The sequence below is a fragment of the Anomalospiza imberbis genome, chromosome 25, assembly GCF_031753505.1.
Source record: "Anomalospiza imberbis isolate Cuckoo-Finch-1a 21T00152 chromosome 25, ASM3175350v1, whole genome shotgun sequence".
NCBI lineage: Eukaryota > Metazoa > Chordata > Aves > Passeriformes > Viduidae > Anomalospiza > Anomalospiza imberbis.
In genome coordinates, this window is record NC_089705.1 from 1092271 (window position 1) to 1153218 (window position 60948).

The 60948-nt window shown below is 56.3% G+C and overlaps 1 protein-coding gene across 1 annotated transcript; it reads right to left on the minus strand.

Moving 5' to 3' along the window:
• Positions 1–9362: 9362 nt before the first annotated feature.
• On the minus strand, positions 9363–56647 carry SDC3 (syndecan 3). The gene is made up of 8 exons (XM_068172377.1): positions 56614–56647; positions 56255–56337; positions 55405–55755; positions 16450–16567; positions 15343–15971; positions 13512–13782; positions 11776–12190; positions 9363–11515 (listed from the first exon to the last, which is right to left on the minus strand). Exons 1-7 carry the CDS (start codon positions 56645–56647, stop codon positions 12024–12026), a joined length of 1653 nt encoding a protein of 550 aa, XP_068028478.1. The 3' UTR covers positions 9363–11515; positions 11776–12023.
• Between the last annotated feature and the right edge of the window lie 4301 nt (positions 56648–60948).

Here is a 60948-nt window from a genome sequence, read left to right on the forward strand (position 1 = left end):
ATCCCAGTGGCATTTCCAGAGCCTATCCTGCAGGTCACTTTTGAAGAGAAATCAGGATCAGGCAGGGATCACTTGGTCCCTCTGGTTTTCCAAGCATCTCCTGTTTGGGAAACATTGGGAAAGATCCCGATTCCACAGCAACACCCTGAGCATCCCCTGCCAAAGGCAGGAAATCCCAGCCATGTGGAAAAGGCTCAAAATCTTTTTGTTGTGTTGCTGGTGGCAGTTTTGTTCCCAAAAAAAAAAAAAAAAAAAAAAAAAAAAAAAATCAAGGAAGAGCATCTTTTTATTTCCAGAACTGCCCCAGATGTTGTGGCTTGGGATTTTTTTTTTTTTTTTCTTGTGGAAGTGCCTGGTTTGTATCATGGTTGTTGGAACCTGCTCGGCTCACCCAGAGTGAGGCTCCAAAAATGTTCAAAGGAATTTGGAGAGAGGGAAGGGAAGGGAAGGGAAGGGAAGGGAAGGGAAGGGAAGGGAAGGGAAGGGAAGGGAAGGGAAGGGAAGGGAAGGGAAGGGAAGGGAAGGGAAGGGAAGGGAAGGGAAGGGAAGGGAAGGGAAGGGAAGGGAAGGGAAGGGAAGGGAAGGGAAGGGAAGGGAAGGGAAAGGAAAGGGCACCTTCTGCTATCCCAAGTTGCTCCTTCTATTCACCTGGAGAGGAGAAGGCTCCTGGGAGAGCTCAGGGCCCTTGCAGGGCTTGAAGGGGCTCCAGGAGAGCTGCAGAGGGACTGGGGACAAGGGCTGCAGGGACAGGACCCAGGGAATGGCTCCCACTGCCAGAGGTCAGGGATGGATGGGATCTTGGGAACTGGGAATTGTTCCCTGGGAGGGTGGGGAGGGGCTGGGCTGGAATTCCCAGAGCAGCTGTGGCTGCCCCCGGATCCCTGGCAGTGCCCAAGGCCAGGCTGGAGACTGGGGCTTGGAGCACCTGGGACAGTGGGAGGTGTCCCTGCCATGGCAGGGGTGGCACGGGATGGGATTTGAGGTTCCTTCCAAGCCAAACCATTCTGGGATTTCATGACATTACAGGAGAAGTGGCAGCAGCATGGAGAAGGATTTAAGGATCTGAATAAGGTTTTTTTCAGAGCAGAAGTGGAAGGTGAGATGGGAAGATTGTGATCCAAAATCCTTTTGTGTGGAGAACAAGGAACACACTCTGGACATCCCACAGCAAATGGGATTGGGGCTTTGTGCTCCCTACCCAAAGCACCCTCCAAGTTCTCCTATGGAGAACATCAGGTTTGGGACATCCTTCCCCAGGGCAGCACTTCTGAGGTGACATCCACCAGGTAACAGGGACAGGAGGAGAGGGAACAGCCTCAGGCTGGGGCAGGGGAAGTTTAGGGTGGATTTTTGGAAAATTCCCTCCTGGAAAGGGCTGTCCAGGCAGGATAGTGGTGGATCCCCATCCCTGGAGGGATTTAACAGCCCTGGGGATGTGGCACTTGGAGACACGGGCAGTGCTGGCCTTGGCAGGACTGGGTTAAAGTTGGACTCCCTGATCTTTTCCAAGCTGAAGGATTCTCTGATTCCAAGACACACAGGAAAGAAATCCTGAAAACCAGCTTGTTTTTTGAGCTTTTCCCGCAGATTTTGTCTGCTCTTGCCTTACTTTGGATTCCAAGGGTTGGGCCAGAGCGCCGGGAGTTCCCTGGGGGACAGTAATGTGGATTCAGCCTGAAAGCTGAGCCCCACTGGGCACAGGGCCTGGGGTTCCCAGCAGGAATTAACTCCAGACTGCCCCTGCCAAGAGGAAACCTCAGCTCCAGCTCAGGGAGCAGCAGAAGGAATCGTTCCCATCCCCATCTGCATCCCCAGCTGATGTCAGGAGGGAAAATATTGGATTAGGGGGATTGGAGAGAAATCCCTGTCTAGGCCTCAGTTTCCTAAAGAAACAGCTCAGCCCAAAAGCCTAAACCCACAAAAACTCCTGGTTTCAGTAGTATTTTAGGATTTTGCAAAAAAAAAAAAAAAATTCCCTCTCTTCCCCAAATTCCTTCTGTTCCCCTCTTCCAGCTGCTCCTTGGGGCCACTGCAGGTGCCTCGCAGCCCCTCCTGTGACCCAGGTGTGGCGATTTGTCACCGCCTCGGCTGATGGGAGCCCTGTCATTATCCAATTACCCTGAAATCGCTTTGAGCCGCAGCCAAACCAAGGGAAAATGCAAATCAAGGTGTTAATTCCCGGCGTCTAAAAATAGCCAGCAGAGCCGGGAATGTTTGCAGGAGACACAGGTGAGGGAATAAAGCGGGGGAAAAGCACATTTGAAACAGGTTCAGTAATTCAAATCCGAGCTGATTGCCTCTGGAATTCCTGCAGGGTGCTCCAGACAGGGCAGGAGGGGGAGGATCCCGATTCCTTCTCCCGCTGCCCCTGAAATTCCCTGTCCTGGGGGGGATCCTGCCCGTCCCCAGGGCATTCCGTGGGAATCCATGGGGGGTTTCAAAGGGATCAAATCCCCGATTTGTCAACCTTGAGCTGCAAAGCTGCAACATTCCTGGCAAAAATCCCTCCTGCCCTGTGTGAGGAACATCCCAGTGATTGTCTAATGCCGTGATGGGCAGCTGGAGGAGACATTTCCACACGGAGACCTCATCTGACATTCCTGAAATAAGCTCCTGTCCTGTTTAAAGGTCCTGGGAGGGGATGGGATCCAGCTGGATCCAAAGGGGTCCAACAGGTGTCTCAAGCATTTCCAAACTTCTCCAGGGGTGTTGTTTAAAGGGAATGCTGAGGATTTCCGGGATGGGATGCAAGGGTCACCCAGCAGCTCCTCCTGCCAGGTGAGTTTGGATCAGACCTTGAGAGATCCTCAGGCTGTGAGAGGAGGGGGATGTCCCCTACCTCTGTCATGAGGCTTTCCCAAAAATTCAAGGAATCACAGAATCCTGGAATGGTTTGGGTTGGAAGGGAACTTAAATCCCATCACCCTTGCCATGGCAGAGACACCTCCCACTGTCCCAGGCTGCTCCAGCCTGGCCTTGGGCACTGCCAGGGATCCAGGGGCAGCCACAGCTGCTCTGGGAATTCCAGCCCAGCCCCTCCCCACCCTCCCAGCCGGAATTCCTTGCTAGTATCCATCCCTGCTCCCAGTTTATAGCTTCCCTGTGACTCAGTGGGCCAAATCCAGGGAGAAATCCCATGGCAGCTCCAGGAACCCCCATCCATGGTGGGAGCAATGCTCATGTTTCCCTCTGGAATTCATTGTCAGGGAGGAAATGGGGTGGGAGCTTTATCAGGAGCAGCTGTTCCCAGTTCCCATTCCCCATTCCCAGCGACTCCATGGGGATGGGAGAGGGCTACAAAAAATGAGGGAGGCAGGATCTGCTCAGAAGGTTTGGATTTGATCTAAGTGGGAATTCTGGGATGGATTTTGTCTTTATTAGAATTATAATTATCATTGTTTTGTTCCAGGCAGCAGCTCAGGCTCCCCATTATTTTTAATTGGCTTGGTTCCTCGTTAGATGGAACACAGATTCGTCAGCGGGCACAATTCCTCATGGAATGCAAATCCAAGCACCAAATGTCTGGGCTCCAGCAGTCCTGGATAAACACAGAGCGTTTCCGTAGTGGGAAATACTCCCTTAAGGAATTCTCTGTCCTCAGGGATGTGGGACACGGGGCGAGCTGTCCTGTCCCTCACAGGGTTGGATTCAGCCTCGGGAAAAACAATTGGAGGGCAGGAAATAGGAGGGACACAATTCCCAAAGGTGCATTCCCACTGCCGATTGTCCTGGAGCAGGTGAATACCAGGGAATGTTGGCTCAGCTGCTGGAATGACCACTGGAGCTCAGGAAATGCTGGAATTCCTGGAGCACGAATCCTGCTCTTTGCCTCCAATCCTGAACAATGGCCTGAAAATCCTCGGAGCGTGGCCGTGCCCAGATATCCATCACTCCCCCCAGGCCTCCGGAGCAGGACAGGGAGCTGTATCCGGCCATTCCCACTGGGGTTTCAGCGCTCTTTGTCCTGAAGGGCTTCCTGTCCTTGGAAAGCAGGGGAAGGGGGCCAGGAGCTAAAAAAGGTGGGAAGAAACACGTGGAGGAGCTCAGGGAGGAGGATTTGTGGAGCCGCAGAGGGTGGGAGAAACAGGAAGAGGTGGGAATGAGGATGGGGAGGGGTTGTTCATGTCCAGGAATGCTGAGGGTTCTGAAATGGGATTTGAATTTTCCAGGGAGGCAGGAGGGGACTCAGTGTGTCCACGGAGCGAGGCAGGAGCAGAGCAGCAGTTTCTGGGATGAGCCTTTGGAGCAGCAGGTCGGCACATGGGACAAATCCTCTTCATTTGGGGTACCCAGAAAAGTTTAGGGAGGATCTGGAACCCACTGAGGACCCTACGCAGCTCAGGGCTGACACCTGAGGACCCTTCCCAGCTGTGTGTCCCCAAGGTGGTCACCTGGCCACTCAGGTGTGGCTGTTCCCTAAAATACCTGTCAACCGGAACAGGCTTGGTGCCTTTGGGCTGTTCATTTTCCAGGTGAAATCCCAATCCTGGTGTTATTTTTGTGTGCTTTGCTCACATCACAGAGATTTATAGAGGTTGATTATAGAGTGCAAAAAAATTCCCAATATACCACATTTGGGGTTGTCCTGGTAAATCCTGGGGTCTGCAATGGCACCACAGAAATGGAAAATTCCTGTAAGAGCCGTTGGGGTGGAAAATAAATAAAAAATGGGGATTGGGATATAATCAGAGGCTGTTTCCAGCCTTCAGCCCAAATTCCAACACCTCAGGCAGGCAGTTGCTCATTTCTGCTGTGCCAAACGCGGGAACACAGCACAGTGGGGTCATTATTAGGGCTGGGACGGGCTGGAAGCCAGGATTAGGGCCCTTCCCACCGGGAATGCTGAGCTGCTGCTGCAGGCAGGGGTTGCTGATGGAATTGCCCCACTCTGGGAAATGGGGTGAGAAGGGAGGGATTTGGGGCTCTGGTGCTGTGGCCATCCCAGAGGGATTCCTGAGCTGCTCCCAGGACGGTGGGGTTTGTCCCTGCTGGAGGCTGAGGGCTGGGATATCCTACTGCTGAATTCCCTAGAGGGTGAAGCACTTGGAGCAGAGCTTCCTGAGGGAAGCAGGGTCATAAAAAGCTATTCCCCAAGCCCAAAGGGAAGGATGTTCCCTGGATTTCGGGCCAGCAGGACATCACTGGAGCTGGGGGAATATTTCTGGGAACCTCCTGGGCTTTGGCATTGGGGCTGGGGATGGCTCTAAGGGCAGTGTGGGGACACCCAAACCCTGCCTGCTGCTCCAGGGATGGATCCAGAGAGGTCTGGCCTGGCAGAAGCTGTTTAAAGACATCCAGGATGTCCTTAGGGGGGCCAAGAGCAGCCCAAGGGGATTTCTGGGGTGGGATGCAAGGATCACCCAGCAGCACCTCCTGCCAGGTGAGTTGGGATCAGATCTGGAGAGATCCCCAGGCTGTGAGAGAAGGGGGCTGTCCCTTACTACTGTCATGAGGCTTTCCCAAAAATTCAAGGAATCACAGAATCCTGGAATGGTTTGGCTTGGAATGGGACCTTCAGCCTGCCGTGGCAGGGACACCTCCCACTGTCCCAGGTGCTCCAAGCCCCAGTGTCCAGCCTGGCCTTGGGCACTGCCAGGGATCCAGGGGCAGCCCCAGCTGCTCTGGGAATTCCAGCCCAGCCCCTCCCCACCCTCCCAGGGAACAATTCCCAATTCCCAAGATCCCATCCATCCCTGCCCTCTGGCAGTGGGAGCCATTCCCTGTGTCCTGTCCCTCCAGGCCTTGTCCCCAGTCCCTCTCCAGCTCTCCTGGAGCCCCTTCAGGCCCTGGAGGGGCTCTGAGCTCTCCCTGGAGCCTTCTCTTCTCCAGGTGAACATTTCCAGGTTGTACTGGAATGGTCCAGGCAGTACTGGGATCATTCATGGCTGCACTGGGATCATCCATGGCTATGCTGGGATGGTCCAGGCTCCTCAGCATTTCTGCAGTTGCCATGGAAACCATTCATTAACCCCACCCTGATGGGCCCAGGACCAGGCAGAACCTTCTCCCTCCACTCCCAGGGCACGATAGAGCCCGGAGCAGACGGCACCAAGAACTCAGGCCAGGCCCTGGGCAGACAATGTTTAAATGACTTTATTTTTTATCTTTTCCTCATTTTATAAATGGGCACAGCACAGAAATAATTAAAAAAAATAGACAGTACCATTACAGTGCTAGATCCATTGGCAAAGGTTATTTTTAGAGTCTTTTCTCTTTTTTTTTGTCATTATTTTTAAAGTTTTGGCCATTGAGTAAGAAGAAAAACAATTAACAAACATTTTCTTTTCCTTTCCTTTTTGAAACAGACACTATGAAGCCATTTCAGTACTAAACTCTAGGAGAGTTATGTACATACAAAAAAAAAAAAAAAAGTTCTGTTTAAGATATGTCTCCTATTAAAAATATTTACATGCAATTTTTTCCCTCCCGGATTCATTGAAAGCTCCAACATTTGCAGTGTTCCAGATCTTTGTTTTGTTCTCCTATGGGGATTGGAAATCAGCTCCAAAAAAAAGTGAAGTTGGAATTACTTCAATCTTCTGGAAAGGGAGATTTTTTTAAATTTTATTTTTGGGATGTTTATCAATGGAATTTTTTTTGTCATTTTTTAAAATTATTTTATTTTTAATTTATACAAGAAGGTTTGATGTTTATTTACAGGAGGAGCAGTGGATGATGGTTTATCCTGGAGATGCAGTGGTGAGAGAGAAGGGGAGGATTTTAAAAAGTTTTTCTATCAAACTGCAATGGATTCCTGTTTTTCGGGAGTCTGGTTTGATTGTCAGCTGGGCTGGGGTGACTTCGGCCAGGGGGGACCCTGAATGGGGGGAATTCCTGCAGGAAAAAATCCCTGGAGCCCTGGAGGTCTTGGGAGAAGTGCTGGAATGTGGGGTGTGAAAAAAAATCTGGGTTTTTAACCCAAAAATCAAAATAATGGCAAAAATAAAAATATAAATAAAAAGTTGGGATCTGCAGACTGAGGCTCCCCTACAGAGAAGGGGCAGCTTCCAGCACAGGGACTGGGGAGGCTCCGGAGCTCGCGGGGGTTTGGATCCACCCTGGGATCCCATCCCTGACCTGCTCCGGCGCTACAGCGGCAAAAGGCTCCTGATCCCACCCCGGCTGATCCTAAACCACTGAGACCAGGACTGGGATCAGGATCGGGATCAGGACTGGGATTGAGATCAGGACTGGGATCAGTGGGATATGAAGGGCAGGGAGGGGAGGGAGGAGCAGCAGGAATTGGAGAGGTGGAATCCTGCATCCCTCGGGAAAGGGAATGATGGGAATCCCACATCCTTTGGGACAGGGAGTCCCGCATCCCTTGGAACAGGGAATCCTGCATCCCTTGGAAATGGGGCCAAGGCTGAATCCCAAATCCCCTGGGACAGGGAATGAGGGAGAATCCTGAATCCTTTAGGACAGGGGTCGAGGCTGAATCCCACATTCCTTGGGACAGGAAATCCCACATCCCTTGGGCAGGGAATCCTGAATCCCTTGGGACAGGGAATGGGAATGAGGCTGAATCCCACATTCCTTGGGACAGGGGCCAAGGGCTGCAGAGCCCAACACAGGGTGCTGGAGGACAAATCCTCCTCCTTTTCCTCTTTTTCCTCCTCCTTTTCCCCCTCAGGAGCAGAGCCCCTCAGCCCCGTGCCCATCTATACATCTCTACATATACATTAATTACATACACATATTATATATACACACACACAGCCCCAGCCCCTGCCCTGCTCCCACAGCCCCATCCCTGCTCCCAGGGATCCCAGGGAGCTCATTCCCACCAAACCTTTCTGGACTGAAAGCTCAGAGTTACTTCAGAGCCTGGCAGAAAACCTTGGAGCTGGAAAATATCATGACAAGGGTGGTTATGGGAGAAAAAGGGAATTTAAAAATCCATTCCAGTTCTCGCCTGGTGGGTTTGTTCTTGTGGAAGGAACTGAGCTGGGGATTCACAGCAGGGAGAGCTCGGAATGCTGGAGCTGGAGCTGGAGATTAGGCAAAGGAACTCCCAGACAGGGATTGTCAGGGAAGTTGGGGAGGGATAGAGGAAATTTGAGGCAAACCAGCCCATCCTGGCAGTCCCCCAGCCTGAGCCATCCCCTCCCCATCCCCTTCCCTGCAGCTGGATCCCCCCAGCACAGCTCGTTATGGAAAGGTCCAAAATCAGAGAGGTTTTTGCAGCTAAGGGACAACTCCAGCCCTGCAAAACCCACCCAGGGCTGGGTCCTGCTGTTGCTGGGCCCCTTCCATGTCCTGCCCTTCCCAAACTCCCCATTCCAGCCCTGGTTTGGGCTCTCTGCTCTTCCCTTCCCTTTGGATGTGTCCTAGGAGTTCCTGGCTGTTCTCCTGCTGGATATTCTCCATCATTCTCCTGTTGCAATTCCAGCAGAGAGAGCCCCAAGGCTGGCACAGCTGGCAGAACAGCACACACTACCCTACAATTCCAGAAACTCCTAAAATTATCCAGCTAGAAGAGCCGAGGTTCTCCCTGCCGCTCCAGTACATCGCGCACATGCAGGAACGAGCAGAAAAGAAATGGAAAAGCTCTGGAAAAATTCCTTGGGGAGCACAGCTGGGGAAGGACCAGCACATCTGGGCACTGCTCCAGCTGTTCCTGGCTGGGATCACCACAAGGGATGGGAATTTGGGCAGAGGGGATGATGCCAGACTCGGCTTTGGGAAGGGAAGATGCTGGAGACGCTTCTGCTCCTGCTGGAGTTCATTTTCCCAAAATCCTACTCTGGGGGATGGCTCCTCCCACGTGGAGCCTCCTTGCCTCTCCCCCATCCATGTTCCCACAAGGAATCCCTGAAAATCCCTGGAGTAGGAGTGGCTGCAGGAGGGAGCAGCTGCCTCCACCTGCGCCAGGCACCGGCCCTCGGGGTTTTTATCCATCCCTGTGGCTCTGCTCATGGAGAAATGGCTTTATCCGGGATTTTCTGGGGAGATGGACTTCCCCAAAGAATCCTGCCCATATTCAGCTCCATCCCAGCTCCTTGGAGGGAGGCACAGGGTCACATTCTCCAGAACAAGGCTTTTTTTCCCCTTCAAACATCAACTCCAAGAGCCCCATGGAGCTGAGGTGACACAAGAGGCTGTGACATCATTATACAACCACAAAAAGTTGCCCCCAAACCCAAAAAATTCTCCTGGAGCTCACATCCCTCTCCAGGTAGAGAGCAAAAGCATGGGAGCAGGAGATAAACAATGAATTGTTTCATCACTTCTGATTAGCAGTTTAATTGCCTTCACCTTTTTTTTATTGTGTTTGTCTCACATTTTAATTACTGCAAAAGTCCTGCCCAGGCTCCTCTCACCCTCCCACCTCCAGCTTTCCTCACTCAAAGCTGTGATGGATTTAAGTGCCGGGATTACAACCTAACACCAGCTGAGAGGGACGAGGTTAAGCTTGAGTGAGTAAAAAAATTGTATTATGGAACTTCAGACTATTAAATAGGAGGAAAAAATGGAATGAAGAAGATTAAGGAGGCAGCTCTGAAAAGCAGCATTAAAAAGATTAAGCTTGGAGGTTTTTTTTTAAAGCAAGCTCCAAAGATTAAATCCAGGTTTTCCCCAAAGATGGGGATTTTGGGTGGCCTTGTTGACCTTGACTTGTGCCACGCCCCTTTGTGTGATCCCAGCAAGGCCAAAATCCTCAAAATCATCAAATCCAGGAGTCCAAAATCCCTCTGGAGTAGCACATGGTGGCTCTGGGTTGGCACCAGGCTCCTTCTGAGTGTGTTCCCTCCTTTGGAGCATCCTCATCCTTCCTCCTTATCCTCATCCTTCCTCTGGGATGGACATGGAAATGGTCACTCCCAGCACCACCACCCCCCTAAACATCCAACAGGGCCTTCTCCAAGCTCCAAGAACCTCAACCACGAGGATTTTGAGGCTGACAGCTCAAAAATGAGGATTAAGAGCTGATCCATGCGTGGGACTCTATTCCCTATCCCGAAGCAAAGCTAGGTCATCATTTTGGGTTGTATCTCAGGGAAAAGCAGCCCAAAGCTCCCAACTTCCCAACTCCAAATCCCATGTGAGCAACCCAGTGCACTAAGAAATTCCAGGGTTTTCATTTCCTTCCATACCTGTGTTACTGTGGGTGTACAGGAGTGGAGATATGTATTTATATATATTCAAAATATTCTCCTGGCCTCAAATCCCTTCCACAATGAAGCTCTTCTGTCTTGTAACCCCCACCAGGGCCATAAAACCCTAAATCCACCAATCCCCTCAGGGGCCGATCTGTCCCTGGCTTTGTGCAGGTTAATTCACAAAGCAATGATTTTTTTCCCCAAAATTTTCCCATTTAAATTGTTCCAAGAGCAAATCAAAAGTCTCCGTGGGACCCCATCGAGATCACGACCATTGTGACAACAAAACCCCAAAAACAGGGCTCCAGCTAATTAAGAGCCACCTCATTGAAACACCTTAATTGAAATATCTGAACTAATTAATCTGCACCATGGGCAGCCTCGGAGGGAACACCTCGGGGGTGCCAAGGTCGGATTCTCTCCGGCCGTGTGGGTTGTGCTGGGATTTAAACACCAGTGAAGGAAACCATCAGTCCTGGGGATTCAAAAAACAAAGGAAAACCATCAATCCTGGGTGTTTCCATTGATTTTGGGATCTTTCCAATAATCCAGCCAGCCCTGGGGCTGAGCCATGGTTCTGCCTCCCCTTCCTCACCTCTGGAGCCGGCAGGATCCCTGCCGGACCCTGAGGGACAGGGATGGTCCCTGTTGGATCTTCTTCCTTAGACTGCATCCCATGCCTTGCAGAGCTCTGCTATCCCCTCTGGAAGAGCCAGGGAGAGGATCCACCTTCTCCATTCCCAGCTCCTCCCCAAGGAATGTCCCGCAAAGCTGAGCTTTAGTGGTCACAGTGAAAACCCAGCCCAAGCCAAGTCCCTTCCTGGCCAAACCCCTCGGCCAGACGCAGATCCAAGAGATTCCAGGGGGTGGCCGGACGGCAGCAGCCTGGGATGCCCCAGTGCAGCTCCACAAGCTCTCCAGAACATTGATCCAAAGGGATCATCCCCAGAGTTTGTATTTATTTCCTTTTTTCCGTACTCCAGGAGCGAATCCCAGGTATTCCAGCCCCTTGTGCTTTTCCCAAGGTTCCAGGAGCATTGGAGAATCACGTTCTCTCTTCCAGTAGAAGGGGATTCCTGCAGAATGACCAACCCCATTCCAAAAGAAAACCAAAAAAAAATAAAGACGAGACAGAGGGAAGGAAATCTCCTTCCTTTATGGACGGAACAAAAGGGGCAATAAATCCAAAGCAAACCCCCTGCGCCCCAGGGCTGGCAGGAGGTGACTGAATCCCAGAGTTCCTGGTGGTGGTGGTGGGAAAGGTCCAGTTGAGCTCCAGGCAGCTCCATGGGCAGCCTGTCCCATGCTCTCCAGGGCATTCCTGGCACGGCTGCCCTGGCATCGGCTTCTTGGCATCAGCTCCATGTCCCATCCCTCCCGCCAGCAGAAAGGCCAGCGATGCTCGGTGTCACCTCAGGGTGCTCAGTGTGACCCAGGCGCTGCTCAGTGTCACCTCGGGGTGCTTGGTGTGACCTTGGCAATGCTCAGTGTCACCTTGGGGTGCTCGGTGTGACCTCAGGGTTCTCAGTGTGACCTTGGCAGTGCTCAATGTGGCATTGACGCTGTTTGGTGTCACCTTGGTGTTGCTCGGTGTCACTGCTCGATGTGACCCCGGCGCTGCTCGATGTGACCTCGGGGTGTTCGGTGTCACCTCAGCGATGATCAGTGTGACCCTGGCACTGCTCGGTGTCACCTCAGCAGTGCTCGGTGTGACCCCAGCACTGCTCAGGGCACCCTGTGCCCCCCATGCCAAGGACGTGTTTCCTCCTTCAGCCGCTGCGGGTTTTGCTTTTAAAAAATCACAGTCTGATCCCAAAAAAAAGAGAGAGAGGAGGGAGGAGAGAGAGACTGGATGGAGGAGAGGAGGGGGAGGGTTTGAAGTGGGGAGGGAGGAAGCGTGAGGCACTCCGGGCTCTCTGTCTACGCATAGAACTCCTCCTGCTTGTCGGGCTTCTGGTAGGTGACGTTGGCCTGCTTGGGCTCCTCCAGGGTGTAGCTGCCCTCGTCCTTCTTCTTCATGCGGTAGATGAGCAGCATCACCAGGAAGGCGGCGAAAAGGGCGCCCACCACACCACCCACGATGACCGCTGCAACAACGCACAGGGGACACGGCTGTCAGTGCCACCCGCGGCTGTCAGTGCCACCCATGGCTGTCAGTGTCACCCGCGGCCATCAGTGCCACCGGCAGCTGTCAGTGCCACCCACGGCTATCAGTGCCACCCACAGCCATCATTGCCACCCATGGCCATCCGTGCCACCTGTAGCTGTCAGTGCAACCCCGTTGTCCATCAGTGCCACCCCCCTGCCCACCAGTCCACGTCTCTGACCATCAGTGCCACCCCTCTGACCACCAGTGCCACCCCTGCCTCTCAGTGTCATCCCCAGCCGTCAGTGACCCCTCCCCATGATAAGTGCCACCCCTGGCCATCAGTGCCACCCACAGCCATCAGTGCCACCCCTCTGGTCCTCAGTGTTGCCCCCATGGCCTTCAGTGTCACCATCAACTGTCAGTACCACCCCTGACCCTCAGTGCCACCCCTGACCCTCAGTGCCACCCCCAGCCCTCAGTGCTGTCCCCCACAGCCATCAGTGTCACCCCCCAGCTGTCAGTGTCATCCACAGCCATTAGTGTCACACCTAGACATCAGTGCCACCCCCAGCCCCACCATCAGTGCCACCCACTGGCCTGGCTGTCAGTGGCACCCCCAGCTGTAAGTGCCATCCCTAGCCATCAGTGCCATCCCCGGCCACCAGTACCACTCCTGGCCACCAGTGCCACCCCCTGCCCTCAGTGCCACCACCAGCCCCAGCCCAGCTTCCAGCACAGAGAGTTTGGGGGGGATCCTTTGGGATTCCAGCCTGGTTTTGGGCTCTGGAAATCTGGGAGCAGCCTCTCAGCAGTGGCTGGGTCACCGCAGCACCTCTTTGTTACATCTCAGCACATTTTTGTCACATCTCAGCACAAACAAATTGTGGACAACGTTCCTGGCAAAGGCCTGGAGACCCCCCTGGGACCCCCCTGCAGAGCCATGGAGCAGTTTTGGGAGGTGGGTGTGGGTTATACCAGGCTCAGCACTACCACTCTTTGGGGAGATCATTTGGGATTCCAGCCTGGTTTTTGGGCTTTGGAAGTTTGGGAGCAGCGCTGGGTGCTGAGCTATGACCACAGAATATCTTTGCACTAAAATCCCTTTTTTTTTTGCTCCTGGAAATCCATCTCAGCAGAAGGAAATTGTGCAGAGCTGTGCTGACAAAGGCACGAAGACCCTGGCACAGCCCACGGAGCAATTCCAGGAGGTGGCTGTGGGTTATCCCAATGCCCTTCCCAGGACTGTCCCCTCTCCTGGGACAGCCTAGCTCCCTGTGCCGCTAAACCCTCTCCCCCAAACCCCCGGCCCCACATCTCACCTATCAACACCTCTTTCCTCTCCAGGATGTTTTTCTGGGGCAGCTGAGCAGCCGAGTTGCCCGAGTCTATCGTGTTGTCCATCAGCCCCGTCTCCACGTTCCTGCCGGGCCCCGGCGCCGCCGGTGGTGTCACTACAGCCATCACCTCGTTCCCGAGGTCGGGACGAGTCGTCTCCTCCTCCTCCCGGATCTCGAAGTCCCCGCTGGGGCCACTGCTGGCCGGGACCTCTGGCTCCTTGTCAGGGGCTGTTGTCACCTCCCCTGGCTCCATCTGGGAGAAAGGACAAGGTGGAGCAGGGGACAAGGACCAAAGGGTGTCCACAGGAAGGACATCACCAGACCGAGGACAGGGTGGGGGACATGGGGACAGCGTTGGAGTGTCCCATCCCTGTGTCACTGAAGTTGTACCACAGTGACAACACAACCCAACAACTTGGTCACCAAACGGCTGAGGCCACCATGGCTGAGCTTGGCCATTCTCTGTCCCCATCCCAGGACCTGTTCCCCGTAGTTCTCCTAAAGAAATCCCATTCCAGACCTTCCACCCATACAGGGAAGGATTTCTCCCCAGTATCCCATCCCAGACCCTGCGCTGGGCGCTGTCCCCAGAGCGCAGGTTAGATGTCACTGCTGGAAGGTGACTCACTCCTAACAGGAGGTGACACAACATCCGTGCCACACCAGCACAGCAAAGGGAAGGACTGGATGCTGCTGGATGAGCTCCAGGGGTCCCTTCCCCCTTTCTTTCCCCCTTTTCTGCTGCACAGGGCAGGAGCAGGAGGGTGGGCCCCTGTCACCCAGGCTGCAGGGCTGTCACCGAGGCCACAGAGCTGTCACCCATCCCAGTTCCCTGCTGTCCCTGCCCAATTCCCTTGGCAAGGAGGGGATCCCGGCCTCGAGGCCAAGTATTGCCTGGGAATATGATCCATCTCGCCCCCTCCATCCCATCCCGGATCCATTCACTGCCTCCTGCACATCCCCTCGGGACCAAATCCCCTGGACCTTCTCCCTTTTGTCCCTCGGTGTGTCCATGAGCTGGAGCATCCCCGAGCCAAACCTCCCCCGGATCCCTCCCTGCCGGGGCAAACGGCTCCTTCCCTCCTGCCTTGTCACAAAGCGGGATTCGGGATGAGCCGGGACTCGGGATGAGCCGGGAGCTGTCTGGGGCGGGGGTGGGAGCTGTCTCCATGTCCCGCTGCCCCGGGGCCAGCGCACGGCTCAGCGCTTCCCAGGAGCGGCCGCGTTTGTGACAGGGATTAATTGAAGGTCAGCGGGAGCCCCGAGCGCTCCGAGCACGCATTTGCAGGCGGAAAAGAGAGAGCAGTTTAGACAAATCACTCCACCTTTCAGTCAAAGCGGCTGCAAAGGGCCCCTGAGGGGCTCTGAATGCGAGATGGAGCTGAAATTCCGCTCAGGACACCCGATGGACTGGAAATGCACCATCAAGCCGTAATTGAGGAAGGTTTGGGACTCCCGGCGAGGGCCGGGAGCTGGGACATGACACCAAACCCCGAGGAAAGTCGCTGTGTCCCCGTGGGATGTGGCACCGCTGCCCTCCTGCCTGGGGAAGCCGCTCTGAAGAAGGCAGTGCAGGGGTCACCGGGCTTGGTGGCACATCCTGGGTGCCCCCAGGAGCCTGAACCCCTGCCTGGGCTGAACTCCCCCTTCACCTCCTTCCGGCTCCCCAGACATTCCGCTCTGGAAGAGCCCAGCCTTCCTCGACCTCACTCAGAGCAAGTGCCAAGGATGGATGGGCCATCCCGTGGCCACTGCTTGGCTTCCCACGGAGCCCAGGAGCCCCGAGCAGGTGAGAAGGGCTCTGGCCTCCTACCTGGGGGGCCTCTGTGGGCGGCAGCGTGGTGGCCATGGGTGGCAAGGCCGTGCTTTTCTCGGGGAGCTCTGCAGTCCTCGAGGTGCTGGGCTTTGGCAGGGCCCTGGGCTTGGCCGTGCGTGTGGGGACAAGGCGTGACGTGGCCACCTCTGTCGGCGTGCTGGTTTCGGGGACAGGTGTGGTGGGGGTCTCCAGGGTAGTGGCCCGGGTGGTGGCCGCCTTGGTGGCCAAGGGGGGCAGGAACCTCTGGATGGTGGTGGGCTTGGCTGTGGCCACGGTGGTGCTGCTTATGGTTGTGGTGGCCTCTGTGGTGGTGGTGGTGGTGGTGGCGGTGGCTGTGGTGGTGGTGGTGGTGGTGGTGGCCGTGGTGGTTGGGGGCTCACTGGCCGTGGTGCTGGTGGTGGTGGCTTTCCAGCTGGGCACCACCGGTGCTTCTGTGGTCCTGGGGATGAGGAAGGCGCTGGTGGCCTGCCCAGGGGTGGTGTCCTGGGGGGTGGGAGATGGCTCCAGGGGTGTTGCCACAGGCTGGGCAGCGGTGATGGGCAGCACGGCCGCCGTGGTGGGCAGCGTCACCAGCGTGTCCGTGGTCAGGCTCACGGCCGTGTCCAGCCCCAGCTCCGGCTCAAAATCTGAACGGGGACAAGAGGGAAGAGTGAAGCTGCTGCTGATGCATTTCCCTGGCATCACCCCCAAAATCTGAGAGCACGGCTGGTTCCAGGCTCAGCAGAGGCCAAGGGCTGTGCCCGTGTGGAAAAGCCAAAGTGGCCAAAGCCCTCTCTGGGGTCTGTGGAGGGGCCAGTCCTGCCCAGTAGGGCCAGAGGCTGAACTGGGACATGGAGGCACTGGAGCCCAACTTTTGGGACAGCTCCCATTGCTTCTGTCTCAGAGGACAAATCCAGTGATGGATAAAGGGCAATTCCCTCTCTCACATCCCCTCTCCAGCCCCCCAACCCCACAGTCAGCCAAGGACCTTCCCAGGAACCCCCCAACCCCACAGTCAGCCAAGGACCTTCCCAGGAACCCCCCAACCCCACAGTCAGCCAAGGACCTTCCCAGGAACCCCCCAACCATCCAGGGACCATTCCCAGGAGTCCCTCAGCTACTCACACCCCGAGCCAGAGCCGGAGTAGATGTCATCCAGCTCATCTTCTCCAAAGGGGTCGTCATCCCCGGAGCCCTCCAGGTCCACGGGCCGCTCATAGTTCTCATTGCGCCAGCGCTGAGCCTGTGACCAGAGGGACACATGAGTGGCTCCAGCCCCACCCAGGTGACGCCCCAGCCACCCCTCGTGGGACGAGGCATGGGAAAAGCCAGGCCAAGGCAGCAGCAGCACAAACAGCTTCCAGCTGAATCTCCCAGAATCACAGTGTTTTCCCCCAAAACAGCTCAGAGTGAGCTCACACCGACTCCAGCATTTCCCATGGATAAAAAGACCTTTTTTTTTTGGCGGGGGAAAAACCCAACAATTCCTTTTGGAAGCTGTAAGAAAAATGCTTGGTTTGGTTCTCCAGCTGGCTGCTGTTCAGGCTGGATGATTTCCCTGTGAGTCCTGGCTCCGGTGTGACAGCAACACCTCATCAGCTGCCACAGCTTGGGAAGCCTCGAGAGGAAACAACACCAGACTTCAAATATTCCCCTGCCTCCCAGAGCTGCGAAAACACGGGGAGCCCTCGCTAGCAGCGCTCTTAAACATCTTGTTTTGCAGATCAAAGTGTCTCCTGTTGGCGTTGCAAGGAAACGCTTTGACACCTCATTACAAGGCAAACAAGGCGGCTTTGATCTGCGAGATCGCATGGGATGTTTCAAGATGTAACGAGCCAGGTTCGAGCTTCAGTTTCAAATCAAGGGCTTGAAGGGTCCCCGTCTCTCTCGGAGCATTTTACCTCCCGAAAACAGCTCGGGGTTTCTTTGTTTTCGCTGCAGTTAGGAGCAGGAAGGAGTTTTGAGCAGTCAGGCAGTGAAATTTGGGACCTGACTCGTGTCTTGTCCCCACATCCCTTCTCCCATCAGGAGAGAGAATCCAGCAGCTCAAGAAGGGCAGGGGGAGTTGAGCTTTTAAGTGTCTGAGCTGTGTCTGGCCGGATCTATTCCAACTCTCCCCAGCAGCCACCGGCTGTATCCTGTCCGTTTCCAACACTCTACGTTCTTCCCAAATCTCTGGGAATATTCAGCCTCCCCCCAGCTGGGGGAGCATCCTGGATTCCCAACACCCCCTCACCAGCAGCTGACTGGAATTTGTGATCCAGCAGAATAAATCTGCAGGGATTTGGGAATATGAGAAGTGATGGGAAAGCAAGGAAAAATGCCAAGGATTGAGGGGTGCAGGAAGAAACATGGGGAATCACTCTCATTTGCCTTTTGATGTTTTTATACCAGAAGTATCAAGGCTCCCCAAGAAATGAGGAGAGCCTGGCACTCCTCAGCCCATCCTCATTCCCAAGGGTGGAATTCTCCCTGTGTGACCTGCAAAGCCTCTCCCTGATGGGAGCCACATGGCCCTGCTCCCTTTGTTCCTCCTGAAATTGGAACCAGATGAGGCCGTTCCAGAGTCCTGGCTCTGGACTTGGAGCAGGAAATGGGAATGGAAGTCCCAGCTTGGCTCAAAAGCTCCCATCTGTCCAACACCCATCTGTGCATCCATCCATCCACCTATCCCTCCCTCTATCCATCCGTCCATGGATCCATTCATCCATCCATCCATCCCCCATCCATCCATCCCCCATCCATCCATCCATCCCCCATCCATCCATCCCCCATCCATCCCCCATCCACCCATCCATCCATCCATCCATCCATCCATCCACCTTACCCTAAAGCTGCAGAAGCCCCAGCCAGGACCAGCACAAACCCCACAACAGCCCCACAGGCAGGACCAGACCTGGGGGGACCCCACCTGCAGCACAGCCCCGGCCAAGCTCCACAAAGACTTCAAGACTTGGGAACAATCTCCCGGTGTTCCCGGTGCACAGCGGGGTACATGGGACATTGGGATATTATTCCCGAAGAAGCCCCCTCAACACTCCATTCCCAAGGTGCTGACGTAACCCCCTCCCAGCTGCAGCCCCGATGGTTTGAGGTCAGGCTCGTGCCATAAATTTTGGGAGCAGTCAGGGTTTATTTGGATTTAGTGCTGCTTGGATCGTTAATGTTTCATGTGCCCAGGACCATGCCTGGCTCCCCCTCCCCGGGAACAAGAGTCTGCTCCTGGGGCTGCTCCCTTTGGGAATGAGGGGCTGCTCCCCTCGGGAATAAGGGACTGCTTCCCCCAGGAATGAGGGCCTGCTTCCCCTGGGAATGAGGGGCTGTTCCCCCAGGAATGAGGGGCTGCTCCCCTGGCCTGACCAGGATGGAGGGGAGGGAAGGCAGACTTTGCCAGTCCAGGAAACCACAAATCACTCAGGACAGCAGCTCCCACCTCCTGACCTGGGGCTGCCCCCCCATCCATCACAGCCCCCATTCCCAGTCCATCACAGCCCCCATTCCCAGTCCATCACAGCCCTCATTCCCAGTCCATCCCAGCCCCCATTCCCAATCCATCTCAGCCCCCATTCCCAATCCATCATACCCACCATTCCCAATCCATCTCAGCTGCCTGGATTTGTCCCAAAAGAGAAACTTCCTCCAGACTTTATCCCTGCCCCAGCAGTCTCCGTGTGGTCAGACCACAGCTGGAGGGACCCTTGGATGTGCTGGATCCATCCTGCAGCCCCTGATCCCCCGGGATGGTGGCAGGGAGGGAGGGGGCTGCTGCTGCAGAAAGAAAACCTTTTCCAGAGCACGGATCCCATGCCAGCTGAGGGCTGGGGGTGCCACACCAGCCACGTCCCCGTCTGGATCAGTCTCCTGCCGTGGCTGAGACGAGGGACAGGCTCACAGCATTCCAGGTGCTCCCAGCAGCCCTCTCCAGGTGCTCAATCCAAAGCTGGGCCATGCAGAGAGTTCCTTGGGGCAGGGAGGAAATCCCAGTGCGCTGCTAGCCCTGCCTCTGTTCCCCCTGTCACCCCCTGCCCTGGTGGCACCAGGATGCCATTTATTAGCCAGCTCCAGCCAAGGGCCAGCAGCTCCCATCCCTGCAATTCCAACCGCCCAGCTGATGGCTCTTGGCAGGGGTTCCTTCCCCAGCTCAGCGCTGCCTCATTAGGGAAATTAACCCCGGGATCACGGCTGAGCTGTCGGAGGCAGCGGGATGAGGCTGGGCTGGGGGCCTGCGTCACTTCTGAATAAGGAGTGGGAAGGTTTCCATGCGCCCAGGGAGGAGCTGGCGGCTGTGCCCAGGACTGTCCTGCAGCCAGGGAACTGCTTCTGTCACATCCCTGTGTCCCGTGAGGGATGGGGGGACTGGGGGCAGCCCCGGCCAGGACCCGGCTCCGGCATCGCCCAGACCCCAAACTACGGCCCCGTTCCCACTTCCCCAAGGTCCCCAAAGGTCACAGCTCTGCTGCTATAAAAACAAGCCCTGATGAAGAGCAGACTCCAAGGCAGGGCCAGAAAGTCACATTTCACTGAATGCTTCCTCATTGTGCTCTAAATGATCCCAAATACGCGCCAGACACAAAGGGCTTGGATCTCAGCAGTGACATGGGCACTAAATCGAGCTCGTATAAGAAACACATCCCCCACCTCATCCCAGAGGATCCTTTTCCACCTGAAAAGGGGGATGGGCAGGTGATGATTCCCACCCGGACACTCCCTGCCCCCTTCTACGCCTCCAGCCTGGCTAGGCTGCCAGGGAACGGCAGCCAAGGGGCCCCGGCAGCACAAATCCCACCCAAATCCCGCACTGAGAGCCTTGGAAAGCCAGAGAGGGCTTGGAGCCCCTGATCCGGCAGCATTCGAGCTGAGCAGGGGGTCAGGGAGGCTTCAGCCCCTCTCCATCGGCTGTGTCACCACCCAACATGGACAGTGTCACCCCCTCCCTCTCCTCTCCCCTTGGCAGCCTGGGTGACACCATTTTACAGGTGAGAAATGTAAATCTGGGACAAAGAGTCTCACTCAGCCCCCCCAGGAGCAGATCTCCAGGAGATTTGGGGGCTTAAAAAATGCAGGGCACACAGAAGGGACCCTCCTGTCACCTTCATGGTACAAAGATGGTCCTGCAGAACCCTCTGCAGCTCTGACACATCCTGGAGGACAGGGAGCGCCTGGTTTGGAGCTTCCTAAATTCCCTGTGCGCCCCTCCTTCCCCAGGCAGGGAGGGACAGGGCATTTTATTATTTAGGACATTTTCCACTCCATGGAAGGGCTTTTGCAGAGGATTTGGGGGCTTAAAAGAGGTGGAAACCAAGGCACAGAAGGGACCTCCTGTCACCTTCACGTGTGGCACAAAGATGTTCCTACAGATCCTTTTTCATCTCTGAACACATCCCAGGGGACAGGGAGCACCTGGTTTGGAGCTTCCTAAATTCCCTGTACATCCCTCCTTCCCCAGCCAGACTGTTTTATTATTTAGGGCATTTCCACTCCATGGGATTTAAACTCCCTAAATCTGCCCCAAAACAGATCTCAAAGCATGCTGCCATGGTAAAATCTCTCCGTGCTGAGTGCTTGGCCTGAGGAGGAGGGAAACCTGGGAAATCAATCCATCTCCAAGCACCGGGAGAGGCCAGGGAACCTCCCTGGGATGCTCTCAGGCCCTGCTGTGCCGGTCGCCATTGCCACGGCAACGGTCACCATGGCAACGCCTCTTCCATGGCGACGCATCCCACTGGAGTCACGGGTGGTGTCCTCCAGCTCAAACCCAGGGATGGAGGCTCCTTCCCGGTGTGGGAGCAGTGAAAAGGGGTCACAGGGTGTGGTAAGGTGGGGAGCAGGGGGAGAGGAGGCACCTCCAGCTCCTGTGGGAGCTCTCCAGATGGGGAGAATCCTGATTGAATTCCATCATTCATCCATGGATTTTGAGGAAGGTGGGAGCAGCACCCCCAGCTCCAGGAGCTCTGACTTGGAGGGATCTGCTCCAGGTGGGAGGTGACAGAGATACCCCAGCCCGAGGGTGTTCCCAGCCTTCCTGGCTGTGGGCAGAACCTCAGGAGTTCTTTCCTTGAGGGAATCAGAAAGGAAATCAGGATCTGGTTCTGGAATGTTCCTGAGGAGCTGGGACCCAGGTTTGGGTTGTGCCTGGAGCTCTGGCTGAGGGGACAAGTCCAGGTGGCCAAGTCCTTTCCTAGCCAGCTTCACTGGCAGCATCCACAAGCAGCTCCAGAGTGAAGAATTCCAGGAAAACACAGAATTCCAAGGAGCTCAGTCCAGGTCCAGCCAGGCATCCTGAGGAGCCCACCCATCCCACAACCCCCAGGACCACAAGTGGTTGGAGATTAGGAGGTTCCTGCTGCAATAAGACGTGGAAAGGAGAGCTGGGGATGGAGGGGATTTTATTCCATTATAGGAATACCTGTGTCCATCTAGCAGCCTCTGGAATATCTAGGATGTGGGATGGGGCCAAGGCAGGATAAAGGGAGCAGCAGCAGAGACACAGGGAAGCAGCCAGGTCCACATCCCAAAGGGGAAAGAGGGAAAGGAAGATGGAATCAGGGTGAAAGCACCTGGAGAAAGGGACAGGGCTGTGCAGGTGACGTGAGGATCCATTTCCCATCCCACAGATCCCCATCGCTTGTTGCCATGTCCAGGTTCTCATCTCTGCATCCCATTCCTGCCCATCCCACTTCCAAAATGAACAGCAAAACCAAAAACCCTAAATCTCTACCCTTGTTTGGATTCCAGCCCCAGAGAAGCTCTGGGAATCCCATGCCTGGAGAAGCTCTGGGAATCCCAAATCCAGAGAGGTTCTGGGAACCCCAAACCTGGAGAAGCTCTGGGAAGCCCAAGTCCAGGGAAGCACTGGGAATCCCAAATCCAGAGAAGCTCTGGGAATCCCAAATCCCAGCAGCTCCGAGTGCCACAGGGGCATTGGGACAGGAGAGTGGCCCTGCCAGGATGGAGCAAATGGATCAGCAGCACCCCAGGCTGTTCTTCCCAGGGAAATGGCAGATCTGGGCATGTTGGAAAGCTTGGAATGACACAGCCAGGGCAGGAATCTATCAGGAGCAGAAAGATTCTTTCTCCAGGAAAACACTTCTACACTGAGAATATATCACAGGGGAAATGTTGGTTCTTTGAATATTTTCTATGGGATATTTTCAATTAATCACCCCTCAAAAGTCCTTTTCTGGTGTTTTATACTGAAAACCTCAATAACTCATCCCAGCAAGTGATTTAGGGATACTATAAACAGCTGGAATAATACAAGCTGCACAAAAAGCTGGAATGAAAACATCGTTTCTAAAGTTTAAAAAACTACACGATTCTTTTCCCACTCCAAAACATCACTGAATTTCCACTCCCTGATCCAAGGCTGGGAGCTAAAAATAAATCTGTTGGAAAGATGCTCTGGGCAGGAACCTGGGAAAAGACCACCATGGGATTGAGGACCACCATGGGATTGAGGACCACCAGAGCTGCTCGGGATGGAGATCCCCAAGGCAGAGCCCAGGAAGATGGGCTGGAATTTGGGGTGCATGGTGTTGGAAAAGGGGTGTGGGTGCTCATCCCAGTGGAGATCCCACATCCCAAGATGTGACATAAGCTCAGCCAGCACCAGCCCCTTGTTTCGTGTCCCTTCATTGTTCCTCAGATTAATTAAACCCCCAATTAAGAGCTGCCCAAAGCACAGCGTGTTTGGGTTTAATTGGCCACTCATTTTCTGCAAGGAAAATAATCATTAACGTTGATGGAGGAGCTGCAATTATCCGGGATTTGTATGGATTCTCCACTGCCAATGAGAGAAGCCAGGCACATCCCAAAAATGGACATGGAGGCTCCCGAGTTTCATCATCCCTCTGGCAATACCAGCTCTGTCCATTCCTGCCCTGGCTCCATCCATTCCTGTCCCATTCCATCCATTCCTGCCCTTCCTCCATCCATTCCTGCCCTTCCTCCATCCATTCCTGCCCCTGCTCCATCCATCCCTGCCCCTGTTCCACCCATTCCCTGTTCCATCCATTCCCTGTTCCATCCCTGCCCCTGTTCCATCCATTCCCTGTTCCATCCATCCCTGCCCCTGTTCCATCCATTCCCTGTTCCATCCATCCCTGCCCCTGTTCCACCCATTCCCTGTTCCATCCATTCCCTGTTCCATCCCTGCCCCTGTTCCATCCATTCCCTGTTCCATCCATCCCTGCCCCTGTTCCATCCATCCCTGCCTCTGTTCCATCTATTCCCTGTTCCATCCCTGCCCCTGTTCCATCCATTCCCTGTTCCATCCATCCCTGTCCCTGTTCCATCCATCCCTGCCTCTGTTCCATCCATTCCCTGTTCCATCCATTCCCTGTTCCATCCCTGCCCCTGTTCCATCCATTCCCTGTTCCATCCATCCCTGCCCCTGTTCCACCCATTCCCTGTTCCATCCATTCCCTGTTCCATCCATTCCCTGTTCCATCCATTCCCTGTTCCATCCCTGCCCCTGTTCCATCCATCCCTGCCTCTGTTCCATCCCTGCCCCTGTTCCATCCATTCCCTGTTCCATCCATCCCTGCCTCTGTTCCATCCATTCCCTGTTCCATCCATCCCTGCCCCTGTTCCATCCATCCCTGCCTCTGTTCCATCTATTCCCTGTTCCATCCCTGCCCCTGTTCCATCCCTGCCCCTGTTCCATCCATTCCCTGTTCCATCCATCCCTGTCCCTGTTCCATCCCTGCCCCTGTTCCATCCATTCCCTGTTCCATCCCTGCCCCTGTTCCATCCATTCCCTGTTCCATCCATTCCCCGTTCCATCCCTACCCCTGTTCCATCCATCCATTCCCTGTTCCATCCATTCCTTCCTTCCCAGCTCTCCCAGCCTCCATCCCAGCTGGAATCCCCCCCCTCCTCATTAAGGAATTGTTTTAATTTGCTCTGCTCCATAATCCTATTGCAGCTTAACATGCACAACTGTCCCAGGCTTTTCTCACCTCCACCAAGGCTCATTCCAGAGCTCCCTCAGCTTCCCAGAGAGATCCAAAATAGGAATTTCTTTAGGTCAATCCTTTTATTTCCCTCCCAGAGTGCTTGGCACAGGGATGGGCACTGATTGTTAAATCCTGATGGCTCCAGGGTGGTGCAGGTTGGCATTTAGGGATTCCCACATTCCCTGTTTTCCTTCCAGCTCCTCCAGGAGCCAATGGAATCTGCTCCTGTGCTCCCTACCCAAGGAGAGGGAGTTTGGCCAAGAAAAACGGGGTTTGATGTTTTTTTTTTTAATTGAATTTTTTGAAATTCAGAGATCTGAGGGAGCACATGTGCCCAGGGGGGAAAAAGAAATCACCATGTGCCTCAGTTTACCTGGCTGCAAAAGATCTGCAAATAATCCAGGAACAGGGAATGGCTCCTGTCCTATTCCAGGCCTGATGGGGACACTTTTTAATAGGGACATCCACGTCCTGTCCACGTTTCCCTGTTTTCCCTATGCCCCAGATATTCCTGGGTTTGGATTTTTAATTTTTTTTTTACAGTTTTCCCTTTATTTTTAATGTTTATTTTTAATTTTCCATCCCAGGAAAATAAAAAATTCTCAAATTTCAATTTTAGTCTCCAGAATCTCTTGGCTCTTCCCAGCAAGGAGACAGAGAAAAATAGTTCATTCCCAGCCCTCCTGGGAAGAAAACCTCAGAAATTTGCACCTGAAAGCCTCAAAACCAGAAACCAAAAAACCCCCAAATTCCAGAGCTTTTCAGCCACACCTGATGAGCTTTATGAGAAGATTTGCACACAGAAAAATTTAAAAAAAACCATTTTTCCCATAAAAAGGAACTTGAGGAGGACAAGCTGTGGGGAAGGACTTGCTGGGGAGCAGCCTCCTCTCTCCTAATTAATCCCAAAATTATCCCTGAGAGGATTTTGGTGACCTGAATAAATTATTCCTGTTTTCAGGACATTTCATAAACCACCCCCCTGCCTGTTGCCCAGCACGGGAAGGTGAAAATCAACATTTGGATGTTTTTCTCCATTCCCGAGGCGCGGCTGATCCCTGGGGTGGATCCCTGGAATTCCAGACCCCCAAATCCAGCAGCACGAGCCCTGCTGGGATCTGGGAGGGGTTTGGTGACAGCTGCAGCTCCTGGGAGCACCCAAATCTCCCAGCAGATGGTTGGGCTGATTACACAGACGGGGTCATGCCGGGGCACCCCAGCGCCTCTGAGGGACAGGAAATATTCCCTCTCCCAGCCTTGCAGTGGGAAGTAGTTTTTTTCCCCTTTTCCACCACTTTTTGCCCCTTTTCCATCACTTTTTGCCCATTTTCCTTCACTTTTTGCCCCTTTCCAACATTTTTCCCAGTTTGCACAACTTTTTACCCCTTTTCCACCATTTGTGCCCCTTTTCCATCATCTTTGCCCATTTTCCACTATTTTTCCCATTTTCCACCCCTTTTTGCCAACAGGATCCCATTTTTTCCTTCCAACAGCCGAAGAAACACCAATACCCCAGAATTCCATGGAAAAATCATTTCTCCAGGCTCAGTTTTCCCTTCCCACTGCAGCAGCAGGAAAAAGGGGAAGGAAAACATTGGGAAGGAGTTTCTTTTTCCCATTTCCAAAAATTTTTGTCCCTTTTCCACCATTTTTGTCCATTTCCCATCACTTTTTGCCCCTTTCCACCATTTTTCCCATTTTCTATGACTTTTTGCCCCCTTTCCACCACGTTTTACCATTTCCACCATTTTTTGCCCATTTTCCATTACTTTTTGCCCCCCTCCAGCACTTTTTCACTTATTTCCATGACCTTTTGCCCCTTTTCCACCATTTTTGCCCCTTTCCACTATTTTTCCCATTTTCCACTACTTTTTGCCAACAGGATCCCGTTTTTTCCCTCCAACAGCCTAGGAAACACCACTACCCAGGAGTTCCATGGAAAAATCTTTTCTCCGGGCTCAGTTTTCCCTTCCCACCACAGCAGCAGGAAAAGGGGGAAGGAAAACATTGGGAAGGAGTTTCTTTTTGCCCATTCCCAACAATGTTTGTCCCTTTCCCACCAGTTTTTCCCATTTCCCACCACTTTTTGCCACCTTTCCACCAATTTTTCCCATTTTCCACCACTTTTTGCCAACAGGATCCCATTTTTTCCCTCCAAGAGCTGGGGAAACACCAACACCCAGGAGTTCCATGGAAAAATCCTTTCTCCAGGCTCAGTTTTCCCTTCCCACCACAGCAGAAGGAAAAGGGGGAAGGAAAACATTGGGAAGGAGTTTCTTTTTGCCCATTTCCAACAATGTTTGTCCCTTTTCCACCAGTTTTTCCCATTTCCCACCACTTTTTGCCCTTTTTCCACCATTTTTTACAATTTTCCACCATTCTTGTTCATTTTCCATCACTTTTTGCCTCCTTCAACCACTTTTTCACTTATTTCCACCACTTTTTGTCCCTTTTCCACCATTTTTGCCCCTTTTCCATCATCTTTGCCAATTTTCCACTATTTTTTCCATTTTCCACCCCTTTTTGCCAACAGAATCCTGTTTTTTCCCTCCAACAGCCGAGGTAACACCACTACCCAGGAATTCCACGGAAAAACCCTTTCTCCAGGCTCAGTTTTCCCTTCCCACCGCAGCAGCAGGAAAAAGGGGAAGGAAATCTCGGAACGGGGCTGGTTTGGTTCCTCGGACAGTGCTGCCCTTGTTCTTCCCCAGAGCGGGGGAAACCCAACCCCGCTCCCTCCCCGCTCGCAATTCCCGGTTTCTCCATGTCCCAGCAGCACAAAATTCCTTTAATCCACATTTTCCAGCTGCAAAATCCACTCTCCAAAGGTGCTCAGGAGCCAGTTGGTGTTTCCCACTCCCCCTGGAGCTGAAATTAAGGGAAAAAATGGAATTTTCTCTTTCTGCTCATTGTTCAAAGAGCCCTAAACTCAGATTTATCTGCCCTGAGCTGGAATTGTTCAGCTGGAAATGGAATCAATCCTCCTTTAGTGGCCTCACCTCGCCTTCAGCACAAAAACCGGGGGTAAATGCAAATGGAAATTAAATTTAAAGACAAACAAACCAAAATCAAGAGACAAACAAACAAAAGAAAAAAGAAAAAAAGCCCAAAAAACAATTAAAAAAACCCACAAAACCATCCAAAAAACCCCAAAACAACAAAAAACCCCTAAAAGACCTGCAAAAAAAGCCCCAAAGCCCTACAAAAAACCTGAATGAAAACCACAAAAACAATCCAAAAAAAGCAAAATCAGTATAAAATAACTCAAAAATCACAAAAACCTCCAAAACAACAACAAAAATCCACTAAAAAACCCTAAAAAAAACAGCCTTATTTTCATCCATATTTTTCCATCCCTTTCCCTTTTTTTATTTCCTGAATTTAATTCAGGGAAGTGAGAATCTTTTGCCCCTTTTCCGCCACTTTTCTCCACTATTCTACCACTTCTCCCCTCCTTTTCCACCATTTTTTGTCCCTTTCCACCACTTTTTTCTCTTTTTCCACCACTTTTTCCCCCTTTCCACCACATTTTACCTCCTTTCTACCTTTGTTTTTCCTATTTTCCATTCTTTTTGTCCCTTTTCTATGACTTCTACCCTCTTTTTTTCCACTTTTTCCCCTTTTCCACCATTTTTTCCTCCTTTCCACCATTTTTTTCCTATTTTCCATTATTTTTGCCCCTTTTCCATGATTTTACCCCCTTTCCCACCATTTTTCCCCCTTTCCCCACCATTTTTAGCCACCAGGAGCCCATTTTTTGTGTTATTTTTGTCATTCCCGAGCGATCCCGCTCAGGTTTCCAGCTGAAAGGAAAAGTCTGGAATCAGCTGAGCCCTGACCTGAGCCTGGCCCAGCTCCGGTTTCCGATCCCGGCCCTGCTGGGCTCGGCTTACCCGGAAAATAAAAGAGCTGGAGCTCCCAATCCCAGAAATGAGGGAAGGACAATCCCAACCCATGATCCCGCTGTTCCTGGATGGGGAATGGGAGATTTGGGGACTTTGGGATGAGCTGGGAAGCGTTTCCAGGTTTTCTGTGGGACGATGGTGGTGCCGGAAGGATTTAATCAAATATTTATGGAGTTCTTGGAGTTTGCTGCTGCCAGTGGTTTAAAATAACCAAACAAGCAAAAAAAATAACCCACGAAAAAACAAACAACAACAACAACAACAAAAAACGTAGACAAACAAAACAAATAGAACAAAAAACCCAAATTAAAAAAAAAAAAAAAAAAAAACAAATTAGTGGGAAATGAATTTGTAAAAAATCTTCAAAGCCGGACAGAAGGCTCACATTGTGTGCATCTGTAGGCAAACCTTGAGAGAAGAAATGCTAACTTAAAAATGCCATGGAATAAGGCATTCGGGTAAAAAAATAAAATAAAAATAATTTTTTAAAAATTTAATAAAAATTAAAAAATAAAATAAAAATGTTCAAAACACCTCTCAATTACCCCATCTCTTAATCAAAAAAATCCATAATCTAACACAAAACAAAACTCAGCAATAAACCACCAAAATCAAAATAAAACCACAAAAAATACTCCCCCTCAAAACCAAAACAACAAAAAAACCTACAAACAAGCCAAAAAAGAAACCCCAAAAAGTTAGTTCTCATTCCACCACTGCTGGGTTTGTCCAGTTTTCCACAAAAGACCCACAAAAAATCCTAAACAAAACCACACAAAAAAAAAACCACCAAAAAAAACCACAAAAAAACCCACAAAATAAAATCCACCATAAAAAATCCCCACAAAAAAATAACCCACAAAAAAAATCCCTCAAAACAAAATCCCACAAAAAAAACCCTGAAGCAGGGTAGTGGAGCTGGAGGAGCTGCTCCCACCCCTCCTTCCCAAGGATAATTCCATGGATGTTGGCTTTCTCAGCTTTTACAAATTCCATCCAATTAAAAAAATTCCTTACAAATCCATTTCCCACCTATGGAGCCGGTGGGGTGGTGGCGTTTCCGCACCTTGCAGAGAGAGGAGAAGTGGGAAACGCCTCCAGGTGTCAGCCCCAAAGCTTTGGGGGATCCATCCCAAGATCCCTCCCTGTTCCCAGAGAGCCACCAGGGCCCTTCCCTTCTTCCGCCATGGAATTCTGCCCTGGGCTCAGCAGGTGCTCAGGGGAAAGGGGTGGGGAGGGGCTGGGATGGGCTGGAGAGTGCCCAGGCAGAAAGGGACCTGGGCACACTGGTCACCAGCCGGCTGGACATGAGCCAGCAGGGTGCCCTGGTGGCCAAGAAGGCCAATGGCTCCTGGCCCGGATCAGGAGTGGTGTGGCCAGCAGGAGCAGGGAGGTCATTGTCCCCCTGTCCTTGGCACTGCTGAGGGCACACCTCGAGGGCTGTGCCCAGTTCTGGCCCCTCAGTTTGGGAAGGACCTTGGGACGCTCGAGAGCATCCAGAGGAGGCAACGAGGCTGGAGAGGGGCTGGGAACACAAACCCTGTGAGGAACGGCTGAGGGAGCTGGGGGTGCTCAGCCTGGAGAAAAGGAGACTCAGGGTGACCTCATCACTCTCTGCAGCTCCTGAAAGGTGGCTGTGGCCAGGTGGGGTTGGGCTCTTTCTCCAGGAACTGACAGAACCAGAGGACACAGTCTCAGCTGCCCCAAGGGAAATACAGGTTGGGTATCAGGAAAAAGTTTTTCACGGCAAGAGTGATAAATTCTGGAATGGCTGCCCGGGGAGGTGGTGGAGTCACCATCCCTGGGTGTGTTTGAAACAAGCCTGGATGTGGCACTGGGTGCCAGGCTTGAGTTGAGGTGCTGGGGCTGGGCTGGACTCGATGGTCTGGAAGGTCTCTTCCAACCCAGGGATTCTGTGAATTCCCAGAGCAGCTGTGGCTGCCCCTGGATCCCTGGAAGTGCCCAAGGCCAGGCTGGACAGGGTTTGGGACAGTGGGAGGTGTCCCTGGCATGGAATGGGATGAGCTTTAAGGTCCTTCCAACCCAAAAAAAACCCAGGATTCGTTGATTCCACAGAGTGACACAGCAGGAGGGCAGAGCTGGAGCTGAGCTGGTGTTTGAGGGGTTCCAGAGCCCCTCACATTCCTGGCTCCCTCCATCCCCCCATCCCAAGGGATTGCTGGAAGGGATCAATCTCCTCCCGGGGGAGCCACTGCTGAGGGAGAAGGAAACTGAGGCAGAGCAGGGAATGCCCAGCAGTGACAAATTCCAGCATTTTCTCAACAAAGGCAGCCTTGGCTCTGCTCCAGGCTGGATTGGTGGGATGGACACAGGGGATGGCATCCAAGGCCTTGTCCCACCACATTTCTGTCATTCCTTTGTTACATCCCTGGGATTTCCCGCTGGAAATGGGACAGCAGAAGGATTTCTGCCCCTTTTCCAGGAGCCCGGGGCAGCTCTGTGCCTCCAGGCTCTCAGGAGGGCCAATATTCCCAATTTCCCAATGTTTCCCATGGACAGGTGATCTCCAGGGCTGGAGGCAGTGCTTGGAGGGCTGATGTTCCTTCCCCAGGGATGGATGAATCCTGGGAATGACTCAAGGCCACAGAACTAACTCCACAGGGTCCTGGAGCCAGGTCTGACCCAGGGACAGCCCCCTGTGGGATTGGGAGCATCCCTGACATCCAAGGTGGGGAAATGAGTCCCAAAAGCAGCTGGGCAGTGTTTTCCTGGAGCCTGGAATGATCTGGGAACTGATCCAGATGTCCTGGCCTCCACCTCATACAGCCTCTCCTGGAGGGGTGAGAAAAGCCCAAATTTGGGGTGTCTGGGGGTGTCAGGGCCATGACTGAGCCAGCAGCTCTGCCAAGCAACACACATGAGGCTCCTAGGAAAAAAAATTAATAAAGGCAGAAAAAAACACCAGAGAATGGAAAAAAAAAAGCTTTCAGCTCATCAGTTGGTTTTATTTTCTTTTTTTTTTTTTCTTTTTTTTTTCTTTTTTTTTTTTTCAGATCTAAAATTGATTAAAATAAACCCAGGGATCTGACTGAGCTGTTTCTATTTAGGACCTGAATAAGGACTGGTGAGCCCAAAAGCTGATCTGCTTTGGAGCTTTTTTCCCCCAACCGTATCAGTTGCTCTAATAAAAGATCCAGCCTCTCCCTGGCAGCCTCCTCAAATCCTCCGGCTGCCACAATTCCGCACGGAAAAACCACCAGCAGCACGGATTTCTGCTCAGCAGAGGAGCAGCCAGGTCCCAGCTCACCCAGCTGCTGCTCGGTTTAGAAAAGAAAATCAGTAAAAAGGGAGAATTTACATTAAAAATCTGCCTCTTTCTCTTGGGTTGTTTGCAGGGCTGCTGGTGGTTTCCCCTAAAACATTCCCACAAATCGTGGGAGCCTACCCAGTAGCAGGAATGATGCTGGAAAAGCTGTGGGATGTGGTTTGTGGGCAATGGGAAGAGCCCGGCCCAGGCTGAAGGGGCTGCTGGGCTGGGCCTGGGTCTCCTGGGCCTGTGGGAACACTGGGATGTCCAGGGAAGATGATCTGAGCTGAGGAACATTTTTGGGATGCTCGGACAGGAATTCATGGAATCACAGAATATCCTGAGCTGGGAGGAACCCCCAAGGATCATCCAACCCCCCAGGATCATCCCTGCCCAGACACCCCAAAATCCACCCTGGGCATCCCTGGAGCGGGGTCCAAACGGCAGCCTCGGGAATGTCCCCACTCCCTGGGGACCCTGCTGTCCCCTGGGAATGGCCATCAAACCCTGGCATGGGCGGTCCCACTGCCCAGCCCTCCCTGAGTTCCAGTCCCCAAATTCCAGGCTGAAAACCCAGACTGGGACAGGCTGGGAGGGGCCTGGAGGTGCCCCAGTTCCCCCCCACCGGGGACATCCCGGGATTATCCCCGCAGCCCCCAGGGAAGGACGCCCGGCTGTCCCAGGCTCAGGGGATGCTCATCCCCTTCCCCACGCCCATGGGATGCTCCAGCAAGCCAGGCTCTCGAAATCCAGGAGATTTTCCTCCTGCTGGTGGCATTTCCACCCCTGGCAGCGGGGCTGGCACCGCTCCCCACCCACCACCCGCGGGGTTCGGCTCATGCCGTGCTCCCGTGGCCAGCTCAGCGAGGGCCAGGGCGAGGATTAGGGATTACCCAGAGCCCTGCCCAGCTCCAGATCGGGGGGAGGGCGCAGCAAACACCGGGGCTCCGCGTTTCACGGATTTTTAGGGTGCAATACAACAGGATTTACCTGGGGAGGCTGAAATGCTGAAATTCCCTGTGGGATGAGCACAGGAAACCTCGGGGCTCTGCCTTTGGTGGATTTTTAGGGTGTAATAAAACCCGGGGAGGCTGAAAAGCTGAAATTCCCCATGGGATGGGCACGGGAGATCCGCTGGAGGAGGTGACCAATCCCTGCCTGAGCAACGGGACAGAAATTACTGCTTTTCCCAGAAATTTCTAACTGTCCGTGCCACCCCCTTGTCACCCAGGGGGAAACTGAGTCATGGGGCCAATCCCGGCAGGGTCGTGCCCCTCTTCAGCAGTTTCACCAGGAATTACCTCTGGAAGGAGCGGGGGTCTCCTCTGCTCTTCCCTACAAACACCAGCACCCCAAAAACGTCCCCACTGCACCCAGAGCTCGTGCTCACCCCAGCCCCGTCCTGCCTCCCCTCCTGCCCACCTCCCAAAAAGCACAATCCAGGGGCTCTGGATAAATCCCCTATTTTTAGCAGCTCGTATCGCGGGCCTCTGGGACTAATGGCATTCCCGGATTTCAGAGGGTGCATCAATGCCAGGAGGCACAGGGACACCAGGCAGGACAAGGCCCAGGGCACAGAACTGTCCCTTTTTGGGGTGGAGGAGGTGCCGTGCCCTGCACCCACCTCACATTACCCAAAATAAAGTGCTTTTTTTGTGCCCTACACTCACCTACAATTATCCCAAATAAAGGGTTTTACACACTGGGCTGCACTCAAAATGTGGATTTGGGCTCCCAGCCCAGCCCCGGAGTGGGAATGCTGGAAAAGGGCTGATGGTTCCGCTCTCCCTGGCCCCAAAACCCCACCAGGACCCATCTGCAGGAACAGGGAACAGCCTCACTGCCCTCACATCCCACGAGGGAATGTGGTGCTCCCTGTCTGCACAATGCCTGTGGGCCAGTGTCCTGAAACCTTCCAGGAAAACCCTCCAGGAAAACCCTCCAGGAAAACTTTCAGGAAAACCCTCCAGGAAAACCCTCCAGGAAAACTTTCAGGAAAACCCTCCAGGAAAACTTTCAGGAAAGTCCTCCAGGAAAACCCTACAGGAAAATCCTCCAGGAAAATCTTCCAGGAAAATCCTCCAGAAAAATCGTCTAGGAAAATCCTAGAGGAAAACTTCCAGGAAAACCCTCCAGGAAATTCCTCTCCCTGGATGCCAGGAGTGAGGTGGGGCAGGGACCTCAAGGCTTTACCCAGGGAGAGCAGAAATGCCCTGACCCCCCTGATGTGCACAGAACTCCCCCCACCCCAAAACCACCTCTCCAGTGCCACCCATCAGCAGCCTCAACAAACCGGGAGTGTCCTGAGAGGGCAAAGGCCACGCGGTCCCCCAGGGTGACACTGCTGTCACCCGGGACACCCAGCCTCTAATGGCCACCCCCCATGGCTCAATGCCCCACCCCCAGGTGCCAGCAGCTCCCTCTGCCTCCCTGTCCTTCCTGTCCCTCTGTCCCTCCTCTCTCACTGCCCCTCTGTCCTTCTGTCCCTCTATCCCTCTGCCCCTCTGTCTCCCGTCCCTCTGTCCCCCCATTACTCTGTCCCTCTATCCCTCCTCTCCCTCTGTCCCTCTGTCCCCGCATCCCTCTGTCCATCTGTCCCTCTGTCCATTTGTCCCCCTGTCCCCCTGTCCCTTCTGTGCCTCTGTCCCTCCTCTCCCACTGCCCCTCTGTCCCCCGTCCCCCCATCCCTCTTTCCCTTTGTCCATCTGTCCCCCTGTCCCTTCTGTGCCTCTGTCCCTTCTCTCCCACTGCCCCTCCGTCCCCCTGTCCCTCCTCTCCCACTGCCCCTCTGTCCCCCATCCCCCCATCCCTCTGTCCATCTGTCCCTCTGTCCATCTGTCCCCCTGTCCCCCTGTCCCTCTGTCCCCCCATCTCCCCATCCCCCCGTCCCCCTGTCCCTCTGTCCCCCTGTCCCTCGGTTTATCCCCCTAAGCCGATTGCGGTGCCGGCCCTGCCCGCTCTGACCCTCCGGTGAGCGCTGGTCCCAGGTGAGGCCGGAGCCGCCCGGGGATTACAGGGAATTATGGCACCGCTCAGACGGGTGACAGCGGCCACACGGAGCCACCAGAGCCGAGGTGGCACCAGCGAGAGGCACCATGGAAATGGATACATGACCAACCTGCCCTTCCCACCTTCCCCGGGGATCCCAAGCGAGTGCAGGGGCAGGACCCCTTTGCTACAGATACATATTGTAATATCGGCTTTTGGCAAATATTAAAATGGAGTTTATACGTGTGGTGTTAAATGACTTTGTTATGAAGGTACAGTTTGTATTCCTGTTGTTCATTAAGCTCAGTGAAATGGCTGATATCAGTGTGCCTGTGTTAAAATGCTGCTGGGATGGGATAACACCCAATGGACACAGGGTGAGGACACCTGTACAGATCTGCCACCCAGCAGCACTCACTGTCTGAAGGCAGTGATGGCCAGGGCCCAAACTGGAGGAGATAAAAAGGACTAAAAGCACAGCCAAGGAATGTGCATGCTCTAAAAAGTCGTCCCCGAGGAGGGGCCATGCAAAATAGTTCTGGAATATGTCAACTAGTTTATGGATATGCATAATAGACTATGAATATGCACCAGGCTGATGTAATTAAAAGAATTAAAAGGTATTTAAGGGGTGTCCCCGAAGGTGGCAGTGTGCTCTTGGCTGAGTGCCAAGGTGCACCCCATAATAACCTTTGTCTGTCTCCTCTTGTCCTTTATTGAACTTTTTATATTGTCACATGGTTTTTCACACCCTCCTCCCATGGGTTGGCTTCCCACTGCCAGACGGCAGGACTGGATGGGAGACTGGGAATTGGGAATTGTTCCCTGGGAGGGTGGGGAGGGGCTGGGCTGCCCCTGGATCCCTGGGAGCGTCCAAGGCCAGGCTGGACACTGGAGTTTGGGGCAGCCTGGGACAGTGGAGGTGTCAGGGCTGCAACAGGATGATCCCTAAATTCCCTTCCCATCAAAGCCATTCTGAGATCCTTCATCTTAATCCCAACCATGACAGGGGGGTCTGGCCCAAAACACGGCTGGGAGACGCCCTTGGGAGATTTTCCCTCTCTTTCCATGGATGCACCTGGCTCCAAACTCAGCCCCTGAAGCTGCCACCCACCCCTGCCACCCCAGCGACCCCAAAACAAGGAGTGTCCCCAAGCCAGCCCCTCTGGGGACACCAGGACGCTCTGAGGGGGATCCTCCCTGGGGGCTGAGCCGCTCGCCGCGACATTCCCACATGGATTCAGGGTTCCTGATCCACTCCGGGCTCCCTGACTGAGCAGGGGCTGCTCCTGCAGGGCCCAGATGGCTCCGGGGATCCTAATCCCACCCATGGACGAGGGGGTGTTGGAGCCTCCGGGGCTGGCAGCTGGGGAGGGGGAAAGCCACAGGGAAGGAGTGTCCCGAAGCAGGGGACAGAAACCTGGAGATTTGGAGGGGATGGGACTCGGGGCGGGGGTTGTGGCAGCTCTAAGGTGCTCCTGGGGGGTTAAATCCCCTCCTCCCGGAGGAATGGCACAAGAAAACTCAAGGAAAGATCCACAGAAAACACAGGAACAGCCCCAGGCTGCAGCCCTGGGTGCATTTCCAGAGCTGCTTGGGCCAGGAGGCTGCTCCTCACCCAGGAGCCACCAAACTCCAAGGAAAAGCAGCTCCACACCTGGAGGAGCTGCACAAAATCCTCTGCACAGTCTGGCCTAGGTTTAAACCCCACCACCCCAGGTGTATCCCACCAACCTGCACCTTGGGATCGTGGATTCGTGGAATGGTTTAGGTTGGAGGGACCTGAAGTCCCATCCAGCGCCACAGGAGATGGGCAGGGACACCTCCCACTGTCCCAGGTGCCCCAAGCCCCATGTCCAGCCTGGTCTTGGGCACTGCCAGGGATCCAGGGGCAGCCCCAGCTGCTCTGGGAATTCCATCCCAGTGTCCCACCACTCTAACTGCAAGTATTTTCCCTCCTAGATCTCATCTAAATCTCCTTTATTTGGATTTAAAGCCATTTTCCCTTGTCCCCTCACAGCAGCCCTGGCTAAAGGCTGTCCCCGAGGCACGGAGGAGATGGAGCTGCTGGAGAAGGGCTGGACCCAGCCCTGGGCCCTCCTGAACATTCCCCGCATGGATTAACTAATCCCGGGTGGTTCCCAGGCCAGGTTTTAACTAATCCCGAATTTGTCTCCCTGCTGGCTCCCAGGCCAGGTTTTAACAAATCCCGGGTTTGTCTCCCTGCTGGATCCCAGGCCAGGTTTTAACAAATCCCGGGTTTATCTCCCTGCTGGCTCCCAGGCCAGGTTTTAACTAATCCCAGGTTTGTCTCGAAGGGTGGCTCCTAGGCCAGGTTTTAACAAATCCCGGGTTTGTCTCGAGGGTGGCTCCTAGGCCAGGTTTTAACAAATCCCGGGTTTGTCTCCCTGCTGGCTCCCAGGCCAGGTTTTAACTAATCCCGGGTTTGTCTCGAAGGGTGGCTCCTAGGCCAGGTTTTAACAAATCCCGGGTTTGTCTCGAGGGTGGCTCCTAGGCCAGGTTTTAACTAGTCCCGGGTTTATCTCCCTGCTGGCTCCCAGGCCAGGTTTTAACTAGTCCTGGGTTTATCTCCCTGCTGGCTCCCAGGCCAGGTTTTAACTAATCCCGGGTTTGTCTCCCTGCTGGCTCCCAGGCCAGGTTTTAACTAATCCCGGGTTTATCTCCCTGCTGGCTCCCAGGCCAGGTTTTAACAAATCCCGGGTTTATCTCCCTGCTGGCTCTCAGGCCAGGTTTTAACAAATCCCAGGTTTATCTCCCTGCTGGCTCTCAGGCCAGGTTTTAACAAATCCCGGGTTTATCTCCCTGCTGGCTCCCAGGCCAGGTTTTAACTAATCCCAGGTTTGTCTCGCAGGGTATGTCTCACGGGTGGCTCTCAGGCCAGGTTTTAACAAATCCCGGTTTTGTCTCCCTGCTGGATCCCAGGCCAGGTTTTAACTAGTCCCGGGTTTATCTCCCTGCTGGCTCCCAGGCCAGGTTTTAACAAATCCCGGGTTTATCTCCCTGCTGGCTCCCAGGCCAGGTTTTAACTAATCCCGGGTTTATCTCCCTGCTGGCTCCTAGGCCAGGTTTTAACAAATCCCGGGTTTATCTCTCTGCTGGCTCCCAGGCCAGGTTTTATCTAGTCCCGGGTTTATCTCCCTGCTGGCTCCCAGGCAGGTTTGCTGTCCCTGCTCCAGCTCCTCATCCCCCAGCAGAGCGTGCAGAACAGCTCACCTGCTGCTGGCACTGCACACCTGGATGGTTCCCGTTAATTAAGAGGGGAAAAAAAACCTGTGGGAAATATAGATTTATAGAACATTTACAAAACTTGGTTTTAGATTTATTTTTCTCTTAACAAAGTTTTCTTATTCTATGGTATTTCTAAGTTAGTATTTCTTAAGGTTTGGATTCAGATGTGAGTTTTTTGTTAGGTTTTGAGAGTTTTCTATAATCTGTTTTCCCACATTTCCCCCTCTCTCTTGAACGGGAAAAACTTTTTTGATGGTTTTGTTTATTGATTGTTTAGTGAAGTATATAAGTATATATTTTTAACATTGTTACTATAATAATTAATGTATATAAATTTATTTTGTAAAGTTATTTTAGTTATGGTGTAAAAATCTATTTTTTAAATAAGTTGTTTAATTATGATTTATTGTTTGTTTAAATTTGATTTGTTAATTTTTTTACTTTTTGAAGTTGTTTGTGGATGGATTTTGAATGGTTAGAGAAATTTATATAATTTTTTAAAGTTTTGATAATTATGTCTATGTGTTAGTAAAAGAAAATTGGTGGTGGTTTTGTTTTGCAACGTTGTATGTTTGATAGCATTCATATTTGTTATGTTATAATTGTAATGGAATTAGTATCAATGTTTTCATTCAGTTCATACTTTAATCGGTTTCATTGTTTTAATGCTACATTTGAGGTAAGTTGAGGTAGAAATGAACTCGATGAAATTTTTTGGCAGGGTTTTAGGGTTTGAAATTGTTATTATAGTTTTTTATAATGATGGCTTTTTTTTTTTTTTTTTTTATTTTAATGATTTTTTGGAAAACCGCAGAGGGAGATGTGAAAGGTGGGAGCCCAAAGCTTTGGATGCCATAACCGAGCCCTGGGCGACTCGGGAGGGTTTGGCACAGCCTGGCCAGCGCAGGGCATGGAGCAGATGGGCTGGCGGCTCCCAGCTGGGGATTTGGGGGTTTTGTGTCCTGGGATGTGCCGGGAGCAGAGGGAGGAGGAGAAGGAGCTGCACGAGGGGGCTGAGCCGGGGCTGCTGCAGGGGTGAGGGGATGGGGGATTGTTCTCCCTAAGGCCAGATCCCGCTGGGACAGAAATATCCCTTGGCTGGCACAGGGAATCGCTGGCAGCACCACGGGCGCACACCGGGATCCAGATGGGCACCCTGGGAGCAGGGTTTGGCTTTCCAGGGCTCCCAGAGACTTTTCCAGCCGCCTCCTCCTCCCCCTTCCCGAGCAATCCAGACCAGATCCCGCTCCCACCTTGGGCTGTGCTCCCAGCACAGGAAGGACCTGGAGCTGCTGGAGAGGGCCCAGAGGAATCCATGGAGCTGCTCCAGGGCTGGAGCCCCTCTGGAGCCAGGCTGGGAGAGCTGGGGGTGCTCCCCTGGAGAGGAGAAGGCTCCAGGGAGAGCCCAGAGCCCCTCCAGGGCCTGAAGGGGCTCCAGGAGAGCTGGAGAGGGACTGGGGACAAGGCCTGGAGGGACAGGACACAAGGAATGGCTCCCACTGCCAGAGGGCAGGCATGGATGGGATCCTGGGAATTGGGAATTGTTCCCTGGGAGGGTGGGGAGGGGCTGGGCTGGAATTCCCAGAGCAGCTGGGGCTGCCCCTGGATCCCTGGCAGTGCCCAAGGCCAGGCTGGACACTGGGGCTTGGAGCACCTGGGACAGTGGGAGGTGTCCCTGCCATGGCAGAGGTGGCACTGGATGAGGTTTAAATCTCCCTTTCAACCCAAACCATCCCATCATTCCACAGCTCCACAAAACCACGGGATTTTTGTCCTCCCAACCCTCGGCCCTGACGTCTCATTCCTGCTGCAGCTCCCGCCCAGAGCCGATCCCGGCTGCTCCTGCCCGCTGCGATAAGAGCCAGGTGAACAATGAAAAGGCGAGGAAAAGAGCAATTCCCGTTTTTTACAGCCTGCCGAGAGCAGCCCCGGCCCTCCCAGCTCCCCTGGCTCAGCCGATCCCGGCGCTGAGATCCCAGCGGGAACCCAGATCCCACAGATCTCGGTCTCTCCCAGGGAAAACCCTTCCCCAAAAGGCTTTGGGATGTTTGAGGAGCCCCATCCCGGCTCCTTCGGCGCTGGGGAAGGGATCAGGGCGCTTTCGGCTCACATTCCCGGGTCGATTTCCAGTGGAAGAGGCAGGACAATGGCGCATTGTGCGCCGGGGAGAGGAAAATGATCTCATGGTGTTTGTGGAAGGAAAGGTTTCAGCTGGAAACGCCTCCGGGCCCGGGGAAACCAGCCCCGGCGGAGCCGGCACCGGGAACCTCCTCCCGCCGCTTTTCCTGGAGCGCTCCCGTGGGGAGCGGCCGGGGCTCGGCCCCCAGGGCCGGGAGGAGCGCCACGGGGGATCTGGGGACACGGGGACACAGCCCAGGGCCCACGAGCCGGCCCCGAACCTCTTCTGCTTTCGGTGACTCGGGAGGCACAAATCCCCCTGCTCGGGGCCACCGCGGGCACAAAGCCACCTCCCTCCACGGGGACCCAGCCCGGAGGGAGCTGTCCCACTGGGGGATGCACCGGGACTGCTTTTCCCCTAAGGAGACTCAGGAAAAGCCGGGATCGCTCCCAAAAGTGTCCCCGTGGGAGCTGGGGGTGGCCTTGGGGAGCCAGGGCTCTGTCACTGCCAGCGCGCTGTCGCCGTGCCAGGGGACGCTCCCTCGACACCGCAGGAGAGGCAGCTGCGGGAGCAAAAAGCTTCTCAACGACCACAGAAAGCAATCGTGGGGTATTTCCCGTTTTATTTGGCTCCTTAAGCATCACTTCATTTGCTGGGATCGGCTTAATTGTGGTCATTAAGGGGGCGAGGGAACGGCTGAGCTCCGCAGGGATGGGCTGGGGAAGGAGAGGAGAGCTCCAGGGGCAGATTTCCCAGAGGGAACATCCTCCAGCCCTACAAGTCATTCTCCTTTTCCCATATCCTTGCTCCCCGACGGCTCCTCTCCCCACCCCACCCCCCCCCCCCCAGCCGCTGCCTCAGTTTCCCCAGCCTCTCCCCATGCTGCAGTTTGGGGGGACCCGGGACCGCCACCACCCCGAGTTCCAGGAGCAAAAGGATTGGCACAATTTAGGGGAATTTCCAGCATGGAAAGGGCGTCTGGAGCAGGCGGAGGGAGGGGCCATGTCCCGTCCCTGCAGGGAGGGTGGGCAGCAGGCCCTCAGAGCTTGGGGTGCCCCCTGCTTTAACGGGTTTTGGGGTGCTTTGTGCAAACCCCACCAGTCCCATATGTGGGAATATTCTTCCTGGACTGCTCCGGATGGACGAGCCTGGAAATCCCCACTGGCTCCCCCCAGAAGTTTCTCCCTCCTTGGAGTTTCCCCACAGGCATCATCCCAACCCCAAATTCACCTCAAAAGGTTTTGCACATGAGGCTGGAAAAGGGTTTTTCTCTCCTTTTGAGAGGTGCAAGGAGCATCCAGGCCCAGCCAGGTCACACATCAACGGGATTCTGGAATCACTGATGTTGGAAAACCCCCGATGCTGGAAAATCCCCTCAGACCTTGGTGTTGAACCATTAACCCAGCACTGGGCTGTCACCGCTCACCCTGCCCCGAGAGTCACAATCTTCAAATATTTCCAGGGATGGGGACTCCGAACCTCCCTGGGCAGCTGTGCCAGGGCCTGACAAACTTTTCCACGAGGAAATTTTCCCTGATGCCCACCCTGAGCCTGCCCTGGCCCAGCCTGAGGCCGTTCCCTCTCCTCCTGTCCCTGTTCCCTGGAGCAGAGCCCGACCCCCCCGGCTGTCCCCTCCTGTCAGGAGCTGTGCAGAGCCACAAGGTCCCCCCTGAGCCTCCTTTTTCCAGGCTGAGCCCCCTTCCAGCTCCCCACAAACATATTAAACACCGGGAATGTGGGGGTGACGTGTCCAGGCCATGTTTAAGTGGCAGGCAAAGGACAGAGCTGTCACTGCCCTAAAGCCAACCCTCACCTGTCTGCCCCTAAAACAGTGCCAGTCCCATTACTGGAGACCCTTCAGGATCTGTTCTTGTGCTGAGCCACAGCTAATGAACCCTAAAAATGATTAATCAGGAATATATTCGAGACTCTCACAGGCAGATTTGGATCAACAGCAGCTCCTCCTCCCCACACGCAGGACTCAACACTGGGGAAAACCCCAAGCAGCCCTTTTCCCTGTGCTGCTGGCGTTTAATTAGGATTATCCCACCCAGGGAGGTGCTTTTTTGCCCCAGCAGCAGGACCCGGTGTTTGCCAGCTCTTGTGTGTCCAACAGGAAGGGGTTCCTGCCCACCTTCCTCGCGGTTGCCATGGAAATGCAAAGCGAGGTTGATTAAGATGCTGCCAAATCCAGGATTTCCAGCTGGAGCCCAGCCTGGAGGGGATGGGAGCAACCCAGGGCTGGGTTTGGGGAGAAGCCTTGGAGGGAGACCCAGCCTTGCATGGGATGGACTGAGGAGCCTGGACAAGCGCAGCTGGAAAAGGGTTTTTCCATGAGGAATTACCCCCCCTCAAGCCCTGGGAAGCCGAGTGGGATGCACAGGACGGAGTCACCCACCCCAGGAGAGGGGGAAGGTGTCACGGGCAGGAATCCCCGGGAAGCACCCCCGCAGCTCCATCCCCCGAGCATCTGCAGGGCCGGGAGCGGGGCCGTGCCCGGGGGGGACCCCGCGGCGGGGCCGGAGCGGGGACACGGCCGAGCCCGCCAGGAGCGGCCAGAAATAGCCCCGATTTCCATATGTAGGACGGGGCGGCCATGCCAGCGCAGCCACGACCTACTTTCCCCCCGCCCGGCGGGGCCCTGCGCTCGCCCGCGGCTGCGGCGGCTCCGGGGGCCGCCCCGGGGCCACCCCCATCCCCCGCGGGGCTCCTGCGGCTGCAGCCCCGGCCCGCGGCTCCCGGGGATGCGCGGCTGCTCCCCCCGGACCCCGCCGGCAAGGGGCGGTGGGCTCGGAGCATCCACGGGGATTCATCCCCGGCTCCCGCCGCCGAACCGGAGCCCTCCAGCTCCTCCACAAAGAGCCCCGCGCTCCACAGGCGCGCCCTCCACGCTTTATTTTTCATTTTCTAAACCTTTTTGCAACGCTGAGCGGAGAGCCAGGAGCTTTTCAGGCGCCTCTGGGATGCTCCTGCCTTTCAGGGCCGCACAAACCGATTGGTTTCCGTGTGAACACGGCTTTTTCCATTAAGTGGGAAAAAAAAAATTAAAAAAGAGAATATCCAACCCTAATCCATGCTGCTGGGAGTCTTCCCTCTAAGGGCCAGCGTCCACCTGCGGGCCTGCATTGGGGATGGCACCGGGAAGTCCCCGAGGGAAGAAATGCCAATATTTATTCCCCAACCTGTTGTTTCCCTCAGCAAATATCCAGGCAGGAAGGAGGCTCCTGCTCTTTCCACAGCAGCAGGGATTTTCAGCAGCCCCAGCCTGCTGTGCAAATGTCCCTTCCTGACACGTTTGCTGTCACTTGTCCCAAGCTGCTCAACGCTCCTGGCCTCACTGGGGAATTAAAATTTATTGTTGGAGAGGGAAAACCAAACCCAGCTCTGGCAGCTCTGGGATCCAGTCTGGGAGCAGTGAGGAACAAATAAATGATGGGGGGGTTCACTGCACCTGAGGCCTCTTTTCCCAGAGCGGTTCAGGTCGGTGCCAGGCGGCTGAAAGCACCACAGGAAGCGACCAAAAGGAGGGACAGAAATGTCCTGCCCTGCCACAGAAGGGAAGAGGGAGGAGAAACTTCGTTCTGCTGGGGGGGTCAGGGCAGTGCCCAACACAGCAGCATCCCTGGGAGGGGGACAGGGCCCAGAATGGCAACGGTGGGAATGTCAGATGGACTAGGATCCTGCCGTGGGAATGGGCACCAGGATCCTGCCAGGGGAGTGTCAGATGGACCAGGATCCTGCCAGGGCAATGGGCACCAGCATCCTGCCAGGGGAGTGTCAGATGGACCAGGATCCTGCCGTGGGAATGGGCACCAGCATCCTGCCAGGGCAATGGGCACCAGGACCCTGCCAGGGCAATGGGCACCAGGATCCTGCCAGGGGAGTGTCAGATGGACCAGGATCCTGCCGTGGGAATGGGCACCAGGATCCTGCCAGGGGAGTGTCAGATGGACCAGCATCCTGCCAGGGCAATGGGCACCAGGATCCTGCCAGGGGAGTGTCAGATGGACCAGGATCCTGCCGTGGGAATGGGCACCAGGATCCTGCCAGGGGAGTGTCAGATGGACCAGGATCCTGCCGTGGGAATGGGCACCAGGATCCTGCCAGGGCAATGTATGATGGACCAGGATCCTGCTGTGGGAATGGGCACCAGGATCCTGCCGTGGGAATGGGCACCAGGATCCTGCCGTGGGAATGGGCACCAGGGTCCTGCCAGGGCAATGGGCACCAGGATCCCCTCAGAGGGACGGGCACCAGCATTTCCATCCAGGAGTGTGTCCCAGGATCCCCACATGGGAATGGCTCCCAACATCCCAGGCCAACACCCCCAGCCAGGCCTGGCTCCGGCCTCACAACCCAGCAGAGCAGGAGGAAAATGAGAGCAGGGAGAGCTCCATGCCAAGGGAATGTGAGCCCAGGGATTCCCTGGCAGCCACCAGCATGAGAAGCTGCTCCTTCCACCCCACCCTCAGCTGATTCCACCAGGGAGATGCTCCAGGCTCTGTGAAGAGCAGGGGCGACTGTCGCCCTGCAGTGACCATCCCCCGCCACACACCAGGTTTTCCTCAAATTCTCCCCTCCAAGAGCTGCAGGATCCACTTGTACTTGGAAAAACACCTCCAGCTCGGAAGCCAGCAGGGAAATCTTAAAGATGGGACCATGGAAGCTGTCAGAGCCCAGGGGGTGAAGGAAGCACCCAGAGCTCTGATTTCACACAGGGAAGATTTTCCGGCGGGTTCCATGGCAGGGATGATCCCATTGGGAAGGAGCATTGTTCCCAAAGTAAACAAAGCCAGTTTCTGAGCCCAAAGCACCAACTGACCCCTCATTTTCAAGTCCACCTTCATTCCCAACAGCTGAGTTCTTCTCTTCCTTGGCAAACATGTCAGCAGGACCAGAAGATGTGTCCCTGCAGGTCCCTGTGGCCATCACCCCCAGCACCCTCTGGCTGCTTCTCCAGCCCTGCTCTTCCTCCCTGGATTTCCCCCCCAGGAATTTTCTTTCCTCTTTTTCCACACCAGCTCTGAGCTGTGCCAGACAAACCCCAGTTCCCAAAACCTTGGGGCAGGCAGAGCCCAAATCCATGCCCAGCCCTGGATCCTGCACCTCCTCCTCACTCCAGAGCTCGCTCTGCTCCTCATTCAGGTTCTAACCTTTGCCAAAGAGAAAAAAAAAAATGAAAAATCACCAAAGCCCTGATTTTTATGCAGGGAAATGCAAAGCTTGAGCAGGTGAGGGTGACCCTCATGCCCTGCTGCCCGCTGGAGAAACAGCGGATTTTTCCTCTGGAATATCCTGGGTCAGACAAAGCAGCAGCAAAATTCCCCTGAGCCTCGGGGTTTGGCTGTTTTCCTTCACCTCCGACCCCGTCTTCACCCTGGGTGAGGGGAAGGACCAGTCCCCACAGGATAAACCCCACTGAGGCACCGGGGAAGTTCAGGTTTGGCGTTTCCCTAATTAGGAGCAAGCAGAGGCGGGCAGGAAGCACCGACCCCGCTGCAAAACCTCGAAAGAAGAAGGAACCCAATTAACTTCTCACTGCCCTTTCAGCTCAGGTCAGAACTGAGCTTGGGATGTGTTTGCAGAGGCACGAGGTCGGGTTTTGGGGGGGTTCAGAGCCTGTCCCCTTCCCCAGCTGGGCTTGGGGAGCCCAACCCCGGAGCTGTGACCCCGGCTGAGGACAGGAAAACGCTGGGACAGCACGCGAGCCGTGGATGTGGAGTTTGGCTGCTTTTTTTTTTTTTTTTTCCCTCTCCTCTAATTGCTGCTGCTATTTTAACAGAGCCAGGCATTTCCGTGACGATTCACAAGGCCTATAAATGTTTGATGTCCCCTTCCCTCCACGCTCAGGCAGCAACTTCTGCTGGGGTTTGGGGGAAGAAACGCCTGGATTGGAGCACCGGGATGGGACAGCGGCTGCAAGCAGAGGATCCAGCCCCGGATCCACATGGAAAGGCTCCATCACACCCCTCTGCTCCTGTCCTCTCCTCCCTCCAGTTCCTAGAAGGAGATCCCACTGCCCAGCCTCCGTGCAATATGGCTTTGTGCTGCAGGAACCTAAATATAGAGCCTAAACCCTCCGGGGGCTTTGCTGCGCTCCGCGGTATTTTTAGCTGCAGGCAAACTCCGGCTGGAGCGTTGGGAGCAGCTGGAATTGTGCCGAGGAGGGATCTGGCCCTGCCTGCTGCAGGGATTTTGGGGTGTCAGCCCCAATCCCGCTGGTCCCTGACAGCGGCAGGAACGTGTGGGAATCTCACCTGTGCCAGGGGCTGGGGGCAGGTTTGGGGTTTTAAGGCCAAACCCAGAGCAAAGAGGATGAGGCTGAGAGGCTCAGGGCCAGCCCAGCTGCGGCACCTCGCAAAAATCCAGGCACCCGTTGCTCCAAAAGCATTTTCTGGGAGCAGGGAATTCACCCCTTGGAGTACCCAAAGTGGAACAGGGGGGTTGAAATGGTCCCTTCTTGCCAGCCCTCAGTGTCCAGCCCAGCTCCTCTCCCATCCCTGCTCCTCACATCCTGATCTAACCCAACCCACCGGGAAAACTCCGGCTGGAGGGAGGCCCAGGGGCAGCAGCCACTTCCCAATCCAGCGGTGGGCGCAGGGATGGGAACGGGCTGGGAGCCGGCTCTGCTTCCCAATCCCACTCCCCTTCCTGCCCTGGAATCCTTGGCAGCATCAGCAGCTGCCTGGCTTGGCCTCGGGAATGTTTTCATCCAGGAGTTTGGGCACTGGGATCACAGAGTCAGCCTTGGTCGGAGCTGGCAAGAGCACTTGGGAATGTCGGAGCGAGATCAGAAGGAAAATCAGCAGGACAATCCCCTCAGTCGGGTTCCTGGGGCTCCCCTGCCTCTGGGATGATCCCAGGCAGACCCTCAGCCTCACCCCAGGCCAGTGGGACCAGTAGCCAAAAAGCTCCTTGGAAAAAGAAATCCCCAAACCCTCAGAGAAATGAAGGATTTTTACCAAATCTTGGTCAGAACCTGCACAGAAGAGCCCACGGGAATGCTCCTCCCACATCCCTGCCCAGCGCAATTCCCAGGTGCTCCAGGGCTGGAAGGAGCTCCCTGAGCAGGCAGCCCCAGAAAGTCCCAGCTCAGCCCCAAACTCCTGTGGTGGCTGGGAGAGAGGACTCGGAGCTGCTGCTCCCTGCAGCCCCATCCACTCCCAGGAGCTCCCAGCAATTCCCATTCCCTCTTGGATCCGGGGCTGCTGGCCCTATGGACACAGGGACATCCCTGTGAGCGACAGTGTCCATCCCTGCCCACCCAGCCATGCCACACTCGACGGATTCCCTCTCTCCTTCCTCCTCCTCCTGTTGAAGAGCTCTTGCCATGGCAAATAAAGGGATTCAGGATGCTCCAGATCCAGGATCTGCTCCCATCCCGGCATCCCAGCCACAGATCCCACCAGCATCTTCCCGCTCCACCCCGGGCATCACCCCTGGTGGCTTTAGGGACATCTGTGGGACACTTGGGGACACCCTGCCAGAGCCTGGCCGTGCAGAGAGCCCAGTCCTCCGAGGTGGAGGAGGATTAATTAATTAATCCCAATTATTATAAATAATTATAAATTGCTAGTCCCAATTAAAGGCAGGAGGGCAAAGGGGGAGAAGCGGCTGGGCCACCCCAATTGCAGCACTGGGAACACCCCAAAATCCAGGGTCCTGCCCAGCCCTGGGCCCCCAGCACTGCAGGAAATGTCCCAGGGCCTCGGGGCACTCCTGGGGCCCAAGGTCAGAGGGGGATCCCGGGATCCCGGGATCCACTGCCAGAGGGTGATCCCAGGATCCAGATCCCAGGATCCAGGGGAGCCCAGCCCAGCTCCCACCTGCACCAGTTCATGACTGGTAAATGAGGAGAAGCGGCTCCACCAGGGAAAACAAAGCCAAGGAATTCGGTGGATCTGGGATTTCGGAGCCCGGGTGTCCCAGTTGGGATGGGATTCCCATATCCCACAGGAGCCTGGGGGGGTGAAGAGGCTCCTTGGCCACTAAACCCCGCCCAGGATCCCATTTCATCCCAGTTCCCTGCCCTGGAGTCCCTGAAGGACCCCCAGTGTCCCCATCAGCACTCTCCCTAATTAACACCAGGGTAATTAACACCTGTCAGCACAGGGGGCACTGACCTGCTGCCACTGGGGGCTAATTAGAGCTTAATTAGTGCTCATCAGAGCCCCCACACACAGCCCGGGCTGGGGGGCACTGAGCTAGGCAAGAAATTGGAATAATGAAATCCTGGATTATTTCTGTAGGAGGAGGATGAGGAGGAGGTGACAACGGCAGCGGTGACACCAAAGCCCAAAATCACCGAGGCCTCACCACAAAAGGGAACCTCACCCCTGGAGCTGCTTCCAGGGGGTCCCAGCTGCCTAAAATCCCCCATTCCATCCCCAAATCCCTGGCAGCTCCGGAATTTCCCACTGGGCTGGATCCAGGGCTTTGGAGCAGTCCAGGCCACCCCAGGTGCTGCCCCCGGCTCCAGGAGATCCCCACATCTCCCTCACCTGGTACTGGAGCCCAAGGGAGAGGGGAAAGGAAAATCTGGATGATGCCATTCCCCAAAAAAACCCCCAAAATGCAGTAAAAAATTACATTATCCCAGTTTTTTTCTGCTTGATTTTCAATGGGTGCACGGAGAAGTTCTGCAGGGACACAATGGCCATTCCCAGCACCTGGAAAAGTTGTGAGGAGCCCAAATTTGCCTTTAAAAAAGCTGGGAATGGTGGATTAACATCAAGTTTGGGGAAGCAAAGCTCCCTGTGTGCTCCCAGACCTGCTGCCTCTGCAGGGAAAGCTGCTTGGGCAAGGACACAAACACAGCAATTTTCTGTTCCCTTCCAGCTTAACTTGCAAAATGAGAAATAAATGAGAATTTTCTTCTCTTTTAAATGCCCACTTTGGCCCCAAACTCCCACTCCCTTGCCCCAAAACACAGCCCTGCGTTGGATTTTTGACATTTGCTGCCTGAGTTTCCCTCCCAACCCCCCCAAACCCTCAGCCAGGCCCCCCCTTCCCTCAGCAGCTCCTGAACCAGCTCTGTTCCCCTCCTCCTCCTCCTCCAGAAAACATCATTTTTTGGCAAACAAACTGTTTTGCCAACAAGTTGTGCTCCGTGCTGCCTGGGACATGAGGCATTTCCCAGTTTTCCCAGCTTTTCTCAGCTTTTCCCAGTTTTCCCTGGCTCCAGCCTCCTCCTCCCCACTCCAGGTCTCCCTTTGGGGCTGCAGCCAGGGGGGATTTGCACCCAGGCTCCCCCACAATGAGGTTTCCCTCCTTTTTTTCCTAAAATTATCCCCATTTCTCCACCAGCCGGGGCAGAAGCAGCAGCCCTGAGGTTGCTGCTGTTATTTTTATCTCGAAAGAAAGAGTTTGAGCCGCGGCCAAGCTGTGCTGAGGGAGGAGGGAGAGGCTTTTGTGCGGCCACAGAGATGAAAACACACCCGGCCTCGTGGGCAGGGCAGAGGGAACTTCCCAGTCCATCCCAGCCTGTCCCAGTCCATCCCAGTCCATCCCAGTCCAGCCTGGAGGGAGCTGGCAGCTGCTCTGGGCTGCTGAGGTGGAAAGGGAAGTTTGGGTCCCCCCAAATCGATGCTGTCCTCTCCGTGCAGAGCCACACTCGGGTTCAATGCTGGCTCAACCAGCCCAGAATTAACTTTTTTTTTTGAGTCATTTTTAATAAAATCCTTGAGAGAACCAGCTCTAAAAATGCTTTCACCTTCCCACAGCCACATCCCATTCCTTCCTGACCACAGAAGGCCCCAAAACAGAGTTGGGGGGGGGGGGGGGGGGGTGGAAGCGCTGCACCCCAGGAGCCTCCTCCACCTGGATCCAGCCACGTCCTTCCCTCCCACCGGGAATTCCCGTCCTGGAGCTGCTCCGGAGCTCACGGAGAGCTCTGCACGAGGAGCTCGGCTTAAATGTCAAATTAATTAATGGGGAGAGAGGGAGGAGTGGCCGCACGAAGATCCCCGTTCCAGCTCTGCTCCCGCCGGAGCCCGCCCGGGGAACGACGGCTGGACCCTCCCTGCGGCAGGGAGCGAACTGGGAACGGCACAAAGCACGGGGGGGAAACTGGGAATGGCACAAAACACGGGTGGGAAACTGGGAATGGAACAAAACAGGGGTGGGAAACTGGGAATGGAACAAAACAGGGGTGGGAAAGCTGGGGTTGGAACAAAACAGGGGTGGGAAACTGGGAATGGAACAAAACAGGGGTGGGAAACTGGGAACGGCACAAAACACGGGTGGGAAACTGGGAATGGAACAAAATACGGGTGGGAAACCGGGATTGGAATAAAACACGGGTGGGAAAGCTGGGAATGGCACAAAACACGGGTGGGAAACTGGGAATGGAACAAAACACGGGGGGCAACTGGGAATGGAACAAAACACAGGGAGAAACTGGGAATGGAACAAAACACGGGTGGGAAAGCTGGGGTTGGAACAAAACAGGGGTGGGAAACTGGGAACGGCACAAAACACGGGTGGGAAACTGGGAATGGAACAAAACACGGGTGGGAAACTGGGATTGGAACAAAACAGGGGTGGGAAACTGGGAACGGCACAAAACACGGGTGGGAAACTGGGAATGGAACAAAACACGGGTGGGAAACTGGGATTGGAACAAAACACGGGTGGGAAACCGGAATTGGAACAAAACACGGGTGGGAAGCTGGGATTGGAACAAAACAGGGGTGGGAAACTGGGAACGGCACAAAACACGGGGGGAACCTGGGAATGGAACAATACACAGGTGGGAAAGCTGGGAATGGCACAAAACATGGGTGGGGAACTGGGAATGGCACAAAACACGGGTGGGAAACTGGGAATGGAACAAAACACGGGTGGGAAACTGGGATTGGAACAAAACACGGGTGGGAAACCGGAATTGGAACAAAACACGGGTGGGAAAGCTGGGAATGGCACAAAACACGGGTGGGAAACTGGGAATGGCACAAAACATGGGGGGAACCTGGGACTGGAACAAAACACAGGTGGGAAACTGGGATTAGCACAAAACACGGGTGGAAATGGTGGGAATGATACCAAATATGAGTAGGAATGCTGGGAATGGAACAAAACAAGGGGGAAGTTGGGAATGGAACAAAACATGGGTGGGAAACTGGAAATGACACAAAACACAGAGGGAAACTGGGAATGGAACAAAGCATGGGTGGGAAACTGGGAATGGCACAAAACACGGGGGGAAACTGGGAATGGCACAAAACACGGTGAGAAAGTTGGGAATCACACAAAATACAGGGAGAAACTGGGATTGGCTCAAATCACGGGGGAAATTGGGAATGGCACAAAACACAGGGGGAAACTGGGATTGGAACAAAACACAGGGGGAAACTGGGAATCACACAAAACTCAGGTGTGAAACTGGGAACGACACAAACCCAGAGTGGGAAAGCTGGGAATGGCACAAAACAAGGGGGAGAAGTTGGGAATGACCCAAAACACGGGTGGAAAACTGGGAATAGCACAAATCATGAGTGGAAAAGCTGGGAATGGCACAAAACAAGAGGGAGAAGCTGGGAACGGCACAGAGCACAGGAAAGACTCCGCTCCTCCCTCCACACCCGGGCCGTGGCTCCGGAGCCAGGCAGGGACCAGCGGGGCCGAGGTGACACCGAGCAGGGCCAGAAATCCTTCTCCAGCAGCTCCCGAGCCAAGGGAGCCTCGGGCTGGCTGGGGAGGATGAGGAGGGAAGGGAGGATGCAGGGAGCACATCCCCGCGCTCCCAGGAGAGGCCCAGCCACGTTTGCAGGGGGTTTGTCCCTCCAAATCCCCACTCCCCATCTCCTGAGCACCGAGAGCGCAGGGGCTGAGGCTCCAGGAGTAGAGCAGCGGCAAAGCCGCACCCAGAGCCGGGCAGGAGGCGAGGATGGAACCGGCCCCAGCTCCTGGGGAGCCGGGAGGGACCGGGACACGGGGACAGAACCCACCGGGGCTGGGTTAAAGCCTCCGAGGGCTCGGGAAGGGAGGAGTTCCCGGTTCCCATGGCCCCGCCGGGCCCGGCAGGGTTTGGTACCCGGCTCACGTTCCCGGGACCGGCATTCCCCAGCCCCCGCTGCCGTCTCCCGGGGCTGCCGCACATCTCCCGAGGGAAAGGAGCCCTGGGGACACCGGGCGCTTCACGGCCACCGCTCCCAAGCCACGCACCGGCGGGGTAGGAGGTGACAGTGGCCAGAGGACCCTGCACCCCTTGGGGACCCATTCCTTTATTTATTGATATTTTTTTCCTCAGTTTCTCCATGAAAGAGGAAGGAGCTGGGGTTGAGCACGGCTGGACTGGGAGAGCTGGGCTGTCCCTACAAACGTAGCTGGGCTGGACCCCCTGTGACTCCAGCTCACACCAGGGAGCTCCAGCCCACCCCTGGGGGCCGGGCTGAGCCCTGCAAACCCATTACACCAAACCCCAGAGCACCCCCAAACCCCAAAGCACCCCCAAAGCTCAGCAGAGACGCTTCCCCACGGCCCCGAGGCCAGGCTGGAAACCAGGGAGCCCAAAACACTGGAAATCATCACGGGAATGAGAGTGTCCTGTGAACACCCAGCCTGGTGGGACCCAGAGCTGTGGGGAGGCTGAACCCACCCTAGATCCCTGTGGGGAAGGGGGTGTTTGACCCCAAAACCCTGCAGGGCCTCTCTGGGCGCTGTGTCCCTCATTATCCCTCTGGACTGAGTCAAGGGAGGATCTGGGGGGATGGCAGGGAGCAAGGGAAGCCCTTCCACAATGAAACAACCCAGGAGTAAATCCAGAGCATCCCCCGGTCTGCTGCACAGGGATCCAGGACCTGACCGGCCCCAGAGCCATCCCAGCAATGCTCCAGGCACCTGGGAAAGGTTAGGGCCAATCAACGCTCTCGGTAATTAAGGTGATGAGTTGATCCCTAAGCTGGGCTCCGACAAAAGCCAGGGCCACAACAAAGCAGCCTGACCCCCACCGTGAGGACCCCAGAGCCGAGGGTGGCACTCAGGGCTGGCTGCACCCACCCCCTGCACGGAGGGGAGCCCCTCCTGGGAATCTGGGGTGTCCCACAGGGGCTGAGCCCATCCCTGCCCCGGGAAGGGCTGATGCCTGGGTCTTCTTCATCCTCTCTCTGCGTGGTCCATATCCAGCTCCAAAGGGGACCAGAGATGGGCTCGTGAACCTTGGGAAATCACAGCCAAACCCAAACCCAAACCCGTCCGCGGCACGGTTGGGAAAACCCCTCTGCCAGCGATGGGGCTCGCCAGGAGAAGCAGCCCCTGTCCCCTGGCTCTCCCACGCTGGCACATAAAGGGTTACAGGGACTGATCCCAAGGCGATCCATCCCAGCTTCGCCAAAGGCCGGCCGAGAGGGGTCACGGACTGCAGGAGATCAAAGGGAGGCATCGAGTCCCGGGGAGGTGTCACAGCCGCGCCAGGGCCCGTCCCGTTCCTGTCCCTGTCCCCGTCCCCTGCGCTCCCCTGGGGCGGGCACAGGGGCCCAGCCCCGGGAGCTCGCGGTGCCTGCGGGGCTGGTGTTGCTCATCCCGGCTCCTCAGAGCAGCCAGGATCGCTCCGGGCACTGCTCCAGGGAAAGGTTCCCTGGCAGGGCCCAGGATCCGGCACTGGGGGAACAGGAATCCCTAAATCCATCCCCATCCCATCGTCACGGATGTGCCAGAGCTGTGCCAAGCCACCGCTTCCCTCCCGGTGGCCCAGGGGAGGAGCTGAGTCTGTCCGAGGAGAACGAAGCATTGAGGAGGGAAGAGCGGGGGGAGAGGAGAGGCCTGGATCCCATCCAGGTGGAGGCAGCAGCTCCTCCAGCCCTTGGGAGCATCCCACATCCCATCACCTCCAGCCCGGCACTGAACAACCCCACAGCCTCTCCTAAACGGCCACATCCCCCCAGGAAACGCCAACAGAAACGAGCAACTCCAGTAACCAGCAACTCCAGTAACCAGCAACTCCAGTAACCAGCAACTCCAAGTCCCCAAAAGCAAAGGGGAAAAGCTCATCTGGGGGGGATGAGCACCCCCAGAGCCGCCCCCACACTGCCAGGGGTGCTGGGGACACCGGCACAGCCACACTCATCGCTCAGCACCGCGGCCACCGGGCACGGAGGGAGCTCCCAGCGGGGCAGAGCCCTCCCTGGATCCATGGCAGGGGGAATATCGGGCTGGGTAAAGTGCCCTTGGATCCAGCGGCCGTGCAAATTCGCCAGAGGCGTTGGAGGAATGTCTCAGGTCCCCTCAGAGACGCTGAAGTTGTGTCTCTGCTCCAGAGGGGCAGAGCCGCTGCTGAGAGGGCCGGGAGAACGCCCCTGGTGCAGAAATGGGGGAGCCAGCCCGGAGCACCCCCAAACCAGAGCCCCGGGAGGAGGGGGATGAGGGGATGAGCACCGGGTGATTCAATGCAGCAGCCAGGCCCTGGGGCTTCTTCCCCTCTTCAAGAGAGGAGGAAGAGGAGCAGCCTTCCTCCCCACCACCCTCTCCCGTTGCTCACGGGCTGGGAGGGAAAAGCATCCTCGGGCTCCTTCCCGGAGAGCATCCCCCAAAAAGCAGCGTCCCGATCCCCAAAACTCCAACGCCCGGCTCGGGGCAGGGAGCAGGCGGGGCAGGGAGGTTCCCATGGAGCCCAGGATCCCTTGGATCCACGGATCCCGGGGGGAGCAGCAGCTTTGGAAGTGCCACGAGCACCCTCGGCCCCTTCTCCTCCGGCCACATGAAAGGGGAAGAGCGGGCGCTGCCTGCGCAGCCCCGGCTGCATCGGCCGCCCCCCGCCCCATCGGGGGCTGGGGATGCAGGAGGGGAGGGGGAGGCGGAGGGGAGGCTTAGGGGGGGTGGGGGGGCAAGTTCCTGCTGCCCCGAGCAGCAGCAGGGGGGTTCCTCCCTCTCCGCCCCTCAGGGTGGTTTTTAAGGCGTGTTTCCCTACGACCTTCAAACGGCAGCTGCCCGCAGCCCCCTCCCCACGGCCGCCACCCTGCCCGGCACCGCCCGGGGGGTCGCAGGGGAGGGGACAGCCCCGGGGGCAGCGCCTGCTGGAATCGGGGGGGCTCTGCGGGCACCGAGGGGCTGCCGCGGGGCAGGGTGCGGGGAGCGGAGCCCCTCGGGAGCTGCGGGAACCCACAGCGGGGTGCGGGTCCCGGAGACCCCGCAAGCCGGATCCCGGTCCCCGGGGCTGCCGCCCCCCCGTCCGCTGCCGCTGCCAGACCCCGCTCGGTGCCGGTCCCACGCCCCCCGCCCGCTGCCGATCCACGCACGGTACCGAGGCCGGTTCCGGACCGGTGCCGCTGCCCGGGGCCGGCCCGTGCACGGTACCGGTGCCACAGCACACACTCCCGTCCCCCGCGGTACCGATCTAAGCGCGATGCCGGGGCCGGTCCCACCCCGCTGCCCACGGCAGCTCATCCGCGGGGCCGGTGCAGCCCGCTGCCGGTGCCCGCTGCCCCCTCCCGGTGCCGGTGCCCGCTGACCCCCGCCCTGCACCGGTCCCCGCCGCCCCCTCCTGGTGCCGGTGCCCATCCCTCCCCTCACCCCCCCGCTCGGTGCCGGTCCCCGCCGCCCCCCTGGCGGTACCGGTGTCCCCCGGCCCGTGCCCCCCGCCGGTGCCCCCGCACTCACCAGCGCGGCGCGGGCGCTGAGCAGCAGCAGCAGCAGCAGCGGGAGGCTCCGCAGCCCCCGGGGCGCCGGCGGCGGGCACCTCCCCGGGCATCTTCCTGCCGCAAGGACGCTGCCGGCGGCGGCGGGAGGCGGCGGCGGGGGCGGGGAAGGGCCTTTGTTGCCGCCGCCCGCGGGAGGCGGGCGGTGGGTGCGGGCGCTGGGTGCGGGGCCGCCGCCGCCGCCGCGCCGCCCTCCCGGCCCCGCCGCGCCCCCCCCCGCGCCGCCGCCGCCGCCCCGCCCCGGCCCCGCACGGCCACGGCCCGGGGACAGCGGGAGGGGGCGGCAGGGGACGGGGGGGGACGGGGGAGGAGCCTGGGGGGGGACCGAGGGGGGGCTGGGGGAGACTGAGGGGTCCTGGAGTGGATGGGGGGAGTTTGGGGGAGACTTGGGACAGATGGGGGCCCTGGGGAGATGGGAGGGACCTGGACCTATGGGAGGGGTCTGGGGCAGACTGGGGGACCCTGGGGCGGGTGGGGGCACTTTGGGGGGACAGATGGAGCGGGGGGTCTGGGAAAATGGAGAGGACCCTGGGGTGGATGGGGAGGAGCGTGGGGGACATGTGGGGACATGGAAGGGACATGGGGGGGACATGGGGGGACGTGTGGGGCAGGCTGGGGGAGCTGGGGATAGATGGGGGGCGACGTGGGGTGGATGAGGGAGACCACGGGGACATTTGGGAGGGGTCTGGGGCAGACTGAGGGACCTTGGGGTTGGTGAGGGGAGAACTGGGGGGAGTAAGGGGGGGTTGGGCTAGATTAGGTGGGCCGTGGGTTGAATGGGGGGAGCCTGATGGGAAGGTACAGGGGGGGACCTGGGCAGACTGGGGGGCGACCAGGGACAGATGGGGAGGGGGGATCTGGGGCAGGTGCAAGGGGCTGGGGTAGGTGGGGTGCACTGGAATGGGTAAAGGAGTGCACTGGGGCAAACTGGGGGCAGCCCGGGGTGTGTGTGTGGGGGGTGGGATCTGGGGCAGACTGGGGAGATCCAGGGGGAGATCGGAGGGTCTGGGGGCAGCTGGGGGCACCCAGAATTAGCTGGGGGGCGCCCAAGGTGGTGTTTAGGACACCTGGGGAGTACCCAGGGATGGATGGGAGGGGAAAACCTTCGGGCATTCCAGGAATCACTCCCGGGCCGACAGCTGAACCAGCCTCAGTTTCCCCGCTCAGAAACCCGGGATGGCAGTGGGATCAGAGGGCGGGGCCATGACGGTGACCTCCACACCTGCCAGGTGTCCCTGGAGTGGCTCCGCTCTGAGTTCGGGGGTCTGGTCACCCCTGGGGGTGGTGTGGCTGCGGCTGAGCTGGGCTGGGATGGGAGTGAGCCATTTCCACACGCGTGGGGTTCCTCCTTTCCTGTCGAGGGCCCAAAAATAGACTCGGACTCTCCTCAACGCCCTCATTTACCTTTAAAATACAGCCCGGGAGGGCCTCGGGGGGCGGGGGGGGTTACTGGGACAAAGAAGGGAAAATCAGCCAAATTCAGCCAAAATGGAGCTGAACCTCGGGCTGGGGGAGGAGGAATTCGGCTCCCCAAAACCACCCCCCCGAGGATCCTCCCACTGCCCCGGGATTGGGAACTCAGGGAACCCCGGGGCTGAGTGGGAAACATCGAGTGACCTGAGTGACTCCACTGGGTTTTAATTGTCCTGTAATTAGCAGAATCCAAATTAATTTTTTAAAGTACATTTATAGAAGGAGAAATGGGGAAGGGGGGGACAAAACCCAGGGAAAGGTGGGGAAGGGTCCCTGGGGCAAAGGGGTCCCGGGGGCATCCCATGGACACCAGGTGGGGTCCCGGGGGGGATCTCCGGGACAGTGGGGTGGTCCCGGAGCAGGGGGGTCCCAGAGAGGGGGGCCCGGGGGCAGGAGGTGGCTTTGGGGTGGGGGAGTCCCAGGGACACTGGGGGTGCTCAGGGACAGTGGGGGAGGTACCAGGGACACCCGGGCCGGGGGTGTCACAAAGCAGTGGGGTCCCGGGGACACAGGTGGGTCCCATGCGGGGGGGATCGTGGAGCAAGGGGCCACCGGTGCCGGGGTGTCCCCAGGCAGGGGGTCCCGGTGCCGGGGTGTCCCCAGGCAGGGGGTCCCGGTGCCGGGGTGTCCCCAGGCAGGGCTGCTGTCCCCAGGCAGGGGGTCCCGGTGCCGGGGTGTCCCCAGGCAGGGGATCCCGGTGCCGGGGTGTCCCCAGGCAGGGGGTCCCGGTGCCGGGGTGTCCCCAGGCAGGGGATCCCGGTGCCGGGGTGTCCCAGGCAGGGGATCCCGGTGCCGGGGTGTCCCCAGGCAGGGGGTCCCGGTGCCGGGGTGTCCCCAGGCAGGGGGTCCGGTGCCGGGGTGTCCCCAGGCAGGGGGTCCCGGTGCCGGGGTGTCCCCAGGCAGGGCTGCTGTCCCCAGGCAGGGGTCCCGGTGCCGGGGTGTCCCCAGGCAGGGCTGCTGTCCCCAGGCAGGGGATCCCGGTGCCGGGGTGTCCCCAGGCAGGGGGGTCCCGGTGCCGGGGTGTCCCCAGGCAGGGGGTCCCGGTGCCGGGGTGTCCCCAGGCAGGGGGTCCCGGTGCCGGGGTGTCCCCAGGCAGGGCTGCTGTCCCCAGGCAGGGGTCCCGGTGCCGGGGTGTCCCCAGGCAGGGCTGCTGTCCCCAGGCAGGGGTCCCGGTGCCGGGGTGTCCCCAGGCAGGGCTGCTGTCCCCAGGCAGGGGGTCCCGGTGCCGGGGTGTCCCCAGGCAGGGCTGCTGTCCCCAGGCAGGGGGTCCCGGTGCCGGGGTGTCCCCAGGCAGGGCTGCTGTCCCCCAGGGTCCGCTCGCCGCCCGGGCCGGGCGCGTTGCTGGGGCTGCACCGCCCCGCCGTGGCCGCCGCCACCCCTGCAGAGCCCGGGCCAGGGCCGCAGGGTCCCCGCGGGTCCCCAGCGAGGGGTGGCACCCCAGGGGTGGTCCCTGAAGGGTGGCGGGGTTTGTCGGACCCCGCAGGAGGAGCGGAGGGCGCTGCCACCGGGGCCTTGTCCCCCTGCGGCCGCGGTGACAGCGGCAGCTCCGGTCCCCTCGCGTCCCCTCGGTACTGGGCGGTGTGATGGGACAAGGGTGGCACAGGGGATCCCGGCTGAGGTGACAGGTCCCTTCACATCCCTTCTCCAGCAGCAATCACCAGCCGTGCTCAGGAGGGACCGAGGCACGGAGCCCCCGTGTCCTTCCCGGGCCGTGTCCCCTCTGTCACCCCCGCAGGGCCAGGGGCTCTGGGTGAGAGCTGATCCCATTCCCGAACACCTCGGGGTGGGGAGGGTGCCCAGAGCTGACCCCGGACCCGCAGGAGTCTGGGGGAACAAACACAGAGCCTGGGCACGCTCCCCCTCCTCTCCAGCCTGAATGGAACGCTCAGCACTGAATTCAACATGAAAAAATAGATTTCTCTCCCTTGCTGTCACCACGTTTGTCCTCAAACCTGCAGCTGACTGAGCTCCACAGGCACCACCAGATAAATGAAGCAGTGAAGAGCTCAGAGACACCCAAAGAGCTCTGAAACCCCAAAGTTCCAGTGCCCATGTCCCCGGTGGCTGGGGGTGGTGCTGGGGCACCCAGGCCTCAAAACGCTGGGCAGAAACGGAGTCAAAACCCAAATCTGCTGAATTTAACACCAGTCAGGGAAAAGGTCAGTCCCAGTGTGGGGTCCCAGATCAGTCCCGGTGTGGGAACAGATCAATCCCAGTACAGGGTCCCACATCAGTCCCAGAGAGGGATCCCAGATCAATCCCAGAGTGGGGTGCCAGGGGTGCTGGCCCTGCTGAGGGGTGGGAATGGGGTGTGGGAAGAGTCTGGGCTTCAAACCCCACACTTTCCACGTGCTAAGCCAAAATAATTTCCTGTAAAATGGGCATTTTCTTGCCCTCCATCATTTGGCCACGGGTGGCCCTGCCTCCACAAGTTCCCAGATTCATCAGCATTCCCCAAATGTCCCTCTGAAAAGGGATTTTAAATGCTGCAAAGTGCAACAAAGGCATAGGGAAGGTCCCGGATGCTGCAAATGGGGGAAACTGGGGGGAAGGAGAGGCTGATTTTGGGGTTCTGTTCACACAGGGAAAGAAATGGAGAGCTGGAGCTTCCCTAATTAGGGAACTGGGGGAATGAGGGAGACCAGGACATCATGGGGGCAGCAGGGAGTGAGTGGGGGTAGAACCATCAGCTCTGTGGCGCAGCCTGGAGAAGAACCAGGGAACAATTCCCAATTCCCAGGATCCCATCCATCCCTGCCCTCTGGCAGTGGGAGCCATTCCCCGTGTCCTGTCCCTCCAGACCTTGTCCCCAGTCCCTCTCCAGCTCTCCTGGAGCCCCTTCAGGCCCTGCAAGGGCTCTGAGCTCTCCCTGGAGCCTTCTCCTTTCCAGGGGAGCACCCCCAGCTCTCCCAGCCTGGCTCCAGAGGGGCTTCAGCCCTGGAACAGCTCCGTGGATTCTTCTGGACTTTCTCCAGCAGCTCCAAATCCTTGATTTTGGGGGCTCCAGGGCTGGGGCAGCTCTGCAGGTGGGGTCTCAGGAGAATCCCCCATCCCTGTGCCCTGGGGAGCCTGGTCAGGATGGGCTCCCAATCCTCCACTTTAAAATCATCTCTGGGTGTTTCTCCTCCCCAAAAAACGGCAGCTCAGCTCCCTCCTTCAGCACGTCAGACTCACAGAGACAGAAATAAAGTCATTAAAAATGCCCCTTTCCCTGCTCTCCATCCAAGCCCTCCAGCACAGCCTCAGCTCTTCCCTGTGTCTTGTTCCCACACTGAAGCTCCAAATTCCAATTCAACATTCCATGAACAGCACAGCCCCAGCTCTTCCCCATGTCCTGCCCCTGGATTGAGGCTCCAATTCCATGGAAAACACAGCCTCAGCTCTTCCCTGTGTCCGGCTCCCACACTGAAGCTCCAAACTCCAATTCAACATTCCATGAACAGCACAGCCCCAGCTCTTCCCCATGTCCTGCCCCTGGATTGAGGCTCCAATTCCATGGAAAACACAGCCTCAGCTCTTCCCTGTGTCCGGCTCCCACACTGAAGCTCCAAACTCCAATTCAACATTCCATGAGCAGCACAGCTCGAAGCCTTCTCTCTGTCCTGCTGCTGCCCTTGGAGTGAAGCTCCAAACTCAATTCAACATTCCACGAAAATCACAGCCCCAGCTCTTCCCTGTGTTCTGCTCCCACATGGAAGCTCCAAATTCCAATTTAAGGCCTCCTCCAAGCCTTCCCTGTGTCCTGGTCCCCCAGCGAAGCAGAGCCCCAGCTCTCTCCATGTCCTGCCCCTGGACTGCAGCTCCAATTCCATGGAAAACACAGCCCCAGCTCTCCCCATGTCCTGCCCCTGGACTGCAGCTCCAATTCCATGGAAAACACAGCCTCAGCTCCTCCCTGTGTCCTGCTCCTGAAGCTCCAAATCCCAATTCGACTTTCCATGAGAAGCACAGCCCCAGCTCTCCCCATGTCCTGCCCCTGGATTGCAGCTCCAATTCCATGGAAAGCAGAGCCCCAGCTCCTCCCTGTGTCCTG

Bases quoted from the DNA above. Each gene is read 5' to 3' on its own strand.
- SDC3 (XM_068172377.1), bottom strand. From the start codon at position 56,647: ATGGCCCCGCCCTCTGATCCCACTGCCATCCCGG. The intron at 15,972-16,449 runs GTGAGTAGCTGA...GTCCCCGTTCAG, and splicing joins CTCCGGCTCTGGCTCGGGGT to ATTTTGAGCCGGAGCTGGGG. The intron at 12,191-13,511 runs GTGAGATGTGGG...GCGTTGTTGCAG, and splicing joins GAGGAAAGAGGTGTTGATAG to CGGTCATCGTGGGTGGTGTG.